Here is a 72,089-nt window from a genome sequence, read left to right on the forward strand (position 1 = left end):
TCAGGAGTTAGCAGGAAATAGAAAGATGGGAGTAGGAGAGAATGTCTGTGAGAAAGGTAGAATGGTCCCCTTCCCCTTATCCCTCCAGGCACAAAGGGGAGACTTAAGCTCATGGATACTGAGAATAATTTAGCAGCATCTTCAAGCTGAATCCCAGTATTCTGCTTTCTAGTTTATGTGGTCTTGGGCAAGCCACTTGCCCTCTAGGTAACTCGATTTATTTCTCCAAAATGGGAATGATACCTGTCTTACAGCATTGCTGTGAAGGGGAAGGCAAGCTGAAGAGTACCACATAAGAAGGACTCACTGGCAGCCATTATTTTATGAAGGTAGAATATTTTTCTCCAAGTGCGTTAGCATCTGTTGTCCACTTGCTTTTTTAAAAACTATTGTAGAGATGGGATCTCACTATGTTGCCCAGGCTTGTCTCAAAACTCTTGGGCTCAAGCTATTCTCCAGCCTTGGCTTCCTAAATTGTTGAGATTACAGGCATGAGCCACCATGCCTGGGAGTTGTCTACCTTCCTACAACACTCCTGAAGAGGATGGCTAGAGAGGAACTCATGTTGTTGTAATCCCCCCAATGAGAAAGATGCACGCTTGTCTACAAAATATTACCTGTTTGTTGTTAGGCCACTATGGTTACTTCTTGAGAAATCTGCTTTCTACTGAACATCAATTTATATTTCAAATAAATGAACATCTATAAGAATAGATGTCTGATTGAATATAAACAGGTGAGTTTTAAAGTACCTGGATCACGGGGATTCTAAATGCTAAATTCTGGGTGTATTTGGAACTCATGAATTAAGAAATCCTTCCAGTGGTGCTTATTAGTTGATATTTTAGGAAGCTAAACATTGAGTAGAAGTATTTAGAAATATTCCATCTGTGCTTGTGAAATCCTAAGGACTGACATAAGCCTGGAAATTGTGAACTTTTGAATGTTCATCTGTGCTGACTTCTGCTAGGTCTGTGAGCTTCCCTTACTCAATAACCCAGACTAGCTCTTAACTTATTCTGCATGAGAGATACTCTGGAATTCAAATCCTTAAGCAAGCATCCATTTGATTAGAGTTTATGATAGTTTTATGCATGAAAAAATCCCTGACCATTTACTATTTCTTTTAGGGAGCTGGTTAAAGAATGATGGCAACCTTGGAATATTATGCTATAGAAGAACTACTGCTTTCTAGAAAATGCTTTCCTGTTTTACATATGCCATAACCCCACATGTGGGTGTTGGCATTTGGTGTTTTAGATGATGAATAAATAAAACATACTAAATCAAGTCAGTGCTCATTTCCATCACTCTAATGGAGTGTTGGGCATTATTGTGATAATATCCTTAAAATAACTGAGTAAAAAACAAAAAAGTCTTCCAACCACAGCCAGTTAACTTCCCTATATAAAAAATGTAGGTTCTTTTTTTATTAGGCTACAAAACTATTTCAAGCAAATGGAAACCAAATGTGCACCAAAAAAGAGCCCATGTGTATTTTCAAACTCTTGTACCTCAATGGTTCATGCCTTTGGGCTCTACAGCAAAGAGCAGCCAAGTCTCCCTCCTCCCTTTGTGCCTTTAGGAGGGAATAAAATACATAACTTTTGAGAACATGTTTGTGTGATTGTATTAAGCAAATGATGTATTAAAATAGTCCCAAATGTTTTGAACAGAACCATTTTAATATTGGATTAAAAGCTACCAAAATAGTAAATACATGATTGTTAAACTCCAAATACTCTACTTATTGGAAGAGAGCATTTAAAAAAAAATAGAGAGGTTAATCTTATTTTTAAGAGTCCTGAGACATGGTCTTCTCTGATTTCTTGATGTCTGATGAGCAAGGACCTGTGAGTCTCTTAATCACTAATACCAATGGAATTTAATGCTCTAAAATTAAAATTTCCCTTTTAAGTCAATAGGTACTCCTTTTATACCAAGAGGGTCTGAGGGGTAAGAAATGTATGAGAATATGACCAGGACAGACAATAATCAGGGAAAAGGAGTAGATCCCACATAGGCACACACCCATCAAAGTCCACACTCACATATACATATCCACATGCACAGACACTCAACTTGTAAGGCTTAAGTTCATATTATGTCCAACATCAGAGAGGTTTAAATTTTTATTTTCAAGCCAGTGCCCAGGGATGGGCATCTCCAGGGAGCTGAGGATTAGCACCAGGCAGCCCTGCTAACCATGTCTACATCCCTACAGGCACAGAACAAGCCAAAGCCTTTGTTGTATGTTGGCAGTGCACTTTTATGAATGTAATTTCTATTGCTGTTTTTAGCCTTTTCACATCGTGTAATGTGAGGCCTTATACTTGTTAAAAAATGTACTTTCAAAATTGAGAAAAATGGTATTCAATGGTCAATGTTTTGAAGAAAGTTTCTTGAATTTCCTTGTGTATTACTCCTTGAGTTCTTCCTGCTCTCGGGATTCATATAATGCTATGTTCTTGGCAAGCTGGGCTGCTGTGGCAAACACAGTGTAATCAATAAAGGAAAAATTAAACGCCCTATTATGGGCAAAGCAGGTCTGGCCATCATCCAACGTGAGCCTTTCCTGTCCTCTATATTTATTAGACTTCACATTGCCCTTGTTCACATTCGCCTTAATAAAAGCTAAAAGAAGTGCCAAAGAATAGATTTGTTGAATACTTGACACCTGTTTTTCTCACCATTAAAGCATCAGCTCTGATTAGGAGAAGCACTATATCCAGTGGGAACCAGAGCTGGTAGTGGCATTTGGTGGGGGATTTCAAATGCGCAGATGTGATCTTTGGACAATGGAAAATCAAATGAGCTGAAGTTGGATGAAACCAGATGTAGAGGCTCCAAGCTCAAACAAATGCATTGTAAAGAGGCAGTTGTGCTGCTGGGGTAAAGTGATCCAAAAGTTAAACATTTGATGGTGAGTTAAATAAGACTTGCCCAGCCCACACAATGCATCATCTTGAGGTTCACAACTCTGTTTCCCCAAGATGAAGAAATCATCTCAGCACAAGTGTTTTAATGGGATGTAAAGAGGATGATCATCTCTCAGAGCCTTGGAGATGCAGCATCTGAATGGGCTCAGGTTTTGGAGGGTGCTCACGCCAAAGGCTCACACACTCTCCACTTGTCATTTCCCTTAGAGATGCAATTTGAGGGAAAAGATTCATACTAACCTCCAACTTTTAAACCAGAAAGACAATGTTTTCCTAGTGAAGTCCAAACCCTCTTGTTATGAGTCTTTTGCGAAACCAGCTTTGCTTTAAGGGGATCACTTATTAAGCCTAGGATTGGAACAAACATTTTCAGGAATCTGTCAGTCAGTGCCTTCTGAACTGCTCCCTTCTCCATTGTAGGATACAGCTCTCTCGAGAACCAACTCTGAGGCTCCGGCACAAATTGTCTTACTTGACTTGAACTGTAAAACCATTGGCACCACCTTACCTTTTCTATCATAATGCCTAAGAATAAAACCCCACGATCCTTCTGTTTGTTCCTCCTGCATGTGTCTTTTTTAGTTCAACTTCCTTTCATGATATGTTAAAAATCCCATTGATGGTGGGTGCCAAAAGCATTTAACTCCATCTGTGGAGTATGATTTCAAGGTAGCTTCTGCTCGCTGGTGGCTCCTTCCCCTCCAGAACAGCCTTATCCCTGAGTTGGTGTCCACCATGATCCTCGAAATCAATCACTCTTTGGATCTGCAGCCCAAGGAAAGTGAATACATGCTTGGGTAATTGAAGGGAGGGCGATTATGAATAAATCACAATATAACTCTATCTTGAAACTGATGTATTAATTTTAATTTGTGATCTAAGATGTTCAGAAGGAGGAGGCTTTGGAATTCTTCAAGAAGAGGTCTCTGCTAGAGAAGAATGAAAAGGTTAAAGCTGAAGGGGCTTGGTGAAAGTGGGATTAATTCCTATTCATCAGGAAGCTCAGAGGGGTGGGGGCAAGGAGTGAGGACAGTGTTCCTGTGAACACTCCGGGAAATAAAAATCACAAGTGAGTTGAACAAGTCAACAGAATGTGAGGAATGAAAGTAAGGTGGGCTCTTCTCTTTGTTTATTTCTGATCTGGGAAAGGAGCTGATCCACGACAAAGGGGCAAGGGAAAAGGTACTTTAAGACCTTGTTTAAGTTCAGCCATTTGTTGACCCAGATGATCAGTAACAGAAAGACATTCACATGCATTATAACTGTATGCTTCAGAGAAGGCCCTGAACTAGCTTAGTGTTAAAAATTAATTAAGGTAATGCAAACACATTGTTTAATAGAAGTGCACGGAGGAATTTATGATGGAAAGGACCTGCCTTCTTTCCCACCTTTCTCCTTCCCAAGGCCTGTCTTCAGAGACAACCACTTTTGATCCTCATTATTTGGGAACAGCTCATATTTCTAAATAATATGATTTTATACTGATAATTAGACTGATAAAATGAGCTTATACTGATCTTTCTTATCAGCTTTTGACATTGTGTAATTGCTTTCCAGTTTCTTGTGTGTAGATGAGCTTTTAGCTTTCTCACACCTCTTCTCTCCCAATGTGTCTTTGTTTGTTTATCCTTTAGTATGCATTTTGTTAATTTTCTTTAAAGTTTTTATTTTGAGGTAATTATAGATTTACATGCAATTACAACAGATAATGCAGAAAGAGCTCATGTACCCTTTACTCAGCATTCCCCATCCTGTACAGGTAGTAGTCCAATATCATCACCAAGATATCAATATTGATATAGTCAAGACGCAGAACACTACATTGCCACAAAGATCCCTTGTCTTGCCCTTTCGTAGCTACTCTGCTTCCTTCTCATCCTCAGCCTCTTTTTAACCCTGGCAATCACTACTCTATTCTCCATTTTTATACTTTTGTCATTTCAATAATAACATTAGCATTATTATTTGAGACAAGGTCTTGCTGGAGACCAGTTGCACAGGCTGGATTGCAGTGGCACAATCCTGGGCTCAAGAGATCCTACCACCTCAGCCCCCTGAGTAGTTGGGACTACAGGTGCATGCCTCCACACCTGGCTAGTTTTTCTATTTTTTTGTGGAGACAGGGTCTTACTTTATTGCCTAGGCTGGTCTTGAACTATTGGCCTCAAGTGATCTTCTGGCATCAGCTTCCAAAATGCTGGGATTACAAGCATAAGCCACGGTGCCTGGCCTAATAATATTATATAAAATAAGTTATATAGCATGGAAACTTTTGGAATTGCTTGTTTTCATACAGCACAATTTGCTGGAGATTAATTCAGACTTTTGCACGTTATCAATAGTTTGCTACTTTTATTGCTGAGTAGTATTCCAAGGTATGGCTTTACCACAGTGTGTTTATCAATTCACCCATTGGAAGACATCTGGATAGTTTTCAGTTTTTGGCAATTAGGAATAATGCTGCTATAAACATTCATGCATAGGTTTTTGTGTGAATCTAAGTTTTCATTTCTCTGGGATAAATTAAAGGAGTACAATTGCTGTTTTATATGGCAGTTGCATGTTTAGGTTTTTAAGGAACTGCTCAACTGTTTTCCAGGGTGGCTGTACCATTTTACATTACTGTCAGCAATATTTGAGTGATCTTGTTTCTCCACATCCTCACTAGCATTAATATTGTATTTGTGACTGGGTACGGTGGCTCACGCCTGTAATCCCAGCACTTTGGGAGGCCGAGGCAGGTGGATCAGGAGGTCAGGAGATGGAGACCATCCTGGCTAACACGGTGAAAACCCGTCTCTACTAAAAAATACAACAAAATTAGCTGGACGTGGTGGCGGGTGCCTGTAGTCCCAGCTACTTGGGAGGCTGAGGCGGGAGAATGGCGTGAACCCAGGAGGTGGAGCTTGCAGTGAGCCGAGATCACGCCACTGCACTCCATCCTAGGCAACAGAGAGAGACTCTGTCTCAAAAAAAAAAAAAAAAAAAAAAAAAAAAAAAAATTGTATTCGTGTTGTGGTGTCTGGCTTATTTCACTTAGCATAGTGTCCGCCAAGTTCATCTGTGTTGTTGGAAAATGTGTTTCAACTTTCTTTTAAAGGCATGTATATGTGTATATATATGTAGAGAGACAGAGAGAGAGAGATAGGGTCTCACTCTGTTGCTCAGGCTGTAGTGCAGTGGTGCAATCACGGCTCACTGTAGCCTTGACCTACCAGGCTCAAATGATTCACCTCAGCCTCCCAAGTAGCTGGGGCTACAGGCATGTGGCACCACACTGGGCTAATTTTTGTATTTTTAGTAGAGATGGGGTTTTGCCATGTTTTTCAGGCTGGTCTTGAACTTCTGGACTCACGTGATCCACCCACTTCAGCCTCCCAAAGTGCTGGGATTACAGGCATGAGACACCATGCCCAGTCTTGAATCATATTTTATTGGATTTATATATCATGTTTTCTTTATTGGTCATCTATCAATGGAAATTTAGTCTGATTTCATATCTTGGCTATTGTGTAGAATGCAAAAATGAGCAATGGCAGTGTAGATATCTCTTTGAGGTACTGATTTCATTTCCTTTGAATGAGATTGATGGGTTCTTTGTGAGGGAACTCCATATTGTTTTCTATAATGTCTGCCGGCACCAGTTTACATTCCCACAAACAGAATACAAGTTTCCTTTTCTCCACATCCTCCCAACACTTCTTTCTGATAGTAGCCATTCAAATGAGTGTAAGGTGTTATGTCATTGTGCTTTTGATTTGCATTGCCTGATGATTAGTGAAGTTAAGTTGGTCATTTGTATGTCTTCTTTTGAGTAATATTCATTCAGGACTTTTATCCCTGATTAAATTGGGTTATTTATTTTTTTGCTGTTGACTTGCATGAATTCCTTATACATTATGAATACTAACCTATTATCGGACATATGGTTTGCAAATATTTTCTCCCATTACATAGGTTGCCTTATTTCCAAAAGATTATTTCCTTTGCCAGGCAGAAGCTTTTTAGTTTGATGCCATTTCAGTAGCCTATTTTTGATTTTGTTCCCTGCACTGTTTGTGTTATATCCAAAAAATTATTGCCAAGACCATTGTCAAAAAGCTTTTCCCCTATGATTTCTTCTAGTAGTTTTATGTCTTGCATGTTAGACCTACTGACCTAATTTGTCTTTAGAGACATTTATGGCCTTATTTTACACTTATATTTTATCTAATATAAGCATAGCTACTCTTACTTTCTTTTGGTTATTTATGTCTTACATGTTAGACATAAAACTAAGATGTTTTAACCCATTTAATTAATTAAGTCTTTCATCCATTTTGAGTTGATATTTGTGTATGGTGTGAGATAATGATCTAATTTTATTCTCCTGCACGTGCATATCATATTTTCCCAGCATTATTTATTGAAGAGATCCCCACTTTGTGTTCTTGGCACCCTTGTCAAAGATGTATGGATTTATTTCTGGCCTTTCAATTCCATTCTCTGTTGATATGTCTGTTTTTATGCCAGTACCATACAGTTTTAATTACTGTAGCTTTTAAATATGTTTTAAATTACAGAGTTTTATGCTTCCAGCTTTATTTTTCTTATGCAAGTTTGCTTTGGCTGTTCTGGGTCTTTTGGGGTTCCATATGGATTTTAGGATTGTTTTTCTATTTCTGTAAAGAATGCCATTGAGATTTTGATAGATGTTGTATTGAATCTGTAGATTTCTTTGAATAGTATGGACATTTAAAATTCTTTAATTCTTCTGTTCCATGAATATGAAATGTCCTTCCATATATCTGTGTTTTTTTAAAAGTTCTTTCATCAGTGTTTTATAATTTTTAGTGTATAAGTCTTTCAAATTTTTGTTGCTTATTCTTACATATTTTCTTCTTGTTGTTGTTACTGTGAATAGGATTGTTTTCCTAATTCGTTTTTGGATAGTTTATTGTTTGTGTATAGAAAAGCATTTGATTTTTGTATGTTCATTGTGTATCTGATTTTACTGAATTTATTTATCAGCTCTAGTATTCTTTAAATTGAGTATTTAGGGTTTTCTATATATGTAATCTGAAAATGAAGATAATTTTACATCTTTTCAGCTTTGGATGCCTTTTCTTTTTTTTTTTCTAATTGTTCAGGCTGAGACTCCCAGTACTATGTTAAAACAAAATGGTAAAAGTGAATATTCTTACCTTTTACCAGATTTTAGAGAAAATAATTTTAGTTTCCTCCCATTGATTATGATGCTAGCTGTGGCTTTTCATATCACCTTTATTGTGTTGAAATAAGTTCCTTCTATACCTATTTTGTTGAGAGTTTTATGTATAAATGTATCTTGTATTTCATCAAATGTGATTTCTGCGTCTATTGAGATAAGTATACTTTTTTTTTTCATTTTGTTACTGTATTGTATCATATTGATTGATTCGCATAAGTTAAACCATTCTTGTATCCCAGGGATAAATTCCACTTAGTTATAATATGTGATACTTTTAATTGCTGCTTAATTTGGTTTGCTAGTATTTTATTGATAATTTTTTGTATCTATGTTCATTTAAGATATTGGCCTGTTGTTTTTCTTTTCTCTAATGTCTTTGGTTTTGGTGTCAGGGTAATGTTAATCTCATTGAATCAGTTCAGAAGTGTCTCTCATCTATTTTTTGGAAGAGTTTGAGAAGTATTGTTATTAATTCTTCTTTGAATGTTTGTTAGAATTAATCCATGAAGCCATCACATCCTGGGCTTTTCTTTATTGGAAGGTTTTTGGTTACTGATTCAATTTCCTTACTTGTTATTGGTTTGTTCAGGCGTTCTGCTTCTTCTTGATTAAGTTTGGGTAGATCATATGTGTCTAGGAATTTATTCATTTCTTCTAAGTTATACAGTTTGTTGGGCATAGAATTGTTCATAATAGTTCCTTATGATCCTTTCTATTTCTGAGACATCCATTGAAATGTTTCCTGATTTTGAGTCTTCTGTGTTTTGTTAGGCTAAGTAAGTGTTTGATTAATTTTATCTTTCAAAAAACCTAATTCTTATTCATTGATTTTTTTCTTTCTTTTTTTTAAAATTTTCTCATTTGATTTATTTTTACTCTTTTGCTAACTTTGGGTTTAGTTAGTTCTTTTTCTTTTCTTTTCTTTTTTTTTTTAGTGCTAATACGAGTATTTGTTTTATTTATTTATTTATTTTATTTATTATTATTATTATTATACTTTAAGTTCTTCTAATTCCTTTGTACGGTGTTAGGTTATGGAGGGGTAAAGAGCTTTCTTCTTTTTAAATATAAGTATTTATTGCTATAAACTTGCCTTTTAGTGCTACTTTTGTGCCATCTTTAGGATTTAACATGTTGTGTTTTCATTTTCATTTGTCTCAAAATACTGTTAAATTTTTCTTTTGCTTTCTCTTTTGCCTAATGGGATGTTCAACAGAGTGTTGTTTAGTTTCTACATATATGTGAATTTTTTTGCTGTTATTGATTTCTGGTTTTATTTCATTGTGTTCAGAAAAGGTACATCAAATAATCTTGATTTTTCTTAAGTGGAAGATTTTTGTGTGTGTGACCTGATAGGTGACCTATTCTGAGGAATATTGTGTGTGCACTTGAAAAGAATGTAAGTATACTTTGGCTCTTAGGTTGAAATGAGGCTATTAGGCTATTTGAAAGACCTGCACAGGTCTTTGAAATGAGGCTATTAGGCTCTTAGGTTGAAATGAGGCTAAAGGCTATTAGGCCCGTTTGGTCTATTGTGTTGTCCAGATACCTGCTTATTGATTTCCTGTTTGGTTGTTCTATCCATTACTGTAATTGGGCACTGAAGTTCCCTACTATTATTATATTTCTGTCAATTTCTGTCTTTTGATCTGCTACATTTTCTCTCAATATTTAGGTGCTCTATTTCTGGGTGCATATATATTTAAATTGTTATATCTTTATGTTGAATCAAATATTTTATTTTTATATAATGACCTAATTTATCTTTAGAGACATTTATGGCCTTATTGTACACTTATATTTTATCTAATATAAGTGTAGCCACTCTTGCTTTCTTTTTTTGCCATCTCTTTACTTTCAGCCTATGCGTCTCTCTAAAGTGAGTCTTGTAAAAAACATATCACTGGATCATGCTTTTTAAAAAATCTATTCATCCACTCAATGACTTTTGATTGGTGAATTTAATCTATTTGCATGCAAAATAAATACTGCTAAATGAAAAACTATTATTGCCTTTGTGTTGTTTTCTCTCTATTTTGCAGTTGTTTTTCTCTTTTGTCTTGATGTCTTTGTTGTTTAATAAATTTTTGTAGTGATTTGCTTTAGTTTCTCTTTGTATTTTGTACTATAAGTTTTTTATTTGTTGTTAGCTCTAGGTTTGTGTAAACTATCTTCTGGTTATACTCTTCTATTTTAAGTTGATAACTGCTTAATTGCAATTTCATAAAAAAAACTACAGTTTTACTTCCCCAACATACTTTGTGTTCTCATAGTCAGAATTTGCTGCTTTTTATATTGTGTGTTCATTAACATCTTTTTATGCTTTAACTTTTGTATTAGGGTCAAAAGTAAATTATGTACCACCATTACACTGTAACATTAATCTGTGTATGTCTACATATTTACCTTCACCAGTGAAATTTATGCTTTCATATGCTTTTGCACTGATGTTTATCATTTTTGTTTCAATTTGAAGAACTTCCTTCAGCAATTTTTTAAGCTACCTTGTGTGGTTGATACTGACAGCCTCTGTCTGTCATCTTTGTTCCTAGCCGTTTTCAGGTATCTTGCTATAAAAATCTCCTCAGCTACCTAGGTGAGATGAAACAAAGTGGACCTTTAGGGCATTGCCCTGAAATACTGGGGAAGTTGTGAGCAGAATTCATTTCCACTGATGCTGAGTTGTTCTGGCCTGAGAATGGAATGAGGCAGGCAACATAAAACTGTTCTTCCCACCCTTTCTGTGTGCTTCTTCCTTCTCCTTCTCCTTCTTTTTCTTCCCTCTTTCTTCCTTCTTCTCCTTCTCCTTGTTTTCCTCCTCCTCCTCCCCTTCCTCCTCCTCCTCCTTCTCCTCTCCTCCTCCTCCGTCTTCTTCTTCTTCTCCTTCCTCTTTCTCTTCTTCCTTCTTCCTTCTTCTTTTTGTGCTCCACTTTGTTGCTGTACCTCTTAACTGGACTTCTGAGCCCTCCCAGAGCTATTTTCATTTGTGTACAGCTGTCTAATGTTTTTGTGTTTAGTGAGACAAAGACTTGGATCTTCTACTCTGCCATTTTGCTGATATCCAGGATCTATAATTTTATATTTTAGACATGTCTTTAATCTGTTTTGAATTAATTAATTTTTGTAGAAGTTTCAGGGTTTATGTCAAGGTTCTTTTTCTTTTTGTACTGTGGATATCAAATTGCTCCAGCACCATTTGTTGAAATGGATATCTTTTCTCTATTAAATAGTTTTTGCACCTTCTGTTTCTCTCTTCTAGTTCATTGGCCTATGTTCTAGTCCATTAATCTACGTTTTTACCTCTTTGCCAATAGTCTTGGTTATTGTAACTACATAGTGCCTTGATATTGGGGAGATAGATTTCTCCCACTTTATTCTTTTTTTTTCCTCAAAATTATTTTAGCTATTCCAGTTTCTTTACCTTTCCATATACATTTTAGGATACTGTTGTTTATATCTACAAAAATCTTGGTTTTTGAGAGAAATTGCATTAAAGCTGTATATTAATTTGAGGCATTTTATTCCAATCATAAGTATATGTTTCTTCAATTATTTAGAGCTTTGATTTCTTTCATTAGCATTATATAGTCTTTAGCAAGTCCTGTACGTATTTTGTCAGATTTACCTGAGTATTTTATTTTGAGTGATTGTATATTGTATTAGGTTTTTAATTTTGTTGTCCCTATTTATCACTAGCATACAGAAATACAATAGATTTTTACATGTTTATCTTATATCCTGCAATCTTGGTGATGCACTATTTCTAGGAGATTTTTGTAGACAATCATGTCATCTGCAAATAAGGACATTTTTACTTCATTCTTTCTAATCTATATGTCTTTTATGTCCTATTCTTGCTTTATTGCACTGGCTAGAATTCCAGAAATAAGTTGAATGAGAGAACTGAGAGCAGAAATTCTTAAGGAGAAAGCATTCAATCTTTTGCCATTAAGCACAATGTTAGCTGTAGGTTTATTGTTGATAGTCTTTATCAAGTTGACAGGTTTCCTATTTCTATATTTTTAAGTTTTTTTAAAAATCGTGAGTAGATGTTGAGTTTTGTCAGCCTTTTTCTATATTGATTGGTGTAATCCTGTGATTTTTCTCCTCTTTCTTATTTTTAATTTTTAAGTTATAAATTGACAATTTATAATTGTATACGTTTTTAGGGCACAAAGTGATGTTATGATTTATGAACAAAATGTGGAATAACTAAATCAAGTTAGGTAATGTATTCATCACTCCATATACTTAACACTTCTTGTGGTGAGAACATTTGAAATCTACCCTCTTAGCAATTTTGAGTTGTATAATACTCTATGTTCTATTTTGAGCAACAGCAATCAAATAAATCATATTCCTTCTGTCTAAAACTTTTTACCTTTTGGCCATCATCCCCTCATTCCCTCCAACCCCCAGCCTCTGTAACCACTATTCTATTCTGTGCTACTATGGGTTCAATTGTTTTGGATTCCACATACAAGTAAGAATATTCAGTATTTGTCTTTCTTTCTCTGGCTTATTTTACTTAGCATAATGTTCTTCATTTCCATCCATGTCCTTGCAAATGACAGAATTTCCTTCTTTTTTTCAGTCTGAATAGTATTTTATGGTGTATGTATACCCCATTTTGTTTACCTATTTATCTGCTCATGGACACTTAGTTGATTCTGTAACTTGGCTATCATATTAATGCTGTAATAAACACAGGAATGCAGAGACATCTTTAACAATTGATTTCAGATCTTTCAGATAAATACTCAGAAGTGGGATTGCTGGATCATATGGTAATTTCATTTTTAATTTATTGATGAACCTCCATACAGTTTTCCATAGTGGTTGTACTAATCTACATTTCCACTAGCAGTATACAAGGTTCCCTTTTCTCCACAGCCTCACCAATACTGATGGTTATCTTTTGTCTTTTTGATAATAGACATTCTGACAGAGGTGAGATGATATCTCATGGTTTTAATTTACATTTTCCTTGTGATTAGCAAAGTTGAGCACTTAAAAATATATTTGTTGGCCATCTGTGTGTTTTCTTTTCAGAAATGTCTATTCAGTTTCCCTGCCCATTTTTAAGTTGGGCTTTCTGTTTTGTTGCTATTGAGTTGTATGGGCTCCTTATGTATACTGGATATTAACTCCTTATTGGATGTATGACCTGCAAATGTTTTTCTCCCATTTCATAAGTTATCTCTGCACTCTGTTAATTATTTCTTTTGGTGTACAGAGGCTTTTTAGTTTGATATAATCCCATTAGTCTATTTTCGCTTTTGCTACCTGTGCTTTTGGGATCAAATTTTAAAAAAATCATTGTTCAGACCAACATCATATAGTTTATCACTACATTTTCTTTTAATAGTTTTACCGTGTTGGTTTTAGTATTTACATCATTAATCCATTTTGAGTTGATATTTTAATATCATGTGAGATAAGGGCCTACTTTCATTCTTCTGTATGTGGATATCTGGTTTTCCCAACACCATTTATTTAAGAACCTATCCTTTTCTCATCGTATATTCTTGGCACCTTTTTGGAAATCAATTGACCACACATGCATAGGTTTATGTCGGGGCTTCCTATATTTGTTCCATTGGTTGAGGTGTCTATCTTTTTTTTCTTTTTTTGCCAGTATCATGCTGTTTTAATTACTATAGCTTTTTAATATAATTTGAAATCAGGTAATGTGATATTTCCACTTTGTTCTTTTTGCTCATATTTGCCTTGGCTATTAGGGATTGTTTTTGCAGTTCTATATGAATTTTAGGATTGTTTTTTCTATTTCTATGAGAAAAGGCATTGGAAGTTTGATAGAGACTGCATTAAATGTGTACATCACTTTGGACAGTATGGACATTTTAACAATATTCTTACAGTCCATGGATATAGAATATCTTTCCACATTTGTATCTTCTTTAATTTATTTCACCAATGTTTTGTGGTTTTCAGTGTACAGGTCTTTCACCTCCTTGGTTAAATTTATTCCCAAGTGTCTTACTATTTTCATAACTATTGTAAATAGGATTGTTCTCTTGATGTCTTTTTGGGATCGTTTATTTCCAATGTACTGATTTTTGTATGTTGATTTTGTATCCTGTAACTTTACTGTATTTTAAAAAATTAATTCTAAGAGTTTTTGGGTAAAATCTATTTTCTCTACATAAAATCATGTCATCAGCAAACACTGATAATTTTATTTCTTCCTTTCCTATGTGAATGTCTTTTATTTTTTCTCTTGCTTAATTACTCTGGCAAGGACTTCCAATACTATGTTGAATAGAAGTGGTGTGAGTGGGCATCCTTATATTATTTCATATCTTAGAGGAAAGGTTTTCAATTTTTCACTTTTGTGTTAGCTGTGTGCTTCTCATATATGATCTTTATTGTGTTGAGGTATGTTTTTTCTATAACTAATTTGATGAGTTTTTTTCATGAAAGGATGTTTTTCTGCATCTACTGAAGTGATTGTATGGATTTTATCCTTTATTCTGTTAATGTAATATATCACACTTATTGATGTGAATATTGAACCCTCTTTGCATCCCAGGGATAAATCCCACTTGATCATGGTAGATAACCTTTTTAATGTGTTATTGAGATTGATTGCTAGTATTTTGTTCAGAATTTTTGCATCTGTGTTCATCAAGGATATTTAAAAAAATATTAAATTCTTATTTCTTAAGCAGATCACCTGTCTAGAGCATATGTTCATCAAGGATATTGGCTAATAATTTTCCTGTCTTGGAATGTCCTTGTCGAGCTTTGGTATCAGAGTAATGCTAGTCTCATTAAAAGAGATTGGAAGCATTCTCTCCTCTTTAATGTGTTGGAAGAGTTTAAGAAGGACTGATGTTAGTTCTTTAAATGTTCGCTAGAATTAAGCAGTAAAGTCATCAGTCCTGGGCTTTTTTTTTTTTTTTTTTTTCCTTATGAGAGACTTTTTATCACTGATTCAGTCATCTTATCCTTTATTGGTTTGTTCAGTTTTCTATTTCTGCATGATTCAGTCTTAGTACATTGTATACTTTTAGGGCTTTATTAGGTTATCGAATCTGTTGGTGTATAATTGTTCATAGTAGTTTCTTATGAACCTTTGTGTTTCTGTGGTATCAGTTTTATTGTCTCCTCTTTTCACTTTTAGTTTATTTGAGTCTCCTCTCTTTTTTCTCAGTTAATTTAGCCAGTGGTTTGTCAATTTTGGTTATCTTTTCAAAAAGCCAATACATTTTTGTTCATTTTTAAAGACAGGGTCTTGCTCTGTTGCCCAGGCTGGATTGCAGTGGCATGATCACAGCTCACTGCAGCCTCAACTTCCCAGGCTGAAGTGATTCTCCCATCACGCCTCCCAAGTAACTGGGACTAAAAATATGTGCCACCATGCCTGACTAATTTTTAAATTTTTTGTAAAGTCAGGGTCTCACTATGTTCCCTTGGCTGTTATCGAACTCCTGGCCTCAAGTGATCCTTTTATCTCAGCCTCCCAAATTGCTGGGAGTACAGATGTAAGTCACTGCATCCGACTTACTTTATTGAGGTTTTATATTGTTTTTCTAGTCTCTGTTTCATTTATTTTTGGTCTAGTCTTTATTATTTTCTTTCTTTTGCTAACTTTGAGTTTAGTTTGTTTTCTTTTTCCTGTTCTGTGAGGTGTAACATTAGTTTATTTTGTGATCTTTCTTCTATTTTGATGTAGGCATTTATTGCTACAAATTTTCTTTTTAGAACTGCTTTTGCTGTATATGATAAGTTTTGACAATTTTGTTTCCATTTTCATTTGTCTCAAAATGTTTTAAAATTTTTCTTTAATTTCTTTACAGACCAATTGATTGTTCAAGAGCATGGTTTAATTTCCATGTACTTGTGAATTTTGTTACTGATTTCTAGTTTTATATTATTGTGGTTGGAAAAGATACTTGATACAATTTCAATCTTCTTAAATTTTATGAAGTTTGTTTTGTGTTCTAATACGTGATCTCTCTTGGAAAATGTTTTGTGTGCATTTTAGAAGATATGCATTCTCTTGCTATTGGATGGACTGTTCTGTACATGTTTGTTCAGTCCATGTTGTCTAAAGTGTTGTTTGAATCTAGTGTTTCCTTATTATTATTGTATTGCAATCTATTTCTCTCTTCAGATTCTTTAATATTTGTTTTACATGTTTAGGTGCTCCAATGTTGGATATATGTATTTGTTATATCCTTTTGCTGAATTGACTCCTTTACTATGTTATAATATCTTTCTTTGCCTGTTCCAGTTTTTGACTTAAATTATATTTTGTCTGATATGATTATAGCTATTCCTGCTCTTTTGATTTCCACTTGCATGGAATGTCTTTTTCCATCTTTTTGCTTTCATCTATGTGTGTTCTTCAAGGTAAGGTGTATCTCTTGTAAGCAGCAGATAGGTAGATCTTATTTTTGTGAAATCCATTCAGTTATTCTACATCTTTTTGGAAGAACATAATCTGTTACATTCAAGGTAATTATTACTAAGCAAGGACTTACTGCTACCATTTTGTTAGTTCTTTTTAGGTTGTTTCTGTAGGTATTTTCTTTCTCTCTTGATGACTTCCTTTGTGGTTTGATAGTCTTCTATAGTATTATGCTTGAAATGCTTTCTATTTTTGTTTTGTAATTTTACTAAAGATTTTGCTTTGTGGTTACCATGAAGCTTGCACACATCTTTCTTATACAACAGCCTACATCAAACTGATAATAACTTAACTTGAATTGCACATAACAACTCTGTATTTTTATTTCCCTTCCCACATTTTATGATTTTGCTGTCAAAATTTACATTATTTTGTAATGTATCCCTTTGAAATTTATTTTAGCTATCATTGTTATTAATAGTTTTATCTTTCAGCCTCATACTAGGGATAAAATTGCCTTACACACCATCATTATAGTCTTAGATTATTCTGAATATGGCTATGCTTTATTTATACCCTTAATATTGTGCTTTTATATGTTTCATGTTCTTAATTAGCATATTTTTGTTTCAGTTTAAAGAAATCACCATAGCAATTCCTGTAAGCCATTCTTAATGATGATGAACTCTCTTAGTTTTTGTTTGTTTGGGAAATTTTTATTTCTTTCTAATTTCTGGAAGTTATCTTTGCTGGTTGAAGAAGACTTGGTGGACAGTTTTTTTCCCTTCAGCACTTTCAATATATTATCCTACTCCCTCTTTGCCTGCAGAGCATTTGCTGAGAAATTTGTTGATAAGACATGTTGTCATTCTTTTGTATATGATGTATTACTTATCTCTTGCTGCTGTCTGAATTTTTCTTTGTCTTTGATTTTTGATAGTTTGAATATTATTTGTCTTAGTGTACTCCTCTTATGGTTGTATTTAATTGGGATCTATGTGCTTCTTGTACCTGGGTATTGTCACTTCTCCTCAGACTGGGAAAATTTTTAGGTATTATTATTTTTTTTAACATTTTTATTTTATTTTATTTTGGTAGGTTTTTGGGGAACAGGTGGTGTTTGCTTATGTGAATAAGTGCTTTCGTGGTGATTTCTGAGATCTTGGTGCACCCATCACCTTAGCAGTGTACAGTATAACCAGTGTGTAGTCTTTTACCCCTCACCCACCCCACACCCTTTCCCCCAGATCCCCGAAGTTCATTGTATCATTCTTATGCCTTTGTGTGCTCATAGCTTAGCTCCCATTTATGACTGAGAAGATATGATGTTTTCCTTTCCTGAGTCACTTCACTTAGAGTAATGGTCTCCAGTTCCATCCAGGTTGCTGCGAATGCCTTTATTTCATTCCTTTGTATGTTTGAATAGTATTCCATGGTATATATGTACTACATTTTCTTTATCCACTTGTTGATTGATGGGCATTTGGGCTGGTTCCATATTTTTGCAGTTGTGAATTGTGCTGCTATAACATGCATATGCAAGTACCGTTTTTGTATAATGACTTTTTTTTTTTTTTGAGATGGAATCTTTGCTCAGCCTGGGGTGCAGTGGCATGATCTCAATTCACGGCAACCTCTGCCTCCAAGGTTCAAGTGATTCTTCTGCCTCAGCCTCCCAAGTAGCTGGGATTACAGGCATGTGCCACCACACCTGGCTAATTTTTGCATTTTTAGTAAAGACAGGGGCTTCTCCATGTTGACCAGGCTGGTACTGAATGACTGGACTCAAATGATCTGCCTGTCTTGGCCTCCCAAAGTGCTGGGATTACAGGCATAAACCATCACATCAAGCTAATGACTTCTTTTCCTCTGGGTAGATACCAAGGAGTGGAATTGCTAGATCAAATGGTAGATCTACTTTTAGTTCTTTGAGGAATCTCCACACAGTTTTCCATAGTGATTGTACTAGTTTACATTCCCACCAACAGTGTAAATGTATTCCATTTTCACCACATTCATGCCAACATTTGATTTTTTGATCATGGGCATTCTGGCAGGAGTAAGATGGTATTGCATTGTGGTTTCAATTTGCAGTTCCCTGATCATTAGTGATGTTGAGCACTTTCTCATATGTTTGTTGGCAGGTTCTATATCTTTTTTTTTTTTTTTTTTTTTTTTTGAGATGGAGTCTTGCTGTGTCGCCCAGGCTGGAGTGGAGTGCAGTGGCGCGACTTTGGCTCACTGCAAGCTCCGCATCCTGGGTTCATGCCATTCTCCTGCATGCCATTCAGCCTTCCAAGTAGCAGGGACTACAGGCGCTCGCCACCACGCCCAGCTAATATTTTGTATTTTTAGTAGAGACGGGGTTTCACCGTGTTAGCCAGGATGGTCTCAATCTACTGACCTCGTGATTTGCCCACTGAGAATTGTCTATTCATGTCCTCAGTCCACTTTTTGATGGGATTGTTTGTTTTTTCTTTTTCTTGCTGAATTGTTTGAGTTCCTTGAAGATTCTAGATATTAGTCCTTTGTCAGAGGTATAGATTGTGAAGATTTTTCTCCCACTGTGTGGGCTGCCTGTTTACTCTGCTGATTGTTCTTTTGCTGTGCATAAGCATTTTAGTTTAATTAAGTCCCACCTATTTGTTTTGGTTGCATTCCGTTTTTGGATTTTTGATCATGAAGTCTTTTCCTAAGCTAATACCTAGAAGGGTTTTTCCTAAGCTAATGCCAAGAAGGGTTTTTCCAATACTATCTTCTAAAATTTTTATGGTTTCAGGTCTTATATATAAGTCTTTGATCCATCTTGAGTTGATTTTTCTATAAGGTGAGAAATGAGAATCAAGTTTCGTTCTTCTACATGTGACTTGCCAATTATCCCAGCACCATTTGTTGAATAGGGTGTCTTTCCCCCACTTTATGTTTTTGTTTGCTTTGTTGAAGATCAGTTGACTGTAAGTATTTGGCTTTATTTCTGGGATCTTTATTCTGGTCCCTTGATTTATATGCTTGTTTTTATACTACTATCACGCTGTTTTGGTTACTATGGCCTTCTAGTGTAGCTTGAAGTCAAGTAAAGTAATGCCTTCAGATTTGTTCTTTTTGCTTAGTCTTGCTTTGGCTATGCGGGCTCTTTTTTAGTGCTGTATGAATTTTAGGATTTTTTTTTCTGGTTCTGTGAAGAATGATGGTGCTATATTGATGGGAATTGCATTAAATTTGTAGATTGCTTTTGACAGTATGGTCATTTTTACAATACTCATTCTAACTATCCATGAGCACATGATGTGTTTCCATTTGTTTGCGTCATCTGCGATTTCATTTACGAGTGTTTTGTAGTTTTCCTTGTAGAGGTCTTTCACGTCCTTGGTTAGGTATATTCCTAAGTATTTTATTACTTTCTTGCATCTATTGTGAAAGGGGTTGAGTTCTTGATTTGATTCTCAGCTTGGTTGCTGTTGGTGTATAGCAGGGCTACTGATTTGTGTATGTTAGTTTTGTATCTTGAAACTTTGCTGAATTCATTTACCAGTTCTAGCAGTTTTTTAGATGAATCTTTAGGGTTTTCTAGATATAAGATCATGTCATCAGCAAACAGCAACAGTTTGACTTCCTGTTTACCAATTTCGATGCCATTTATCTCTTTCTCTTTTGATTGCTCTGGCTAGGACTTCCAGTATTGTGTTGAATAGACGTGGTGGGAGTGGACATCCTTGTCTTGTTCCAGTTCTCAGGGAGAATGTTTCAACTATTCCCCACTCATTATAATGTCGGCTCTGGGTTTCTCGTAGATGGCTTCTATTACCTTAAGATATGTCCTTTCTATGCCGATTTTGCTGAGGGTTTTAATCATAAAGTGATGCTGGATTTTGTCAGATGCTTTTTCTGCATCTATTGAGATGACCATGTAATTTTTGTTTTTTTATTCTTTTGATATGGTGTATCACATTTATTGACTTGTGTATGTTAAACCATCCCTGCATCCCTGGTATGAAACCCACTTGATTGTGGTGAATTATATTTTTGATATGCTGTTGGATTCAGTTAGATAGTATTTTCTTCATGATTTTTGCATCTGTGTTCATCAGGGATATTGGCGTGTAGTTTTCTTTTTTTTTTTTTTATGTCTTTTCCTGGTTTTGGTATTAGGGTGATACTGGCTTCATAGAATGATTTAGGGAGGATTCCCTCTTTCTCTATATTTTGGAATAGTGTTAATGGGATTGGTACCAATTCTTCTTTGAATGTTCTGTAGGATTCAGCTGTGAATCCACCTGGTCCTGGACTTTTTTTTTTGGGTAACTTTTAAATTACCATTTCAATCTTACTGCTTGTTATCAGTCTGTTCAGAGTTGCTATTTCTTCCTGGTTTAATCTAGGTGGGTTGTATATTTCCAGGAATTTATCCACCTCCTCTAGGTTTTCTACTTTATGTGTGTAAAGGTGGTCATAGTAGCCTTGAATGATCTTTCATATTTCTGTGGTACCAGTTTTAATATCACCCACTTCCTTCCTCCTTCCTTCCTTCCTTCCTTCCTTCCTTCCTTCCTTCCTTCCTTCCTTCCCTGTCCTTCTCTCTTTCTCTCTCTCTCTCTCTTTTTGTTGTCCAGGCTGGAGTGCAATGGCATGATCTTGGCTCACTGCAGCCTCTGCCTCCTGGGTTTAAGTGATTCTCCTGCCTCAGACTCACGAGTAGCTGGGATTATAGGCACCCACCACCACACCTGGCTAATTTTTTGTATTTTTAGTAGAGACAGGTTTCGCATTGTGGCCAGGCTGGTCTCGAACTCCTGACCTCAAGTGATCTGCCTGCTCAGCCTCCCAAAGTGCTGAGATTACAGGCATGAGCCACTATGCCTGGCCTCACCCGTTTTGTTTCTAATTGAACTTAGTTGGATCCTCTTTTCTTCATTGTAAATCTCACTAATTGTCTATCAATGTTATTTATCATTTCAAAGAACCAGGTTTTTTTTTGTTTGTTTCGTTTATCTTTTGTATTTTCTTTTCTTTGAATTTAATTTAGTTTTGTTCTGATCTTGGTTATTTATTTTCTTCTGTTGGGTTTGGGTTTGGTTTGTTCCTGTTTCCCTAGTTCCTTGTGGTATGACCTAAGATTATCTATTAGTGATCTTTTTCTTTTTTTTTTCTTTTTTCTTTTCTTTTCTTTCTTTTTTTTTTTAAGACGGAGTCTCGCTCTGTCACCCGGGCTGGAGTGCAGTGGCCGGATCTCAGCTCACTGCAAGCTCCACCTCCTGGGTTTACGCCATTCTCCTGCCTCAGCCTCTGAAGTAGCTGGGACGACAGGCGCCCGCCACCTCGCCCGGCTGATTTTTTGTATTTTTTAGTAGAGACGGGGTTTCATCGTGTTAGCCAGGATGGTCTCGATCTCTTGACCTCGTGATCCGCCCGTCTCGGCCTCCCAAAGTGCTGGGATTACAGGCTTGAGCCACCGCGCCCGGCCTATTAGTGATCTTTCAGACTTTTCTATGTAGGCATTTCATGTTATAAATGTTCCTCTTAGCACTGCTTTTGCTGTATCCCGGAGGTTTTGATATGTTATGTCACTATTATCATTCATCAATGGGTCAACAATAAAATCCAGATGGGAATTAATTTTCTGGAATTAATTTATTCCCATCTGGATTTTATTGTTGACCCAATGGTCATTTAGGAGTAGGTTATTTAATTTCCATGCATTTGCATGGTTTTGAAGGTCTCTTTTGGAGTTGATTTTCAATTTTATTCCACTATGGTCTGAGAGAGTACTTGCTATAATTTCAATTTTTGTAAATTTGTTGAGACTTGTTCTGTTGCTTATCATATGGTCTCTCTTGGAGAATGTTCCATGTGTTGATGAATAGAATGCATATTCTGCAGTTGTTGGATAGTATGTTTTGTAAATATATGTTAAGTCCCTTTGTTCTAGGATATAGTTTAAGTCCATTGTTCTGTCATTAATTTTCTGTTTTGATGACCTGTCTAGTGCTGTCAGTGGAGTATTGAAGTCCCCCACTATTATTGTGTTGCTGCCTATCTCATTTCTTAGGTCTAGTAGTAATTGGTTTTATAAATTTGGGATCTCCAGCATTAAGTGCATATATATTTAGAATTGTGATATTTTCCTGTTGTACTAGTCCTTTTATCATTATATAATGTCTCTCTTTGTCTATTTATTTATTTATTTTGAGATGAAACTTCACTCTTGTTGCCCAGGCTGGAGTGCAATAGTGTGATCTCAACTCACTGCAGCCTCTGCCTCCCAGGTTCAAGCGGTTCTTCTGCCTCAATCTCCTGAATAGGTAGGATTACAGGCACCTGCCACCACACCCAGCTAATTTTGTGTATTTTTTTTTTAGTAGACATGGAGTTTCACCACATTGGCCAGGTTGGTCTCAAACTCCTGACCTCAGGTTATCCACCCACCTTGGCCTCCCAAAGTGTTGGGATTATAGGCATGAGCTACCACACCTGGCCTCTCTGCCTTTTTTAACTGCTGTTGCTTTAAAGTTTGTTTTGTCTGATAAAAGAATACCTACTTCTTGCTTGCTTTCAGTGTCCATTTGCATGGGATATCTTTTTGTACCCTTTTCTTAAGTTTATGTGAGTCCTTATGTGTTACGTGAGTCTCCTGAAGACAGCAGATACTTGGTTCATGAATTCTTATCCATTCTGCCACTCTGTATATTTTAAGTGGAGTTTTAGGCTATTTACTTTCAACATTAGTATTGAGATGTGAGGTACTATTCTACTCTTAATGCTATTGTTGCCTGAATACCTTGTTTTTCTTTTTTCATTGCGTTATTGTTTTATAGGTCCTGTGAGATTTATGCTTTAATGAGATTTTATATTGGTGTATTTTGAGGATTTGTTTCATGGTTTAGAGCTTCTTTTAGTAGTTCTTGTAGTGCTGACTTGGTATTGGCAAATTCTCTCAGCATCTGTTTTTCTGAAAAGGACTGTATTTTTCTTTCATTTGTCAAGCTTAGTTTCACTGGATACCAAATTCTTGGCTGATAAATGTTTTGTTTAAGTATGCTAAAGATGGGACCCCAATCTCTTCTAGTTTGTAGAGTTTCTGCTGAGAAATCTGCTGTTAATTTGATAGATTTTCCTATAAAGGTTACCTGATACTTTTGCCTCACAGCTCTTAAGATTCTTTGCTTTGTCTTGACTTTAGATAACCTGATGACTATGTGCCTAGGTGATAGTCTTTTTGTGATGAATTTCCCAGGTGTTCTTTTAGCTTCTTGTATTTGGATGTCTTGATATCTAGAAAGGCTGGGGAAGTTTTCCTCAATTATTCCCTCAAATATGTTTTCCAAACTTTTAGATTTCTCTTCTTCCTCAGGAACACCAATTATTCTTAGGTTTGGTCATTTAACATAATCCCAAACTTCTTGAAGGCTTTGTTCTTTTTTTAAATTCTTTTTTCCTTGTCTTCTGAGATTGGGTTAATTTGAAAGCCTTATCTTCAATCTCTGAAGTTCTTTATTCTACTTGTTTGATTCTATTGCTGAGACATTCCAGGGTATTTTGCAGTTCTCTAAGTGTGTCCTTCATTTCTAGAAGTTGTGATCATTTTATATTTGTGCTATCTATTTCAATGAGGATTTTTCCTTTCATATCCTGTATCACTTTTTTGATATCTTTAAGTTGGTTTTCACCTTTCTCTAGTGCCTCCTTGATTTGTTTAATAGTTGACCTTCTGAATTCTTTTCCTGGCAATTCAGAATCCTCTGATGTAATCCAACTTCAGTTCTCTCAGTTGTGCTGGTATCCCTAAGTTCCCAGGAGATTATGTCCTTTGTCTTAGGCTATCAGGGCAGGTAGAGAAAGACCATCAGGTGGGGGCAGCGTTAGCCATGTGTGAGCTCAGACTCTCCTTGGGCAGAGCTTGCTGCAACTGCAATGGGGGATGGAAGTGTGGTTCCTAGGCCAATAAAGCTATGTTCCCAGGGGAATTTTGGCTGCCTCTACTGCGTCACACAGGTCACCAGGGAAGTGGAGGAAAGCCAACAGTCATAGGCCTCACCCAGCTCCCATGCAGCCTACAGCCTGAAAGACTGGTCTCACTCCAGCCGTGCCACCCCAACAGCAGTGAGTTTATTTCCAGGAAGCTGGTGAGCAGGACTGAGAACTTGCCTCAGGCTACAAGCCTCTCAGCTGAGAAAGCAAGAAGACTCACAGTTTCTCCGCTGTCCCATGGAGCCTGCAACAGCAATCTACCTCCTTCAAAGGGTGTGTGGATTCTCTCAGCTTTCCTGGTATAATTCTACGATAGTTCTTGGAGCAAAGTTCACAATGTAGGTCTCCACATGCTGCTCTGTCCATCTGAGTGGGAGCTGCAAGTTAGTCCTGCCTCCTATCCGTCATTTTTCCTCCTCTATCCTAGGTATTATTTATTTAAATATGTTTTCTGTCCCTTTTTCTTTATCTTCCTTCTGTAAGTCCTGTTACACAAAGGTTTGGTCTCTTGGTGGTGTTCCTTAATTTTCGTAGACTTTCTTTATTTTTTTGTCTTTTTGCTCCTCTGAATGATTTAAAGTGTTCTGTCTTCAAGCTCACTAATTCTTTCTTCTATTTGATCAAGTCTGGTCTTGCAGCCTTCTGTTAAATTTCTGTTAAATGTTTCACGTTAGTCACTGTATTCTTCATTTGTAGGATTTTTTATCTGTTTCTTTTGTTTCCATTTCTTTGTCAAACTTTTCACTTTGTGCATTGTCTACCAAATTTCATTAAACTTTTTGTTGTATATTCTTTTAGTTCACTGAACTTCTTTATGGGTATTATTCTGAATTCTTTGTCATTTTATAAATAAATCTCCATTTTTATGGGTCCACCATGGAAATTTTATTAGTTTATTTTGCAAATGCCATGGTTCCCTGAGTCTTCATAATTCCTGCATCCTTGTGGTGTTGTCTGAACATCTGAGAAGAAAGCCTTTCTCTGGCCTTCACAGGTGTTCTTTGCTAGGGATGGACCTTCACTTTTAGTGTAGTCTGTGATTCTGGAAGGGAAAACTGATGATGACCCTCACTGACCCTGGGCAAGCAGAGCTGTTGTGAGTTTTCTAGTTGTCTGGGCCACTGATTTTGGCCAGATGTGTATTTTCTGGGTTCCAATCTCTAGTAAGATCACTAGCTGGGCTCTGCTATCAGGCAGAGCTGCTGGCTAGATAACTCAATGGATTCTAGTCAGTCTGGTCGTAGAATGTATTTCCTGCTCCAGGTAACTCCAGTGTTTGCAATCTGTGGTTGTGAAAGTTTTAATTATGAGTGGATGTTGAATTTTGTCAAATAAATTTTCTGTATCTATTGATATGATCATGTAATTTGTCTTCTTTAATTTGTTGTAATGGATTACATTATTTGATTTTTTAATGTTGAACCAGGCTGGCATACATGGAATAAATCCTACTTGTTTGCAGTGTAAAATTCTTTTTATATATTGTTGTATTTGATTTGCTAACTTTTTTGATAACTTTTGCATCTATATTCATGAAACATATTGATCTATAATTCTCTTTTCTTGTAATATCTTTGTTTGGTTTTGGTATAAGGTAATTCTGGCCTCATAGAATGAGTTAGAAAACTTTCCTTTTGCTTCTATCTTCTGAAAGAGAGTGTTGAGAATTGGTATAATTTCTTCTTTAAATGTTTTTTAGAATTCACCTGTGAATGTATGTTGGCCTAGTCCTTTCCCTTTGGGAAAATTATTAATTATTGATTCAATTTATTTGATACAGGCCTGTTTAGATTGCCTATTTCTTCTTGCGTGCATTTTGGCAGGTAGTATCTTTTAAGTAATTGGTCTGTTTTATGTAGATTATCGGATTTGTGGGCATAGACTTGTTCCTAGTATTTCCTTACTATTATTTTAATGTGTTTCTTCATTTCTGATATTAGTAATTTGTGTCATCTTTTTTTCCCTTTAGATAGCCTGACTAGAGGCATATTAATTTTATTGATCTTTTCCAAAGACCAACTTTTGGTTTTATTTATTTTCTCTATTGATCTTCTGTTTTCAATTTTATTGATTTCTGCTCTAATTTTAATGTGTTTTCCTGCTTTCTTTGAATTTAATTTGCTCTTTTTTTCCTAAGATATAGCCTTAGATTACTGATTTCAGATCTTTCTTCTTTGCTAATATATGCATTCAATGCTATCAATTTTCTTTTTTCTTTCCTTTTTTTTTTTTTTTTTTTTTTTTTTTTTTTTTTTGAGATGGAGTTGCTCTGTCACCCAGGCTGGAGTGCAGTGGTGAGATCTCGGCTCACTGCAAGCTCTGCCTCCCAGGTTCATGCCATTCTCCTGCCTCAGCCTCCCTAAGAGCTGGGACTACAGGTGCCTGCTGCCACGCCTGGCTAATTTTTTTTTTTTATTTTTAATGCTATCAATTTTCATCTAAGAACTGCATTTGCTGCATTCCACAGTTCTAATAAGTTTTGTTTTAATTTTGATCTTTTAAAAAATATTTTAAAATTTGCAATGAGATTTTATCTCCAACTCATGTGTTATTTAGAAATGTGTCATTTAATCTGCAAGTTTTGAGGTTTCCCAGGTATCTTTGTGTTATTTGTTTTTAGTTTAATTCCATTTTGGTCTGAGAGCTGACATCATATGATTCTTAATTCTCTTAAATTTGTTAAGGTATGTTTTATGGCCCAGGATGTGGTATATCTTGGTGAAGGTTCCATGTGTACTTGAGAAGAATGTGTACTCTGCTGTTGTTGCATTAAGTAGTCTAAAGGTGTTAATTATATACAGTTGATTGGTGGTATTTTTAGTTCAACTATATCCTTACTGATTTTATGCCTGCTGAATCTGTTCATTTCTGATAGAAGGGTGTTGAAGTCTCCAACTGTAATAGTGGATTCATCTATTTTTCCTTGTAGTTCCATAGGTTTTTGCCTCATATATTTTGACACTCTGTTGTTAGGCTCATACAAATTAAAGATTGTTATATTATTTTGGAGAATTGACTCCTTTGTAACTATGTCATGTTTCTATTTATTTCTAATAAATATGCTAGTATGAAGTTTGCTTTGTCTGATATGAATAGAGATACTTTTGCTTTCTTTTGCTTAGTGTTAGCATGGTATATCTTTCTCCACTTATTAATATTTATTTTTAATCCATATGTGTTTTCATATTTAAAGTGCATTTCTTGTAGACAACATATATTTTGGTCTTGTCTCTGATTCACTCTGATCTCCATCTGTTAATAGGTACATTTACATCACTGTTGTTCAAAGTAATTTTGCTATAGTTGCATTAACATCTACAGTGTTTATTACTGTTTTCTTCTGTCTATTACTCTTGTTCTTTGTTCATATTTTTTCTTCCACTCTTTTCTGCCTTTTGAAATTTTTAACTGGGCATTTTATATGATTCCATTTTATCTCGTTTCTCAGCATATCAATTTTCCTTTTTAAAACACATTTTTAGTGATTGCTCTGGAGTTTGAAACATACATTTACAGCTAACCTAAGTCTATTTCCTTTTCCTTTCTTTTTTTTTTCCAGCTTGTTGCACTTTAATGTATAATACTTAACTCAACGTACAAGACAATTGCATTTAACATTGTTATAAATAAAAGAGACATCAGATTAATCATTAAGGGCTCCAGAGTGAACAGCATCTTCATAACCTACATGTTTATCATCTTTACTTTCTAGATGTAATTTAATAAGATCATCAGTTTGAAGAATGGCAATTGCAGCTTCAGTTGCAAATTTCCAACTCTTATTTATTTATTTTTTATTATACTTTAAGTTCTAGGGTGCATGTGTGCAACATGCAAGTTTGTTACATAGGTATACATGTGCCATGTTAGTTTGCTGCATCCATTAACTAGTCATTTACATTGTGTATTTCTCCTAACGCTATCCTCCCACTGCAGCTCTCCACCCCACGACAGGCCCCAGTGTGTGATGTTCCCCTCCCTGTGTCCTAGTGTTCTTATTGTTCAATTCCCACCTATGAGTGAGAACGTGCGGTATTTTGTTTTCTGTCCTTGCGATAGTTTGCTCAGAATGATGGTTTCCAGATTCATCCACGTCCCTGCAAAGGACACAAACTCACCCATTTTTATGGCTGCATAGTATTCCATGGTGACTATGTGCCACATTTTCTTAATCTGGTCTATTATTGATGGACATTTGGGTTGGTTCCAAGTTTTTGCTATTGTGAATAGTGCTGCAATAAACATACGTGTGCATGTGTCTTTATAGCAGCATGATTTGTAATGCTTTGGGTATATACCCAGTAACGGGATCACTGGGTCAAATGGTATTTCTAGTTCTAGATCCTTGAGGAATCGCCACACTGTCTTCCACAATGGTCGAACTAATTTACGCTCCCATCAACAGAGTAAAAGCTTTCCTATTTCTCCACATCCTCTCCAGCATCTGTTGTTTCCTGACTTTTTAATGATCACCATTCTAACTGGTGTGAGATGGTATCTCATTGTGGTTTCGATTTGCATTTCTCTAATGACCAGTGATGATGAACATTTTTTCATGTGTCTGTTGGCTGCATAAATGTCTTTTGAGCAGTGTCTGTTCATATCCTTTGCCCACTTTTTGATGGGGTTGTTTGTTTTTTTCTTGAAAATTTGTTTAAGTTCTTTGTAGATTCTGGATATTAGCCCTTTGTAAGATGGGTAAATTGCAAAAAATTTCTCTCATTCTGTAGGTTGCCTGTTCACTCTGATGGTAGTATGGTAGTTCTTTTTTTTTTTTTTTTTTCCTGTGCAGAAGCTCTTTAGTTTAATTAGATCCCATTTGTCTATTTTGGCTTTGTTGCCATTACTTTTGGTGTTTTAGTCATGAAGTCCTTGCCCATGCCTATGTCCTGAATGGTATTGCCTAGGTTTTCTCCTAGGGTTTTTATGGTTTCAGGTCTAACATTTAAGTCCTTAATCCATATTGAATTAATTTTTGTATAAGGTGTAAGGAAGGGATCCAGGTTCAGCTTTCTACATATGGCTAGCCAGTTTTCCCAGCACTATTTATTAAATAGGGAATCCTTTCCCCCGTTGCTTGTTTTTATAAGGTTTGCCAAAGATCAGATGATTGTAGATATGTGGTGTTATTTCTGAGGCCTCTGTTCTGTTCCATTGGTCTAGATCTCTGTTTTGGCACCAGTACCATGCTGTTTTGTTTACTGTAGCCTTGTAGTATAGTTTGAAGTCAGGTAGCATGATACCTCCAGCTTTGTTCTTTTGGCTTAGGATTGTCTTGGCAATGCGGACTCTTTTATGGTTCCATATGAGCTTTAAAGTAGTTTTTTTTTTTTTTTTTTCCAATTCTGTGAAGAAAGTCATTGATAGCTTGATGGGGATGTGATTGAATCTATAAATTACCTTGGGCAGTATGGCAATTTTCACGATATTGATTCTTCCTATCCATGAGCATGGAATTTTCTTCCATTTGTTTGTGTCTTCTTTTATTTCATTGAGCAGTGGTTTATAGTTCTCCTTGAAGAGGTCCTTCACATCCCTTGTAAGTTGGATTCCTAGGTATTTTATTCTCTTTGTAGCAATCGTGAATGGGAATTCACTCATGATTTGACTCTCCATTGGTCTGTTATTGGTGTATAGGAATACTTGAGATTTTTGCACATTGATTTTGTATCCTGAGACTTTGCTGAAGTTGTTTATCAGCTTAAGGAGATTTTGGGCTGAGACGATGGGGTTTTCTAAATATACAACCATGTCATCTGCAAACAGGGACAATTTGACTTCTTTTCCTAATTGAATACCTTGATTTTTTTTCTCTTGCCTGACTGCCCTGGCCAGAACTTCCAACACTATGCTGAAAAGGAGTGGTGAGAGAGGGCATCCCTGTCTTGTGCCAGTTTTCAAAGGGAATGCTTCCAGTTTTTGCCCATTCAGTATGATATTGGCTGTGAGTTTGTCATAAATAGCTCTTATTATTTTGAGATACGTTCCATGAATACCGAATTTATTGAGAGTTTTTAGCATGAAGGGCTGTTGAATTTTTTTCAAAGACCTTTTCTCCATCTATTGAGATAATTGTGGTTTTTTCGTTGGTTCTGTTTATGTGATGTGTTACATTTATTGATTTGTGTATGTTGAACCAGCCTTGCATCCCAGGGATGAAACGGACCTGATCATGCTGGATAAGCTTTTTGATGTGCTGCTGGATTTGGTTTGCCAGTATTTTATTGAGGATTTTTGCATTGATGTTCATCAGGGATATTGGTCTAAAATTCTCTTTTTTTTGTTGTGTCTCTTCCAGGCTTTGGTATCAGGATGATGCTGACCTCATGAAATGAGTTAGGGAGGATTCCCTCTTTTTCTACTGATTGGAATAGTTTCAAAAGGAATGGTACCAGCTCCTCTTTGTACCTCTGGTAGAATTTGGCTGTGAATCCATCTGGTCCTGGACTTTTTTTGGTTGGTAGGATATTAATTATTGCCTCAATTTGGTCTATTCAGGGATTCAACTTCTTCCTGGTTTAGTCTTGGGAGGGTGTATGTGTCCAGGAATTCGTTCATTTCTTCTAGATTTTCTAGTTTATTTGAGTATAGGTGTTTATAGTATTCTCTGATGGTAGTTTGTATTTCGGTGGGGTCGGTGGTGATATCCCCTTTATCATTTTTATTGCATCTATTTGATTCTTCTCTCTTTTCTTCTTTATTAGCCTTGCTAGTGGTCAATCAATTTTGTTGACCTTTTCAGAAAACCAGCTCCTGGATTCATTGATTTTTTGAAGGTTTTTTTGTGTCTCTATCTCCTTCAGTTCTGCTCTGATCTTATTATTTCTTGCCTTCTGCTAGCTTTTGAATGTGTTTGCTCTTGCTTCTCTAGTTCTTTTAATTGTGATGTTAGAGTGTCAATTTTAGATCTTTCCTGCTTTCTCTTGTGGGCATTTAGTGCTATAAATTTTCCTCTACACATTGCTTTAAATGTGTCCCAGAGATTCTGGTACGTTGTGTCTCTGTTCTCATTGGTTTCAAAGAACATCTTTATTTCTGCCTTCATTTTGTTATTTACCAGTAGCCATTCAGGAGCAGGTTGTTCAGTTTCCATGTGGTTGTGTGGTTTTGAGTGAGTTTCTTAATCCTGAGTTCTAATTTGATTGCACTGTGGTCTGAGAGACAGTTTATTGTGATTTCTGTTCTTTTACATTTACTGAGGAGTGCTTTACTTCCAATTTTATGGTCAATTTTGGAATAAGTGTGATGTGGTGCTGAGAAGAATGTATATTCTGTTGATTTGGGGTGGAGCGTTCTGTAGATGTCTATTAGGTCCGCTTGGTGCAGAGCTGAGTTCAAGTCCTGGATATCCTTGTAACCTTGTGTCTCGTTGATCTATTATTGACAGTGGGGTGTTAAAGTCTCCCATTATTATTGTGTGGGAGTCTAAGTTTCTTTGTAGGTCTCTAAGGAGCTGCTTTATGAATCTGGGTGCTCCTGTGTTGGGTGCATATATATTTAGGATAGTTAGCTCTTCTTGTTGAATTGATCCCTTTACCATTATGTAATGGCCTTCTTTGTCTCTTTTGATCTTTGTTGGTTTAAAGTCTGCTTTATCAGAGACTAGGATTGCAACCCCTTCTTTTTTTTGGTTTCCATTTGCTTGGTAGGTCTTCCTCCATCCCTTTATTTTGAGCCTATGTGTGTCTTTGCATGTGGGATGCATCTTCTGAATACGGCATGCTGATGGCTCTTGACTCTTTATCCAATTTGCCAGTCTGGGTCTTTTAATTAGGGCATTTAGTCCATTTACATTTAAGGTTAATATTGTTGTGTGTGAATTTGATCCTGTCATTATGATGTTAACTAGTTATTTTGCTCATTAATTGATGCAGTTTTTCATAGCATCGATTGTCTTTACAATTTGGCATGTTTTTGCAGTGACTGGTATGGGTTGTTCCTTTCCATGTTTAGTGCTTCATTCAGGAGCTCTTGTAAGGCAGGTGTGGTGGTGACAAAATCTCTCAACATTTGCTTGTCTGTAAAGGATTTTATTTCTCCTTCACCTATGAAACTTGGTTTGGCTGTATATGAAATTCTTGGTAGAAAATTTTTTTCTTTAAGAATGTTGAATATTGGCCCGCACTCTTTTCTGGCTTGCAGTGTTTCTGCTGAGAGATCCGCTGTTAGTCTGACGGGCTTCCCTTTGTGGGTAACCCGACCTTTCTCTCTGGCCGCCCTTAACATTTTTTCCTTCATTTCATTCTTGGTGAATCTAACAATTATGTGTCTTGGAGTTGCTCTTCTCGAGGCGTATCTTTGTGGCATTTTCTGTATTTCCTGAATTTGAATGTTGGCCTGCCCTGCTAGGTTGGGGAAGTTCTTCTGGATAATATCCTGAAGATTGTTTTCCATCTTGGTTTCATTCTCCCTGTCACTTTCAGGTATACCAATCAAATGTAGATTTTGTCTTTTCGCATAGTCCCATATTTCTTGAAGGCTTGGTTCATTTCTTTTTACTCTTTTTTCTCTAAACTTCTCTTCTCACTTTATTTCATTAATTTGATCTTCAATCACTGATACTCTTTCTTCTACTTGATCGAATTGCCTTTTGAAGCTTGTGGATGTGTCACGTTCTCTTGGCATGGTTTTCAGCTCTATTGGGTCATTTAAGGTCTTCTCTATACTGTTTATTCTAGTTAGCCATTCGTCTAATCTTTTTCCAATATTTTTAATTTCCTTGTGATGAGTTCTTACATCCCCCTTTAGCTCGGAGAAGTTTGTTGTTACCGACCTTCTGAAGCTTACTTCTGTCAACTCCTCAAAGTCATTCTCCATCTAGTTTTGTTCTGTTGCTGGCGAGGAGCTGCAATCCTTTGGAGGAGAAAAGGCACTCTGGTTTTTAGAATTTTCAGCTTTTCTGCTCTGGTTTCTCCCTATTTTTGTGGTTTTATCTACCTTTGGTCTTTGATATCGGTGACCTACAGATGGGGTTTTGGTGTGGATGTTGTTTTTGTTGATGCTGATGCTATTCCTTTCTGTTTGTTAGTTTTCCATCTAACAGTCAGGTCCCTCAGCTGCAGGTCTATTGGAGTTTGCTGGAGGTCCACTCCAGACCCTGTTTGCCTGGGTATCACCAGCGGAGGCTCAGTTGGAAATGCAGAAATCACCTGTCTTCTGTGTTGACCACGCTGGGAGCTGCAGACTGGAGCTGTCCTTGTTTGGCCAACTTGGAACGGGGCATGTAAATTTCTAACTCTTAACTTTGACTATGTTGGTTCAAAAAATCCTGCTTGTTTGTTTTCTCGAGATTTACCATTCCTCAAATCAAGACCAATCCATTTTAGATTTTTACGTTCTGAGTAACCTGTGCCTCATTATGAGAAACTCTTAATTTTGCATCCAGATCTGTAGAGTCCTGGGCAGCATTAACTGCCAGTGTATTAGGAATAACAAGAAGTGATCTTGCAAACTCTGCAGTAGCAATCTGTTCCCAAGACCCCATGCTGGTTGCATAATTTTCAAGGTATATGGAAAGGGCTACTTCTACAGCATCCCCACCTGGAACCACGGATTTTGACTCCAAAACTATCTTCACTACACAAAGAGCATCATGTTAAGAATGCTCAATCTCATCATACATGAAATCATTTGCCCTACGTAAGATAATCGTTGCAGATGTACGAGCCTTAGTGTTTTTGATTAAGATCAGCTCATCATCACAAATTCTCTCCTGTACCACTTCTGCCTGTCCCAACATGGCAGCTTCAAAAGTTTCTTCACCTTCCAAATTGGCCAGACTTGACAGAATAGTTGCTCCAGAAGCTTTCACAATGTGTTTAAGGTCCCTTTTTAAAACTCTTCTAACTGCCATAGCACCAGCCTTCACAAAATACTTCAGACACATATCATCAATTCCACCAGTGGTTAGAAAATGTCGGTACCAGTTGCTAGGATCTTCTGAATTCTCTCGTTGGTGATATCTGATCCTCTCTGTCTAATCTGGTCCAGTTTTTCAGGGTATGTAATGACCACCTGTACACCAAGCTTCATTTTTGTTTTTTTTTGCAGGCTAAAGTCAAGGCAAGCAATTTTTGCACTTACAGTTCTCTTGGGCATGCCCTGGGATCCCACCACACAGTTTAGTGCATAGTCACTGATGAGCATACTGTCTGTTTGACTTCTCCCATGGGCTTCGGAAATACTAACAGAATTGACTGGATAGTGTGGCTGGCCTCTTATATCTGTGTATTTAATAGCAAGTACAACATCTCCTACCATGTTAGCAAAGAAATCACCATTTATTCCAATGATTTTGGAAGACATGGATGTCTTAGCAGCATTAATCAGGCAATCTCTTCCCAGTTCATCTGTGTTAACAATTAGGTTTTCATTGATATAATGCACTGCTTCCTTGCCAGCAAGTCGATAGCCACTAATAACTGATGTGGGATGGATTTTCTGTTTGACTAATTCATCTGCATTTTTTAGGAGGTCTGCTGCAATAATAACCACTGAGGTAGTTCCATCTGATCTGTCTTGCAGATCAGCCAGCTCACAAAGAACTTTAGCTGCAGGATGTTCTACCTCCAGCAACTTCAGGATGGGTGCACCATCCTTAGCAATGGTTACATCACCAGTATCATCCACCAACATTTTATCCAAGCCAACTGGACCAAGATAACTTTTTACAATATTGGCAATCGAAGCTGCAGTCATAACGTTCTGGGAGCGGATTGCCTCCCCAGTGCTGCGGTCCCCGAACACGGACAAAGCCCCCTCCATCTTCACGGCAGCGGTACACGTTGAATTCTGCTCACACTGTGGGCAACCAGTATCGCGGTCTCTCGGCCGACCGGGGACCATAGCAGTGGCAGCGACGGCATGGAGCATACCGGAGCGATTCCCCAAGAGCTGCTCAACCCAAGTCTATTTTCTACTATACTACTTCACAGGTAATATGAGTAATTTATAATAACAAAATAATCCTAATTCTTCCTGCCGATCCCTTGTATCGTTGCTATCATTCATTTTACTTGTACCTAAGCAAACATAAGCATATATACGTGTAGATCAATTAAGAACAAGAAAAACAAGGTTTTTTTCTTTTTTTTTTTACTTTCACCAATCTCTTCATTTCTAATGCTCTTCTTTTCTTCATGTAGATCTGAGTTTCTGACCCATATTATTTTCCTTCTCCTTAAATAACTTATTTTAACGTTTTTTGCAAGTCAGGTTTACTGGCAACAAATACCCTCAATTTCTGTTTGTATGAGTAGGTCTTTATTTTTCTCTCACATTAAGGATAATTTTGCAGGATACAGAGTTCTAGGCTGATTTTTATTCTCTCAACACTTTAAATATTTCACTCCACCCTTGCATAGTTTCTTAGGAGACGCAGTAGGATGTAACTATTATCTTTGCTCCTGTGTATGCAAGGGCCACCACCCACTCCTTGTGGCTTCTTTCAGGATTTTTTTTAATCATTGATTTTCTGTCGTTTGGAAATAATATGCCTAGGTGTAGTTTGTCTGGAATTTATCCTTCATGGTGTTCTCTGAGCTTTTTGCATCTGGGTTTGATGCCTGACATTAATTTGGGGAAAATTCTCAATCATTATTTTTTTGAATATTTGCTCTCCTTCTGGTATTCCCATTAAGCATATATTATGTCTTTTGTAGTTTTCTCACAGTTCTCAAATATTCTGGATTTTTACAAAATTTTTCCCCTTTGTGTTTTAGTTTTAGAGGTTTTAAACTGAGATATCTTTAAATACACAGATTCTTTCTTAAGCTGTGTTCAATCTACTAAAAAACCCATCAAAGGCAAGGCATTCTTCATTTCTGCTACATTAGTTTTGATGTCAACCATTTCCTTTTGGCTTTTTGCTAGAATTTCCATCTCTCTGCTTACATTTCCCATCTATTCGTGCATGCTTTCTACTTTGTCTATTAGAGCACTTAGCATATTAATCACAGTTGTTTTAAAATTCCTCATCTAATAATTCCAACATTTCTTCCAATATCTGAGTCTTGTTCTGGTGCTTTTTCTATCACTCCAAACTGTGTTTTGCCTTTTAGTATGTTTTGTAATTTTTTAACTGACAGCTGGACATGATGTATTGGGTCAAGGAAACTGCTATAAATAGGCCTTAAGTAATGTAATTACTTATGATTAGGCCTCAGTTTTTAGTGAACCTGTACCTCTTGACTGTGAACTTCACAAGTGCTGTTCAGTTCCACTCCCCTCTTTAGGTATGACCATATGGCTGGAGGGGGCTGGAATTGTGTAATTCCTTTGTTCCACAGGAAGACTAGAGCCAGCTGGAGTTAGTAATTTTACTTCCTCCAAGTTAATTAGGCACTGATGAAACCCCAGCAGTTTAGGTTCTGGTTAAATAGTTTCTCCTGAGGGCAGACTTTGTTAAGAAGAGTACAATGCTCTGGCATATTTCAAAATGGCACTTTTCCCTCCCTTGCTGTAAGCATGGAGGCATTTTAAAAAATCTGATATTTGCTTTGATAAACTGGTGGAGCTCTAGCAGGCAAAACTCACAAAAGTAGGGGGCCCCTCAATAACTGAATCCCTCTGAAGTTTCAAATTCTCTGACTTGTCCACATTGAGATTCCAGCGATTTGTTAATTACAGTTCAGGTTTTTCCACCCTGGCACTGGTTCCCGTGGAGGCTTCTGCTCATGGGTTTCTGCTCTGGTAAGTTGTGATTCTCTATACGTGTCTTTCTTTCTGATTTTGGGGCCAGTGGTTTGCCCTGTGACCTCACTTCTCTTACAAATCTAAGAATTGTTCATTTTTTCATTTTTCCAACTTTTTACTTGTTAGGATTGAGTGGCAATTCCATGCTTTCTGCATGCTGGCCAGAAATGAGAAATCTCCTGTTGTGTTTTCATTTTGTTCATTTCAATGTGCCATTTGATTTTCCTTGAAATTTCCTCCTGGATCCATGGAGCATGCTATTCAGTTCCAAGTGTTTGGAGATTTTCCTAAAATCTTTCTGTCATTAATTTCTACTTTCATTCCATTGTGTTTAGAAAAACACTCTACGTAATTTTAACTTTTAAAATTTTGTTGAAGTTTGTTTCATGGACCAGTCTATGATCTATCTTGGTGTATGTTCTATGGGCACTAGAAAAGAATGTATATTCTGCTGTTTTTGGGTGGAGTGTTCTATAAATGTTGATTAGATCCTATTGGTTGATTGTGTGGTTGAGTTCCATATCTTTGGTCATTTATTTATTTTTTTATTAGAGATGGGGTCTCACTAATTGCTCTATCAAATTTTGAGAGAAGGTTGTTGAGGCCTCCAACTACATTATGGATTTACCTATTTTTGTTTTCCATTCTATCAGTTTTTCTGCACATATTTGGTAACTTTGCTTTTTGGTGCATACATATTTAAAATTACTATGTGTTCTTGCTGTATTGACCCTTTTATTGTTACATAATATCCTTCTCCATCTCTGGCAATTTTCTTTGTTCTGAAGTTTACTTTATCTTGCTATCCTTTTTGTTTTCTTTGTAAATGTCATACAATGAACAAATTATTTAATAACCAAAAAAAAGGTTTGCATAAATTTTTTTCATTATTTTTCTTTCAACCAGCCTAAATTGTTACATTTGAACTGAATTTCTTCTAGACAGCATATAGTAAGATCGTGTTTTTTTAATCCACTGTGGAAAACTCTGTCTTTTAATTGGCATATTTATACCATTTACCTTTCTTGTAATTACTGATGTATTAAGTTTTAATTATGTCATTTTATTCTCTCTCTTTCTCTCCTTTTTTTTGTTTATCTTTCTTTCGCCTGCCTTCCAGTGGGTTATATTTTAGTATTCCATTTTGACTTATGTATACTGTTTTTAAATGCATTTCTTTTTATGTATTCAAAAAAGTAGCTGTTTTAGATGTTACACTGCTGGTGTCATCATTTTACTAGTGCAAGTGAGATATTGAAATCTAACTTTCCTTTACTTCTCTTTACCTCTCTGCTTGTAATGTAATTGCCTTAACTGCATCAGATAGTGTTATAGCTTTGTTTCAAATGTCAAACATAAATTAGAAAATGTAACAAGAGAAGAAAAGTATATTGTATTTCCCTATTTTTTTTTTTTTTTTGCTTACTGTGTTCTTTCCTCCTTCCTTATGTTCCAAGATTTCTTCTTTTGACATTTCATTTTCATTCTTTTTGAATTGATCTTCTGATGACAAATTCTTTCTTCCTCTGAGAACATTTTGATCTCCAGCTCATTTCTGAAGGATATAAATACAGGATTTGGGGTTGATAGTTGATTTCTTTCAGCAGGTGAAAATATTGTGCCACGACTCTCACTCTGTTCTGCCACCCAGTGAGGAAGATGCCTGCTTCTCCTTTGCCTTCTACCAAGATTGCAAGTTTCCTGAGGTTTCCCCAGCAAGGTGGAACTGCACTTCATCACCAAAGCAACAAGATGTGGAGCATGAGCAGTTCAACCTTTGAAGATAATTCAGATTAATGTGGCCAGCCTCTCCGTCTGAGAGTCTGATATCATAAGAAGCCTGTCTTCAGATTTCAGAATTGCCAGCCCCCTACTCGAGTGAGCCGATTTCTTAAAATCATTACCTCTGAGGGCGGAGCAAGATGGCCGAATAGGAACAGCTCCAGTCTCCAACTCCCAGCGCGAGCGACACAGAAGACCGGCGATTTCTGCATTTTCAACTGAGGTACTGGGTTCATCTCACTGGGGAGTGCCAGACGATCGGTGCTGGTCAGCTGCTGCAGCCCGACCAGCGAGAGCTGAAGCAGGGCGAGGCATTGCCTCACCTGGAAAGCGCAAGGGGGAAGGGAATCCCTTTTCCTAGCCAGGGGAACTGAGACACACAACACCTGGAAAATCGGGTAACTCCCACCCCAATACTGCGCTTTAAGCAGACAGGCACACCAGGAGATCATATCCCACACCTGGCCGGGAGTGTCCCACACCCACGGAGCCTCCCTCATTGCTAGCACAGCAGTCTGTGATCTACCGGCAAGGCAGCAGCGAGGCTGGGGGAGGGGCGCCCGCCATTGCTGAGGCTTAAGTAGGTAAACAAAGCTGCTGGGAAGCTCGAACTGGGTGGAGCTCACAGCAGCTCAAGGAAACCTGCCTGTCTCTGTAGACTCCACCTCTGGGGACAGGGCACAGTAAATAATAACAAACGCAGCAGCTCTGCAGACGCAAACGACTCTGTCTGACAGCTTTGAAGAGAGCAGTGGATCTCCCAACACGGAGGTTGAGATCTGAGAAGGGACAGACTCCCTGCTCAAGTGGGTCCCTGACCCCTGAGTAGCCTAACTGGGAGACATCCCCCACTAGGGGCAGTCTGACACCCCACACCTCACAGGGTGGAGTACACCCCTGAGAGGAAGATTCCAAAGCAAGAATCAGACAGGTACACTCGCTGTTCAGAAATATTCTATCTTCTGCAGCCTCTGCTGCTGATACCCAGGCAAACAGGGTCTGGAGTGGACCTCAAGCAATCTCCTACAGCTACAACCTACAGCTGAGGATCCTGACTGTTAGAAGGAAAGCTATCAAACAGGAAGGACACCTACACCAAAACCCCATCAGTACATCACCATCATCAAAGACCAGAGGCAGATAAAACCACAAAGATGGGGAAAAAGCAGGGCAGAAAAGCTGGAAATTCAAAAAATAAGAGCGCATCTCCCCCGGCAAAGGAGCGCAGCTCATCGCCAGCAACGGATCAAAGCTGGACGGAGAATGACTTCGACGAGATGAGAGAAGAAGGCTTCAGTCCATCAAATTTCTCAGAGCTAAAGGAGGAATTACGTACCCAGCACAAAGAAACTAAAAATCTTGAAAAAAAAGTGGAAGAATTGATGGCTAGAGTAATTAATGCAGAGAAGCTCACAAACGAAATGAAAGAGACGAAAACCATGGCACGAGAAATACGTGACAAATGCACAAGCTTCAGTAACCGTCTCGATCAACTGGAAGAAAGAATGTCAGCGATGGAGGATCAAATGAATGAAATGAAGCGAGAAGAGAAACCAAAAGAAAAAAGAAGAAAAAGAAATGAACAAAGCCTGCAAGAAGTATGGGATTATGTAAAAAGACCAAATCTACGTCTGATTGGGGTGCCTGAAAGTGAGGGGGAAAATGGAACCAAGTTGGAAAACACTCTTCAGGATATCATCCAGGAGAACTTCCCCAACCTAGTAGGGCAGGCCAACATTCAAATCCAGGAAATACAGAGAACGCCACAAAGATACTCCTCGAGAAGAGCAACTCCAAGACACATAATTGCCAGATTCACCAAAGTTGAAATGAAGGAAAAAATCTTAAGGGCAGCCAGAGAGAAAGGTCGGGTTACCCACAAAGGGAAGCCCATCAGACTAACAGCAGATCTCTCGGCAGAAACTCTTCAAGCCAGAAGAGAGTGGGGGCCAATATTCAACATTCTTAAAGAAAAGAATTTTAAACCCAGAATTTTATATCCAGCCAAACTAAGTTTCATAAGTGAAGGAGAAATAAAATCCTTTACAGATAAGCAAATGCTTAGAGGTTTTGTCACCACTAGGCCTGCCTTACAAGAGACCCTGAAGGAAGCACTAAACATGGAAAGGAACAACCGGTACCAGCCATTGCAAAAACATGCCAAAATGTAAAGACCATCAAGGCTAGGAAGAAACTGCATCAACTAACGAGCAAAATAACCAGTTAATATCATAATGGCAGGATCAAGTTCACACATAACAATCTTAACCTTAAATGTAAATGGACTAAATGCTCCAATTAAAAGACACAGACTGGCAAACTGGATAAAGAGTCAAGACCCATCAGTCTGCTGTATTCAGGAGACCCATCTCACACGCAGAGACATACATAGGCTCAAAATAAAGGGATGGAGGAAGATTTACCAAGCAAATGGAGAACACAAAAAAGCGGGGGTTGCAATCCTAGTCTCTGATAAAACAGACTTTAAACCATCAAAGATCAAAAGAGACAAAGAAGGCCATTACATAATGGTAAAGGGATCAATTCAACAGGAAGAGCTAACTATCCTAAATATGTATGCACCCAATACAGGAGCACCCAGATTCATAAAGCAAGTCCTTAGAGACTTACAAAGAGACTTAGACTCCCATACAATAATAATGGGAGACTTCAACACTCCACTGTCAACATTAGACAGATCAACGAGACAGAAAGTTAACAAGGATATCCAGGAATTGAACTCATCTCTGCAGCAAGCAGACCTAATAGACATCTATAGAACTCTACACCCCAAATCAACAGAATATACATTCTTCTCAGCACCACATCGTACTTACTCCAAAATTGACCACGTAATTGGAAGTAAAGCACTCCTCAGCAAATGTACAAGAACAGAAATTATAACAAACTGTCTCTCAGACCACAGTGCAATCAAATTAGAACTCAGGACTAAGAAACTCAATCAAAACCGCTCAACTACATGGAAACTGAACAACCTGCTCCTGAATGACTACTGGGTACATAACGAAATGAAGGCAGAAATAAAGATGTTCTTTGAAACCAATGAGAACAAAGATACAACATACCAGAATCTCTGGGACACATTTAAAGCAGTGTGTAGAGGGAAATTTATAGCACTAAATGCCCACAAGAGAAAGCAGGAAAGATCTAAAATTGACACTCTAACATCGCAATTAAAAGAACTAGAGAAGCAAGAGCAAACACATTCGAAAGCTAGCAGAAGGCAAGAAATAACTAAGATCAGAGCAGAACTGAAGGAGATAGAGACACAAAAAACCCTCCAAAAAATCAATGAATCCAGGAGTTGGTTTTTTGAAAAGATCAACAAAATTGACAGACCACTAGCAAGACTAATAAAGAAGAAAAGAGAGAAGAATCAAATCGACGCAATTAAAAATGATAAAGGGGATATCACCACCGACCCCACAGAAATACAAACTACCATCAGAGAATACTATAAACACCTCTATGCAAATAAACTGGAAAATCTAGAAGAAATGGATAATTTCCTGGACACTTACACTCTTCCAAGACTAAACCAGGAAGAAGTTGAATCCCTGAATAGACCAATAGTAGGCTCTGAAATTGAGGCAATAATTAATAGCCTACCAACCAAAAAAAGTCCAGGACCAGATGGATTCACAGCTGAATTCTACCAGAGGTACAAGGAGGAGCTGGTACCATTCCTTCTGAAACTATTCCAATCAATAGAAAAAGAGGGAATCCTCCCTAACTCATTTTATGAGGCCAACATCATCCTGATACCAAAGCCTGGCAGAGACACAACAAAAAAAGAGAATTTTAGACCAATATCCCTGATGAACATCGATGCAAAAATCCTCAATAAAATACTGGCAAACCGGATTCAGCAGCACATCAAAAAGCTTATCCACCATGATCAAGTGGGCTTCATCCCTGGGATGCAAGGCTCGTTCAACATCCGCAAATCAATAAACATAATCCAGCATATAAACAGAACCAAAGACAAGAACCACATCATTATCTCAATAGATGCAGAAAAGGCTTTTGACAAAATTCAACAGCCCTTCATGCTAAAAACGCTCAATAAATTCGGTATTGATGGAACGTACCTCAAAATCATAAGAGCTATTTATGACAAACCCACAGCCAATATCATACTGAATGGGCAAAAACTGGAAAAATTCCCTTTGAAAACTGGCACAAGACAGGGATGCCCTCTCTCACCACTCCTATTCAACATAGTGTTGGAAGTTCTGGCTAGGGCAATCAGGCAAGAGAAAGAAATCAAGGGGATTCAGTTAGGAAAAGAAGAAGTCAAATTGTCCCTGTTTGCAGACGACATGATTGTATATTTAGAAAACCCCATTGTCTCAGCCCAAAATCTCCTTAAGCTGATCAGCAACTTCAGCAAAGTCTCAGGATACAAAATTAATGTGCAAAAATCACAAGCATTCTTATACACCAGTGACAGTCAAACAGAGAGCCAAATCAGGAATGAACTTCCATTCACAATTGCTTCAAAGAGAATAAAATACCTAGGAATCCAACTTACAAGGGATGTAAAGGACCTCTTCAAGGAGAACTACAAACCACTGCTCAGTGAAATCAAAGAGGACACAAACAAATGGAAGAACATACCATGCTCATGGATAGGAAGAATCAATATCGTGAAAATGGCCATACTGCCCAAGGTAATTTATAGATTCAATGCCATCCCCATCAAGCTACCAATGAGCTTCTTCACAGAATTGGAAAAAACTGCTTTAAAGTTCATATGGAACCAAAAAAGAGCCCGCATCTCCAAGACAATCCTAAGTCAAAAGAACAAAGCTGGAGGCATCACGCTACCTGACTTCAAACTATACTACAAGGCTACAGTAACCAAAACAGCATGGTACTGGTACCAAAACAGAGATATAGACCAATGGAACAGAACAGAGTCCTCAGAAATAATACCACACATCTACAGCCATCTGATCTTTGACAAACCCGAGAGAAACAAGAAATGGGGAAAGGATTCCCTATTTAATAAATGGTGCTGGGAAAACTGGCTAGCCATAAGTAGAAAGCTGAAACTGGATCCTTTCCTTACTCCTTATACGAAAATTAATTCAAGATGGATTAGAGACTTAAATGTTAGACCTAATACCATAAAAATCCTAGAGGAAAACCTAGGTAGTACCATTCAGGACATAGGCATGGGCAAAGACTTCATGTCTAAAACACCAAAAGCAATGGCAGCAAAAGCCAAAATTGACAAATGGGATCTCATCAAACTAAAGAGCTTCTGCACAGCAAAAGAAACTACCATCAGAGTGAGCAGGCAACCTACAGAATGGGAGAAAATTTTTGCAATCTACTCATCTGACAAAGGGCTAATATCCAGAACCTACAAAGAACTCAAACAAATTTACAAGAAAAAAACAAACAACCCCATCCAAAAGTGGGCAAAGGATATGAACAGACATTTCTCAAAAGAAGACATTCATACAGCCAACAGACACATGAAAAAATGCTGATCATCACTGGCCATCAGAGAAATGCAAATCAAAACCACAATGAGATACCATCTCACACCAGTTAGAATGGCAATCATTTAAAAGTCAGGAAACAACAGGTGCTGGAGAGGATGTGGAGAAATAGGAACACTTTTACACTGTTGGTGGGATTGTAAACTAGTTCAACCATTATGGAAAACAGTATGGCGATTCCTCAAGGATCTAGAACTAGATGTACCATATGACCCAGCCATCCCATTACTGGGTATATACCCAAAGGATTATAAATTATGCTGCTATAAGGACACATGCACACGTATGTTTATTGCAGCACTATTCACAATAGCAAAGACTTGGAATCAACCCAAATGTCCATCAGTGACAGATTGGATTAAGAAAATGTGGCACATATACACCATGGAATACTATGCAGCCATAAAAAAGGATGAGTTTGTGTCCTTTGTAGGGACATGGATGCAACTGGAAACCATCATTCTTAGCAAACTATCACAAGAACAGAAAACCAAACACCGCATGTTTTCACTCGTAGGTGGGAACTGAACAATGAGATCACTTGGACTCGGGATGGGGAACATCACACACCGGGGCCTATCATGGGGAGGGGGGAGGGGGGAGGGATTGCATTGGGAGTTATACCTGATGTAAATGACGAGTTGATGGGTGCAGCACACCAACATGGCACAAGTATACATATGTAGCAAACCTGCACGTTGTGCACATGTACCCTACAACTTGAAGTTTAATAATAATAAATAAATTAAAAAAAAAAAAAAAAAAAAGAAAATATTGTGCCACTTCCTTATAACCTCCAATGTGTGTGATGTGAAATTAGCTGTCATTAGCATGGAATATTTTCCCCCTATAGGTAAGATGTCTTTTGCTTTTTGCTGACTGCTTTCAATATTTTTTCTTTGTTTATAATTTTTAGTTTTTAGAAGCTTGTGGTGTGCTTTGGTGTGGATATTCTTGTTTATCCTGTTTGGATTCTCTCAACTTCTTTAGGTTTATGTCTCTTGGTCAATTTTGAAAGTTTTCAGCAGTTATTTTGCGAATGCTTTTTTAGCCCTACCTTTTTTCTTCTTTCCTTCTGCAACTCTGATGACATGAATGTTAGATCTCTTATGGTCCCACAAATCCCCAGGGACTCTGTTTCCTGTTGTTTTTTTTCTCTCAGTTTTTCTTTCTGCTGTTCAAATTAGGTAATTTCTATTGTTCTGTATTCTAATTAATGGGTTATTTCCTTTACTTCCCCCATTTTGTTGTCAGACTATGTATAGAGCTTTTAATTTCAGTTATTGTGTTTTTCAGCTCTAACATTTTTATTTGGTTCTTATTTACATCTTCTAGTCTCTACTGAGACTTTTTATTTCTTTGCTGAGGTTTTCTATTTTTAAAAAAATTTGCTTCAAGCATATTTCTAGTTGCTCATTAAGTTTTTTTTATTGTGGCTGTTTACAAATCTTTGTCTCATAATTCTAACATTTATGTCATCTTTGTGTTGGCATCTATTGCTTGTCTTTTGTCATTTAATTTGAGACTTCTTGATTCTTGGTATGAGAGTAGTTTTCCATGGAAACTTGGAAAATTTTCATAATACAAGACTCTGGATCTTATTTAAACATTTTATTTTAGTTGTCTCCACTGGGTTGAGTAGTGTTCCCTCAAAACTCATGCCCACTCAGAAACTTAGAATGTGACCATACTAAGAAATAGGATCTTTGTAGATGTAATCAAGTTACAATGAGTCACAGCGTTGGCCCTAAGCCAATGACTAGTTTCTTCATAAGAGGAGAAAAGTTTGGCTACAGAGATGCACACAGAGGGAAGATGAAGTGAAGGCACACAAAATGTGGTGTGATGGTGAGGGCAGAGATGGAAGTGATGCATCTACAAGCTAAGGGTTGCCAGCAACCACTAGAAGCTAGGAGGAGGCAAGGAAGGATCTTCTCCCTAAGCCTTCAGAGAGTGTGGCTCTGATGAAATGTTGGTTTTAAAGTTCTAGTCTCCAGAACTGTCAGAAAATAAATTTCTGTTATTTTAAACCACTTAATTTAAACCAGTTAGAAGGGAATACCTCATTACTGTCAGGTAGGGAAAATCCAGACTTTTTATGTGGTATCCACTGACACTTTGGTTGGGGTGGGGTTGGGTGGTTGTAACCAGGGGGTGGGAAAAAGGTTTGGTTCATTATGTCCTTCTCTTACTCTGAAACTGCAGAGGTGTTGACACACTTGTTATAAACTTACAAGGATGGATGAGGCTCCCCACTGTGCCTCTACTGGTATGATGGGTTTGGGCCACAGGTTTTCTGTGGTGGTAGCCCAAGTAGGATGGCCATTGTCTAAAAGTTGTCTCTCTTGATAGTTGCCCGCTTCCTGTCCTCTGAGAGAGAGAGTAGGCTTTTTGGGGGGCTCTTCTTGTCCGCTTCTATTGGCGTTATGGAATTTCTGGCTTTTTTATCTCCAAGTCTGAAGTATGTGAGGCAAAAAGAAAGCCTGGAGAGGTCACCATCCTGTTATTCCTCCTGTCCTGTGGTCTCTAGCCAATCTGTCTTCTTTTTACATAGTAGAGTCCTCTTATTTTTTTTATATATAAAATTTTCAGAGTTTTAGTTGTACTTAGTGAGAGGAATTGGAAAAATTACATTTCATCTTCCTTGAATTCCAGAAATTCTTTCAGTGTATTTTATCTCACTGTTCTGAGCTTCACTTACAAACTCCATGATTTTAAACAATCTAAACCTCCATTTCTTGTTTCATCAACCAGAGAAAATTGCTTATGAACCCTCATTTTGTAAGAGAAGCACCCTAATGATTCCAAATATCTATGGCTATCCCATAGATAGCAAGTCCTATCTCTTCTTACTCCTTTTCACTTCTTTATCTCTGTTGAAAATATCTTTATTTTTACATTGACAAGATGAATAATATTATTTTGTTAATATGATAGAAGCTGCCATGATTTCTCTACACGTCAATATTAGGAATTTGAAATCAATAAAATATTTTTTTATTATTATGACTAGGTAAATGTTGTATACTCTAAGCCTAGTAATAAACTAAGATTACATTTCCTTTTTTGTGGATTAAATATCATAACCACTGTGTCCTTCAATGGAGAATATTTCTTGTTTAAACTTCAAGTATGATTTCTTTTCTACCCTCCATTTACTTTATTATGCCATTAAATCTTTCTAACTTCCAAATTATATGGTTTCTCTGATTTTCCAATGTCAGCTGATTTCTTCCTGTATAATTTATATTCTATATTAGATCTACTCTTTCTTCAGGAAGGAAAAAGAGTGGATTTATACCAAAATATAAATTATTATTAGAAAATTATTCTGGAGTAAATTATATATATAAATTACTGGATCTATAAATATAAGATATGTATTATAAACATTAGGATATAAATCATTCTAGATTATTATATATAATCTAGTCTAATATAGTGTATTATGTAATCTAATATATATTTTTTCTTTTTGGTTTTCTCCTTATTTTATTTATATGCACATATCATTAAATTCCTGAAAAGAGAAGTTTTCTGAGACCATGATACCACTGCTCTACTGTTGCTGGCATTACTGTGAAGAGAAGGAGTTTCAGAAATTTGTTTAGTCTTTGTATTCATGGTGCAATGGAGAGGAGTTATTTTGGTTGAACCTATATCATGGGCCCATACTGAAGCATATAGCATGTGGCAGAAAGAAGGAAGAATTTGCCTCTTAGCTTTAGTAATGGTGAGGGGGCAGGGGGAAGTATCAACCAGGAATTTTCTCCACCAAGGCTATGTATAAGGAGGGAGCCGTAAAGACGTATAAAAATATTAGGATTTTATTAGGAAGGAAGTTGGGTACTAGGCAACCCAAGCTTGACAAATCAAGTTGCCATTACGTGGTTTATCTTTTACTCATATTTACTCAATACACCTAAAGGCTGAGAATGATTTGCTATGATTGTGGAAGGTGATGTAATTTGGATGTGTGTCCCCTTCCAAATCTCCTGCTGAAATGTAATCCCCAGTGTTGGAGGTGGGGTCTGGTGGGAGGTGACTGGATTATGGGGGCAAATTTCTCATGAATGGCTTAGCACCATCCTCTTGGTGCTGAGTTTCTATAGTGAGGAGTTTTGTGGAATCTGGTTGTTTAAATGTGTGTGGTACCTTCCCCTTTGCTGTCTTGCTCCTGCTTTTGCCGTGTGATGTACCTGCTACCCCTTCAACTTCCACCATGATTGTAAACTTCCTTAGGCCTCCCCAGAAGCCAAGCAGATGTCTGTGCTATGCTTCTTGTAAAGCCTGCAGAACCATGAGCCAAATTATCCAGTCTCAGGTGTTTCTCTATAACAATGCACGAATGGCCTAACACAAAATACATTGCTCCATCATCTTCTGCCATCCAGTGTGCTGCTAAGAAGTCTGTCTGTTCCTTTGTGTATGAGGTCTTAATTTTTTTTTTTTTTAACTTTATGAAGGTTTGTAAACCATTTTCTTTATCTTCAGTGTTCTGAAATTTCACATCAACCATCTAGGTAAGGACCTTTCTTCATTTATTGCCCTGAGTACTTGTTGACCTTTTTCAATCTGAAGACTTTCAGCTCTTGGATATTATTTTCTTTTCTTATTTGATCATTCTCTTTTTCTTCCTTTTCTTAATTCTCTCTTTCTGGGATGTCTATCAGGAGGTTGAACCTGCTGGATTGCTTCTCTATGCCATTTCTACCCCCTTCTTCTTTTTTATCCTGTTTATGTGATTGTTTTTGGTAGACTTACTTTACTTCACCTTCCAAGTCATCTCTTTAATTGTTTCTGCTTCTTAATATCCTGTACTTGTTTCATGGATAAATATATTCTCAAAACTTTCTGAGAATAACAACTAGGTCAATTTAAAATATGTATCATGTTGTTCCTTTGATTTATGTTTAGACTTTTTTTGGCCTTTTTTTTTATATCTAAGAATGAGTAATCATTGCTTGGGAACACTGTGTGTCCATTCCAATGGATTTTTTAAAGCCAGCTTTATTAAGATATAATTCACATAACATACAGTTTGCCCATTTAAAGTATACAATTGAACGGTTTTTAGTGTATTTTCAGATCTGTGCAACTGTCACCATCATCAGTTTTACAGCATTTTCATTACCTCAAAAAGAAACTCTATGTCCTTTGGCTGTTATATAAGCCCCTACCTCCCATCTCCCTCAGCTCTAAGCGACCACTAATCTACCTTTTTTTTTTGAGACAGTCTTGCTCTGTCGCCCAGGCTGGAGTGCAGTGGCGCGATCTCGGCTCACTGCAAGCTCCGCCTCCTGGGTTCACGCCATTCTCCTGCCTCAGTCTCCCAAGTAGCTGGGACTACAAGCACCCGCCACTATGCCCGGCTAATTTTTTTTGTATTTTTAGTAGAGACGGGGTTTCACCGTGTTAACCAGGATGGTCTCGATCTCCTGACCTCGTGATCCTCCCGCCTTGGCCTCCCAAAGTGCTGGGATTACAGCAGTGAGCAACCGCGCCCCGCCAGCAACCACTAATCTACCTTCTAATCTACCTTTTGTCTCTCTAGATTTCCCTGTTCTGGATATAGCTTATGAATGGTGTCACACAGCGTGTAGTCTTTTGTGACTGACTTCTTTCACTTAGCATAAAGTTCTTAAGTTTATCCATGTTGTGTCATATGTTAGTACTTTTATTTTATGCTTCAATAATATTCTGTTGTGTGGATATACTACATTTTGTTTACTCATACGTTAGTTGATGGACATTTGGGTTGTTTTCATCTCTGGATATTATCAATAATGCTGCTATAAGCGTTCACGTATAAGTTTTTTGGTTTGATATATATATTTTCATTTTACTTGGATATACATCTAAAGTGGAATTCCTGAGTTATAAGGCAACTCTGTGTTTAGAGTTTGAGGAATTTCCAGGCTCTTTTCCGAAGCGGCTTCACCATTTTACATTCCCACCAGCAGAGTATGAGCATTCCGATTTCTCCACAGATTCCCTAACACTTGCTATTACCTGATTTTTGATTCTAGTCATTGTAATGGGTATAAAGTCTTTTGTTGTGGTTTTGCTTTGTATTTTTCTGACAACTAATGATGCGGCATATCCTTTTGTGTGCTTATTGGCCATTTGCGTATTTTCCTTGGAGAAATGTCTATTCAGATCATTTGCTCATTATAAAAATTGCATTATTCCTTTTTACAAGTGAGTTGTAAGAGTTCTATATATATTATGGATGCAATTGCCTTATCAGATATATGATTTGCCAGTATTTTTCTCTCATTCTTTGTGTTGTATTTTCACATTCTTAATGGCATCCTTTAAGCCACAAAGATTTTTCATTTTTATGAAGTCCAAATGATGTATTTCTTTTCTTTCGTTGCTCATGCTTTTTGTATTTTAGCTAAGAATGTTTTGCCAAATTGGGGGTCATGAAGATTTACCTCTGTTTTCCTTTAAAAGTTTTATCATTTGGGCTCTTACATGTAGGTGTTCCATCCATTTTGAGTTAATTTTTGTAATTTTAAACTCCATTCTGAGTTAAATTTTGCATGAGGTGAGGGTCTAAATTACCTTTTTTGCATGCTTTTGCATGAGGCTATCCAGTTGTCCCAGCACCCATTTACTGAAAAGACTATTCTTTCCCCATTGAATAGTTTGGCACCCTTGTTGACAATCAGTGGACCACAGATACATGGTTTCTGGACTCTATCTATATGCCACTGATCTATTTGTCTATCCTTGTGCCGGTAGCACACTGTCTTAATTAACATTGCTTTGTAGCATATTTTGAAACCAGGAGGCATGAGTCCTCCTACTTTGTTCTTTTTCAAGATTGTTTTGGCTATTCTGGGTCTCTTGCAATTCCATGTGAATTTTAAAATCAGCTTGTCAATTTCTACTAAGAATTCATCTAGGATTCTGATAGGGATTATGTTGAGACTATCCGATGGGTTGGTAAGTTCCAGTATTCAGAGGTTTGAGGCTTCAATGCCCATGTAACTCTCTTAATTCTTCCAAGAAATTTCACTTTATTACTTTTTTTAAAAAACTTTTTATTGTAGAAACAGAAAAACACATATTATATATAACTTAATAAGTAGTAAATCAAACAGTATTGTAACTACCACTCAGTAAAGAAATAAAACTGTGATAGTCACTTCAGAAGTTTCTTTATGTGTGATTGAAAATCACAGCCTCCCTACCCCAATAAGTAATGATTATCCTGACTTTATATTATTCACTTCTTTATTTTTCTTCATAGCTTTATTATCCTCATGTGCACCCTAGAAATTGCTAATAGCCTTGCCATTAATAGATAGACATATTTTTATGTCTCCTTTAATCTGTAAGTCATTCTCCTATTCTTTTTTTTTTTTTTTTTTGGAGACAGAGTCTTGCTCTGTTGCCCGGGCTGGTTCTTTGCTCACTGCAACTTCCGTCTCCCGGATTCAAGCAATTCTCCTGCCTCAACCTCCCAAGTAGCTGGGATTACAGGCATGTGCCACTATGCCCTGCTACTTTTTTTGTATTTTTAGTAGATACGGGGTTTCACCATATTGGGCAAGCTGGTCTTGAACTCCTGACCTTGTGATCCACCCACCTGGGCCTCCCAAAGTGCTGGGATTACAGGCATGAGCCACCGCGCCCAGCCTCCTATTCTTTTATTTTTCATACAGTTTATTTTCCTCCCAAGAGTTTACCGCAGTCTAAATTTTGCATTCTCTTGGTGTAGGTTAAAAGGTTCCTCAGTTCTCAGTATTTCTTGTAAATTGATAGTTGGATCCAGACTTGCTTAATCCTTCTGATGTTCTTTCATCAGAAGGCATAAAATGTATAGTTGTCTCTCTTTCTGTGATATTAGTAGCTGTTGGTGCTCAATACCTAAATTCGTTAATTCATATTCTAATGCTATTGCTACTTTTAATCTATTTGTTAGAAAACTTTTATAAAGTGGTACTTTGTGTCATTTACTATTTTGTTATTCTGGTACAAGTCTCACATGGGAAGAAGGATAGATGGTTGATTTTTATTGATCTTTTATTTAACCTGTTTTAAAAATAATAAGTTTATTACCTATCATCTTCTAAGGAAACCCATTAGATTGAAATATTATTATATATTCATGGACTTAAATATATTCTCTGAGTTTCAGTCAGTTGAAATTGTATTTATTTTGAGGCTCAAATTGTTTCATCTTTTGTGGAGAGAAGCTTCTTCAAGTTGGTTTCTGAGTTCTTTTGACATGACCCTAATAGTTTTGAATGGCTTCCTCACTGTCTGAGGACATATATCCTCATGTCTTCTTCATATGACAAGATGTTTCAGGTTTGTTTGGTTCACTTCTTGCCCCAAACCTGAAATCAGCCAAGAAGTTCTGGTTTATTTTAGTGGTAAATAATATTTTAGAAAAAAATTGACTGTTAGGAAAAATCATTGCTTCTTTCTTGGCCTTTATACCTAAGTCTCTTTGGTGAAGACAGCTAAATTTTTCTTCTGTGTAAATATGTATTAAATTTAAATTTAAAAATACTTCTGTAAGTAATTATGTATTTTATATTCACCATCAGTTCTTATATCAATATTCCTTTGGTCACGTTGTTTCCTAAAACTTACACTCAATAGATTTCTCACAAGGGCTCTTGGGAACATGTTTGAGTTCTTACATGTTGGTAACAGTTTGTATGTGTACTCTATACTCGAAAAAGAGTTTTTAGGATATAAAAATCCTCGACTCACATTTTTTTTTTTCCTGAAGTATTCTAAATATATTACTTCATTTACTTCTGGCATTAAACATTACTGTTGAAAAGTCTAATAATAATCTAATATTTTCCCTTATTAATCTCTTGCTTTTTTGCCTAGCAAATTTTTCTTCAAAGTGCAGTCGTTTTACTAGACTTTCTTGGCACTGGTCACTCTGAGTCAATATTCTCAGGTATGTACTTTTCTTGGTTTTGTGTGTAATTTCAAATAACATATTCAAGTTAAGGAGAGTTTTCTTGATTATTCTTTCTTATTTGCTCTTTCCTCTTGATTTATTTTCTTCTTCAGAGACTCATATTATCTGTGTGTTAAATCTTCTTTGCAATATTCAATATTTGTTATTAATTTTTTTCTCTTGTTACATTTATTTTAGATTTTTATTTTTTTTATCCTCTTTACCTTTTGCTTTTCTTAAGGAATAATTTTTGTGTTTTCTTGTTCTTGTTCTTTCTAATTTTGTCATCATTTCTGATATAATTTTTTTAATTTCTCAAGTTATATTTCTTAATTTCTAAGGACAAGTAATTCTGACTTAAGTCTTTTCATATCTACAAATAAGAGAGAGTTCTTGTCTTTGATAAACCAAGGTCTGTTACTTCAGATAATTATAATATACTGTGATAAAAGCAGAGTATATATGTAGCACAAAAGAATAAGGGATGAGTAATTCAAATAGATTTAATACCAGAATATAATGTTTGACATTTCATGTAAAAATTATACCAAGGTAAAGTGTTTTTATTATGATAAATATTCCATCTCAGCATAAGGTTATTAAGTAAGGCCTGTATTTGTTCTTTTTTGCTCAAATGGTGTTTTAAGATATAAATATAGAAATTTTGGTGAGAGCACCAAGATTTGATAAGTGTCACATTGCTCGTTGGTATGAGACCTATCGTCACAGTTTTTGTTCTCCAGGACCTGACTCTGATATACAGGTTAGTCATCTAGATGTTTATTAACTAGTGCCATTGGCATCCATATCTGTGAAAGGTAGAAGGATGGAGCAGGACTGGGAAGGGGAAGAAACTAAGCTGTGATGTAGGCCCAGCAGTCTCAGCAAACCCTACAAAATGATCTGTCAAAGTTGTTCCATGTTGCGACAAAATAGGTGGTCCTCGATACCTCTGCCTCCATCATGTTGGCCATCCCCAAAAAGGGTGTGACCTTGGGTGGATCAATTCCTAAAGGACTGTTATCTAAAGACTCTTCACAGACAGCATTCCCAGCAATTGGGCAATAAATGTTCTTTCATGAAAGAGGATATGAGCACCACATCTCCATGTTTACCACTTACAGTGATGAAGGATTTACCGGGGGGTAATCATAATTTGGTTTTCTGCCTCTTACATCTCTCATCCACATCAAGGGTATAAAACAATTGACAATAAGAGATTATTAGTTATTCTTAAAAAGAAATATTAGTGTCTTGTGATGCCTTTCCCTACCTCCATCCTCTCAAATCAAGACAATGAGGATGCAACAGGACCAGGTACAGAGTGCCTCATGTGTCCCCGGCAGTTTAAGTGACATAATGGATTGTTGCTAACATCCTCCTGGAAAATCTACATGGTGAGCTATGGGCCAACAAATCTGTTTAGTGGAAGAGTGAAAGAGCAGCATCTTCTGTGGGCAGTTGGCACTCAAAATGTTTGATGGGGCTCAGGCTGAGCAAGTGTTTCCCAGTTGTGGGACACCTGCAATAGAGATCAGTGTGGGGGTTTCCTGAGGGTTTCATGAGGAAAAACGAGAGAGGAGAAGAGATCTTAGCAGAAAGACATTTTCCTTTGAGCTAGGTGTCTAAGGACTAAGGAAAGAGATATATGACCAACTAGGGAAGATGGACCACCTGCTCTGTGGAAATAGTTATTGAAGATTTCCAGAAATAAAGGAGGTAGGATCCTTCAAACTGTGCAAAGACCCCATGAGAGACCCTGGCTGCAAGGATCAGAGAGTATGAAACAGACTCACCACTGTAAAACATTTCTGTTCTTCCCTTCTTCCAAAGCTGGCAAGGTCATAAACTGAGGTTGGAGGAGAACACATAAAAATACGCAATAGGAAAGAGTAAGTACTCTGACAACACTGACTCTCTTGACTTCAGGACTTTGTACCTATTAGTTTTGAACTTCAGGAGAGAGTGAATTTAACTCCAGATTAAAGTCACTTCTATTACAGGGAAATGTCCATTTTAATCACTGAAATAGAGTTACCTGAAGATTCATGTAACTTGTCTCAAATTTCATCCTAGTGAGGAATTAGACTCAGAAAAATATTTAAGGTATAGTGGAAAAATGCTAAAATCGCCTTTTCATTACATTCCATAGTATAGTTGCTTAGGTAAATGTTCAGACCCTTCAGAGTCCTGCTATTTCTAAGTTGTTGCTTCTAATTTACTTAGGCAAACTCAACTCAAGGGCTTTCTGAATCCTCAAAGAAAAATTATGTACTATTTAATATAATTAATTGGAAAAGATGTTCAGATTTCTCAGGAGAAACCTGAGTCTCTGAATTTGCCATAACATCACATGTCAGCTGTGTTGGAAGTAGAACAATTCTAGGCCAGAAAGTTCTTTGGTGTTACAGAAATGAAAAAGGATATTGGAGAAAGGCAATAATTGTTAGTCTGAGAATTGAATCAGCCTTGGGACAGGAAATGTCACTAAGAATTCAGGCCTGTAAGTTGTCATGGGTATGTATCTTCCCTAGAAAACACTTATAACCTAGTAATATCACCAACTGAAATCTAATGTCACTTGCTACCATATTTTAGAATTCAAGTTAAATTATGTCTCTGCCATGAAACCAGGACCTATCAAGCAGCCACTGATTCTTTTCTTCTATTGGATATTCCCTGGATATGGTACTTGTATGACCGTCCACACAAATGGAATCACACTTTGAGTTATATTTAAATTACATTTAAGTAAAATTTTGGTTTTATCAAAGTATATATAAAGGGTCAAATAATAACCCAGGACTAATAATAAAAACCAGCATTCTCTGGCTCCTTCTCTTCCACCCTTCCCTATACCCAAGTACCTGTCTCCAGAAGAAACCTAGTGTCTCTCTCCAGAATAAACAATTTCGGCTCTTAAATGTTTCCTCTTGTAGTTATTTCCATATTTGTATGTAATATACCTAAGTTTTTATTTCTTGATCATTAATATTAGATTATCAATTCACTTCCTACTAAGAAAGATGAAAATTTAGCTGCCATACTAATTCAGTACCCCATCCCCAATTTTACACTTCCTTCCTCCCATTCGTCTTATGTAGCCCACATTCTTCTTATATGTGATCATTTTTACTAAATAAATATTCAGTATTTATTATGATCATGTACGTATTGCTTGTACTTACGGTTGTAAAATGTTGTTCGAGTAAAACAGGAACAATTTTAAGGTTTTTTTTGAGTAGAAAGAAGTTTAACGTAGGAAAATAAAGCTGTAAAAAATTATTGGAAATGCAAGTATATGTTACCAATATTTTCAGCTGTCTATAACTCTGAAGTTGATAATTCCCAGAGAATAATTTAAGTTTCTGGAAGTCACTGCTGCTTCTAACAATCACAGATGTGCATGCACCTAATAACAGAGTTTCAGAGTACATGAAGCAAATGTTGACAAAGTTAGTGGGAGAAATAGACAATTCCACAATGATGGTTGGAGAGTCTAATACTACTTTCTCAACAATTGAAAAGGCCAGGCATGGTGTCTTATGCCTGTAATCCCAGCAGTTTGGGAGGCTGAGGCAGGAAGCTGACTTGAACCCAGGAGTTCAAGATCAACATGGGCAATAGAGCAAGACCCCATCTTTACAAACAAATTTTAAAAAGTAGCAAGACATGGTGATGTACGTCTGTAGTCCCAACCACTCAGGAATCTGAGGTGGGAAGATGACTTGAGGCTGAGAGGTCAAGGCTTCAGTACGCTATGATTGTGCCACTGCACTTCAGCCTGGGTGACAGAGGGTGGGCCTGTTTCAACAACAACAACAACAACAACAACAATCGAAAGAACGACTAAGCAAAAATCCAGCAAAGACAGAATATGTGAACAACATTATCAACCATCTTGATTTCATTGATGTCCACAGAATCAAATAACAATGGCAATGAGAGAGGGGACATTACTATAGAACTTATAGATAATAAAAAGGCAACAACAGAATATTAACTTTATGCCAGTGGATTTGAAACTCTATTAAGATAAAATGGCTACATTCCTTGAAAAATACAAATCGCTAAAATAGAAATGAGAAACACAAATTACCAAAATAGGAATACAAAACTTGAATAGCTCTATATTAATTAAGGAGGTGTATTCTAGTCTGTTCTCGCATTGCTCTAAAGAACTCCCTGAGGCTGGGTAATTTATGAAGAAAAGAGGTTTAATTTACTCACAGTTCTGCAAGCTGTATAGGAAGCATGACTGGGAGGCTCAGGAAACTTACAATCATGGCAGAATGTTGAAGGGGGAGAAAGCATATTTTCACATGGTGGCAGGAGAGAGAGAGAGAGAGAAAGTGAAGGGGGAGGTGATATACACTTTTAAACAACCAGATCTCAGGATCGCTTACTATCATGAGAATAACAAGGGGGAAGTCCATCACCGTGATCCATTCACCTTCCACCAGGTTCTGTCTCCAATATGGGGAACTACAATTTGACCTGAGATTTTGGTGGTGACACAGAGCCAAGCCATATTGTTCTACCCCTGGCTCCTCCCAAATACCATGTCCTTCTCACATTTCAAAACACAGTCATGCCTTCCCAACAGTCCCCAGTCTTATCTCATTGCAGTATTTATCAAAGGCCAAGTCCAAAGTCTCATCTGAGACAAGGCAAGTCCCTTCTGCCTATCAGCCTGTAAAATTAAAAACAAGATAGTTACTTTCAAGATATAACGGGGGTAGATGCATTGGGTAAATAGACCCATTCTAAGAGGGAGAAATCAGTCAAAACACAGTGACTACAGGTCCCATGCAAGTCCAAAACCCAACAGGGCAGTCATTAAATCTTAAAGCTCCAAAATAATCTCCTTTGATTCCACGTCTCACATCCAGGCCACACTGATGCAAGTGGTGGGCTCCCCAAGGCCTTGGGCAGCTCTGTCCCTGTGGCTCTGCAAAGTACACAGATCTCGTGGCTGCTTTCATGGGCTGGCACTGAGTGCCTGCAGCTTTTCCAGGTGCATGGTGCAAGCTGTCAGTGGATCTACCATTCTGGGGTCTGGAGAACGATGGCCCTCTTCTCACAGCTCCACTACACAGTGCCCCACTGGGGACTCTATGTGGGGGCTCCAACCCCACATTTTTTCTCCACATTGCCCTAGTAGAGGTTCTCCATCAGAGCTCTGACCCTGCAGCAGACTTCTACTTGGACATCCAGGTGTTTCTATACATCCTCTGACATCTAGGCTCCCAAACCTCAACTCTTGCCTTCTGTGCACCCACAGGCCCAAGACCACATGGAAGCTGCCAAGGCTTGGAGATTGAACCCTCTGAGGCAATGGCCTGAGCTGTACCTTGGGCCCTTTTAGCCATGACTGTAGCTGGAGTGGCTGAAATATAGGGCACCATGTCTTGAGGCTGCACAGAACATTGGGGCCCTGGGCCTGACCTAGAAAACCATTTTTATTTTATTTTATTTTATTTTATTTTTATAATTTATTTATTATTATTATACTTTAAGTTGTAGGGTACATGTGCATAACATGCAGGTTTGTTACATATGTATACTTGTGCCATGTTGGTGTGCTGCACCCATCAACTCCTCATTTACATCAGGTATAACTCCCAATGCAATCCCTCCCCCCTTCCCCCTCCCCATGATAGGCCCCGGTGTGTGATGTTCCCCTTCCCGAGTCCAAGTGATCTCATTGTTCAGTTCCCACCTATGAGTGAGAACATGCGGTGTTTGGTTTTCTGTTCTTGTGATAGTTTGCTAAGAATGATGGTTTCCAGCTGCATCCATGTCCCTACAAAGGACACAATCTCATCCTTTTTTATGGCTGCATAGTATTCCATGGTGTATATGTGCCACATTTTCTTAATCCAATCTGTCACTGATGGACATTTGGGTTGATTCCAAGTCTTTGCTATTGTGAATAGTGCTGCAATAAACATACGTGTGCATGTGTCTTTATAGCAGCATAATTTATAATCCTTTGGGTATATACCCAGTAATGGGATGGCTGGGTCATATGGTACATCTAGTTCTAGATCCTTGAGGAATCGCCATACTGTTTTCCATAATGGTTGAACTAGTTTACAATCCCACCAACAGTGTAAAAGTGTTCCTATTTCTCCACATCCTCTCCAGCACCTGTTGTTTCCTGACTTTTGAATGATCGCCATTCTAACTGGTGTGAGATGGTATCTCATTGTGGTTTTGATTTGCATTTCTCTGATGGCCAGTGATGATGAGCATTTTTTCATGTGTCTGTTGGCTGTATGAATGTCTTCTTTTGAGAAATGTCTGTTCATATCCTTTGCCCACTTTTGGATGGGGTTGTTTGTTTTTTTCTTGTAAATTTGTTTGAGTTCTTTGTAGGTTCTGGATATTAGCCCTTTGTCAGATGAGTAGATTGCAAAAATTTTCTCCCATTCTGTAGGTTGCCTGTTCACTCTGATGGTAGTTTCTTTTGCTGTGCAGAAGCTCTTTAGTTTAATGAGATCCCATTTGTCAATTTTGGCTTTTGCTGCCGTTGCTTTTGGTGTTTTAGACATGAAGTCTTTGCCCATGCCTATGTCCTGAATGGTACTACCTAGGTTTTCCTCTAGGATTTTTATGGTATTAGGTCTAACATTTAAGTCTCTAATCCATCTTGAATTAATTTTCGTATAAGGAGTAAGGAAAGGATCCAGTTTCAGCTTTCTACTTATGGCTAGCCAATTTTCCCAGCACCATTTATTAAATAGGGAATCCTTTCCCCATTTCTTGTTTCTCTCAGGTTTGTCAAAGATCAGATGGCTGTAGATGTGTGGTATTATTTCTGAGGACTCTGTTCTGTTCCATTGGTCTATATCTCTGTTTTGGGACCAGTACCATGCTGTTTTGGTTACTGTAGCCTTGTAGTATAGTTTGAAGTCAGGTAGCGTGATGCCTCCAGCTTTTTTCTTTTGACTTAGGATTGTCTTGGAGATGCGGGCTCTTTTTTGGTTCCATATGAACTTTAAAGCAGTTTTTTCCAATTCTGTGAAGAAACTCATTGGTAGCTTGATGGGGATGGCATTGAATCTATAAATTACCTTGGGCAGTATGGCCATTTTCACGATATTGATTCTTCCTATCCATGAGCATGGTATGTTCTTCCATTTGTTTATGTCCTCTTTTATTTCACTGAGCAGTGGTTTGTAGTTCTCCTTGAAGAGGTCCTTTACATCCCTTGTAAGTTGGATTCCTAGGTATTTTATTCTCTTTGAAGCAATTGTGAATGGAAGTTCATTCCTGATTTGGCTCTCTGTTTGTCTGTTACTGGTGTATAAGAATGCTTGTGATTTTTGCACATTAATTTTGTATCCTGAGACTTTGCTGAAGTTGCTTATCAGCTTAAGGAGATTTTAGGCTGAGACAATGGGGTTTTCTAAATAGACAATCATGTCATCTGCAAACAGGGACAATTTGACTTCTTCTTTTCCTAACTGAATCCCCTTGATTTCTTTCTCTTACCGGATTGCCCTAGCTAGAACTTCCAACACTATGTTGAATAGGAGTGGTGAGAGAGGGCATCCCTGTCTTGTGCCAGTTTTCAAAGGGAATTTTTCCAGTTTTTGCCATTCATACCATTCAGTATGATATTGGCTGTGGGTTTGTCATAAATAGCTCTTATTATTTTGAGGTACGTTCCATCAATACCGAATTTATTGAGCGCTTTTAGCATGAAGGGCTGTTGAATTTTGTCAAAAGCCTTTTCTGCATCTATTGAGATAATGATGTGGTTCTTGTCTTTTGTTCTGTTTATATGCTGGATTATGTTTATTGATTTGTGAATGTTGAACCAGCCTTGCATCCCAGGGATGAAGCCCACTTGATCATGGTGGATAAGCTTTTTGATGTGCTGCTGAATCCGGTTTGCCAGTATTTTATTGAGGATTTTTGCATCGATGTTCATCAGGGATATTGGTCTAAAATTCTCTTTTTTTGTTGTGTCTCTGCCAGGCTTTGGTATCAGGATGGTGTTGGCCTCATAAAATGAGTTAGGGAGGATTCCCTCTTTTTCTATTGATTGGAATAGTTTCAGAAGGAATGGTACCAACTCCTCCTTGTACCTCTGGTAGAATTCAGCTGTGAATCCATCTGGTCCTGGACTTTTTTTGGTTGGTAGGCTATTAATGCCTCAATTTCAGAGCCTGCTATTGGTCTATTCAGGGATTCAACTTCTTCCTGGTTTAGTCTTGGAAGAGTGTAAGTGTCCAGGAAATTATCCATTTCTTCTAGATTTTCCAGTTTATTTGCGTAGAGGTGTTTATAGTATTCTCTGATGGTAGTTTGTATTTCTGTGGGGTCGGTGGTGATATCCCCTTTATCATTTTTAATTGTGTCGATTTGATTCTTCTCTCTTTTCTTCTTTATTAGTCTTGCTAGCGGTCTGTCAATTTTGTTGATCTTTTAAAAAAACCAACTCCTGGATTCATTGATATTTTGGAGGGATTTTTGTGTCTCTATCTCCTTCAGTTCTGCTCTGATCTTAGTTATTTCTTGCCTTCTGCTAGCTTTCGAATGTGTTTGCTCTTGCTTCTGTAATTCTTTTAATTGCTATGTTAGAGTGTCAATTTTAGATCTTTCCTGCTTTCTCTTGTGGGCATTTAGTGCTATAAATTTCCCTCTACACACTGCTTTAAATGTGTCCCAGAGATTCTGGTATGTTGTATCTTTGTTCTCATTGGTTTCAAAGAACATCTTTATTTCTGCCTTCATTTCGTTATGTACCCAGTAGTCATTCAGGAGCAGGTTGTTCAGTTTCCATGTAGTTGAGCAGTTTTGATTGAGTTTCTTAGTCCTGAGTTCTAGTTTGATTGCACTGTGGTCTGAGAGACAGTTTGTTATAATTTCTGTTCTTGTACATTTGCTGAGGAGTGCTTTACTTCCAATTACGTGGTCAATTTTGGAATAAGTACGATGTGGTGCTGAGAAGAATGTATATTCTGTTGATTTGGGGTGTAGAGTTCTATAGATGTCTATTAGGTCTGCTTGCTGCAGAGATGAGTTCAATTCCTGGATATCCTTGTTAACTTTCTGTCTCGTTGATCTGTCTAATGTTGACAGTGGAGTGTTGAAGTCTCCCATTATTATTGTATGGGAGTCTAAGTCTCTTTGTAAGTCTCTAAGGACTTGCTTTATGAATCTGGGTGCTCCTGTATTGGGTGCATATATATTTAGGATAGTTAGCTCTTCCTGTTGAATTGATCCCTTTACCATTATGTAATGGCCTTCTTTGTCTCTTTTGATCTTTGATGGTTTAAAGTCTGTTTTATCAGAGACTAGGATTGCAACCCCCGCTTTTTTTTGTTCTCCATTTGCTTGGTAAATCTTCCTCCATCCCTTTATTTTGAGCCTATGTATGTCTCTGCGTGTGAGATGGGTCTCCTGAATACAGCAGACTGATGGGTTTTCACTCTTTATCCAGTTTGCCATTCTGTGTCTTTTAATTGGAGCATTTAGTCCATTTACATTTAAGGTTAATATTGTTATGTGTGAACTTGATCCTGCCATTATGATATTAACTGGTTATTTTGCTCGTTAATTGATGCAGTTTCTTCCTAGCCTCATGGTCTTTACATTTTGGCATGTTTTTGCAATGGCTGGTACCGGTTGTTCCTTTCCATGTTTAATGCTTCCTTCAGGGTCTCTTGTAAGGCAGGCCTAGTGGTGACAAAATCTCTAAGCATTTGCTTATCTGTAAAGGATTTTATTTCTCCTTCACTTATGAAACTTAGTTTGGCTGGATATGAAATTCTGGGTTGAAAATTCTTTTCTTTAAGAATGTTGAATATTGGCCCCCACTCTCTTCTGGCTTGTAGAGTTTCTGCCGAGAGATCTGCTGTCAGTCTGATGGGCTTCCCTTTGTGGGTAACCTGACCTTTCTCTCTGGCTGCCCTTAAGATTTTTTCCTTCATTTCAACTTTAGTGAATCTGGCAATTATGTGTCTTGGAGTGGCTCTTCTCGAGGAGTATCTTTGTGGCGTTCTCTGTATTTCCTGGATCTGAATGTTGGCCTGCCCTACTAGGTTGGGGAAGTTCTCCTGGATGATATCCTGAAGAGTGTTTTCCAACTTGGTTCCATTTTCCCCCTCACTTTCAGGCACCCCAATCAGACGTAGATTTGGTCTTTTTACATAATCCCATACTTCTTGCAGGCTTTGTTCATTTCTTTTTCTTCTTTTTTCTTTTGGTTTCTCTTCTCGCTTCATTTCATTCATTTGATCCTCAATCGCTGATACTCTTTCTTCAAGTTGATCGAGTCGGTTACTGAAGCTTGTGCATTTGTCACGTATTTCTCATGTCATGGTTTTCATCTCTTTCATTTTGTTTATGACCTTCTCTGCATTAATTACTCTAGCCATCAATTCTTCCACTTTTTTTTCAAGATTTTTAGTTTCTTTGCGCTGGGTACGTAATTCCTCCTTTAGCTCTGAGAAATTTGATGGACTGAAGCCTTCTTCTCTCATCTCGTCAAAGTCATTCTCCGTCCAGCTTCGATCCATTGCTGGCAATGAGCTGCGCTCCTTTGCCGGGGGAGATGCGCTCTTATTTTTTGAATTTCCAGCTTTTCTGCCCTGCTTTTTCCCCATCTTTGTGGTTTTATCTGCCTCTGGTCTTTGAAAATGGTGGTGTACTGATGGGGTTTTGGTGTAGGTGTCCTTCCTGTTTGATAGTTTTCCTTCTAACAGTCAGGACCCTCAGCTGTAGGTCTGTTGGAGATTGCTTGAGGTCCACTCCAGACCCTGTTTGCCTGGGTATCAGCAGCAGAGGCTGCAGAAGATAGAATATTTCTGAACAGCGAGTGTACCTGTCTGATTCTTGCTTTGGAAGCTTCCTCTCAGGGGTGTACTCCACCCTGTGAGGTGTGGGGTGTCAGACTGCCCCTAGTGGGGGATGTCTCCCAGTTAGGCTACTCAGGGGTCAGGGACCCACTTGAGCAGGCAGTCTGTCCCTTCTCAGATCTCAACCTCCGTGTTGGGAGATCCACTGCTCTCTTCAAAGCTGTCAGACAGAGTCATTTCCGTCTGCAGAGGTTTCTACTTCGTTTGTTATTGTTTACTGTGCCCTGTCCCCAGAGGTGGAGTCTACAGAGACAGGCAGGGTTCCTTGAGCTGCTGTGAGCTCCACCCAGTTCGAGCTTCCCAGCAGCTTTGTTTACCTACTTAAGCCTCAGCAATGGCGGGCGCCCCTCCCCCAGCCTCGCTGCTGCCTTGCCGGTAGATCACAGACTGCTGTGCTAGCAATGAGGGAGGCTCCGTGGGTGTGGGACCCTCCCGGCCAGGTGTGGGATATGATCTCCTGGTGTGCCTGTTTGCTTAAAGCGCAGTATTGGGGTGGGAGTTACCCGATTTTCCAGGTGTTGTGTGTCTCAGTTCCCCTGGCTAGGAAAAGGGATTCCCTTCCCCCTTGCGCTTCCCAGGTGAGGCAATGCCTTGCCCTGCTTCAGCTCTCGCTGGTCGGGCTGCAGCAGCTGACCAGCACCGATCGTCCAGCACTCCCCAGTGAGATGAACCCAGTTCCTCAGTTGAAAATGCAGAAATCACCGGTCTTCTGTGTCGCTTGTGCTGGGAGTTGGAGACTGGAGCTGTTCCTATTCGGCCATCTTGCTCTGCCCCGCAGAAAACCATTTTTTTCCCTCCTAGGCTTCCAGGCCTGTGATAAGAGCGGCTGCTGTGAAGGTCTCTGAAATGCCCCAGAAACATTTTCTTCATTGTCTTGGCTATTAACATTCATCTCTTCTTTACTTATGCAAATTTCTGCAGCTGGCTTGAATTTATCCACTGAAAATGGGATTTTCTTTTCTACTGCATGGTCAGACTACAAATATTGTAAACTTTTATGCTCTCCTTCCCTTTTAAATGTAACTTCCAGGTTCAGATCACCTCTTTGCAAATGCATATGAGTATATGCTGTTAGAAGCAGTCAAGTCAAATCTTGAATGCTTTGCTGCTTAGAAATTCCTTCTGCCAGAAGCTTAGAAATTTCTTCTGCCGGAAACTTAGAAATTTCTTCTGCCAGCTATCCTAAATCATCTCTCTCAAGTTCAAAGTTCCACAGATCTTTAGAGCAGGGGCACAATGCCACCAGTCTCTTTGCTAAAGCATGGCAAGAATGACCTTTATTCCAGTTCCCAGTAAGTTCCTCATCTACATCTGAGACCACCTTAGCCTGGACTTCATTGTCCATATCACTATCAGCATTTTGGTTACAACCATTCAACAAATCTCTAGGAAGTTCAAAAGTTTCCCTCATCTTCCTGCCTTCTTCAAACCCCTCCACATTGTTCCAGCCTTCGCCCATTACCCAGTTCCAAAGTTGCTTCCACATTTTCAGGTATCTTTATAACAATACCCCACTCCTGGTACCAATATTTTGTAATAGTCCATTTTCGCACTGCTATAAGGACTACCTGAGACTGGGTAATTTATGCAGAAGGGAGATTTAATTGACTCACAGTTCCACAGGCTATACAGGAAGCATGGCTGGGAGGGCTTAGGAAACTTTCAATTATGACAGAAGGGCAGAGAGGAAGCAAGTACATCTCCATATCATGGCAGGAGACAGAGAGATCATGAAGGGGGAAGTGCTACACTTTTAAACAACAAGATCTCATGAGAAGTCAGTCACTATCACGAAAACAGCAAGGGGGAAAAACACCCCTACGATCCCGTCACCTTCCACCAGGTCTCTCCCACAACACTGAGAATTACAATTTGACATGAGATTTGGGAGGGGATACAGAGCGAAATCACATCAGAGTGGAATTTATGACTTGAAATTTTCCTATACAGAAAACTCTAGTCCTAGATGTCTCTTATCAAATATGTAAAAAAGAAAATAAAGCTACTCTTACAAAACCCTTTCAAAAATAAAGGAGGAGGAAAAACATTTTAGCTTATTTTGTGAGGCCACTATTACCTTGTTACCCAAACTGAAGAAAAAGTCCAGAAAAGACAGAACTACAGACTAGTATCTCTAATGAACATGGACACAGAGATCCTTTTTAAAAAGTTTGCAAATCAAATGTAATTGTATATGTGAAGGATGAGACATGATTATGGGGAAGTGGGGTTTCATTCCAGAAAAGCAAGATTGATTTAATATTTGAAAATCAATTAATGTAACTTATCATATTAATAAAATAAAGAAGAAAACATACAATCACTTTGAAAGTTGCCAAAAACATTTGACAACATTCAACACTCATTCATAATTAAAATAATCTCAATGAATGATGATTTTTAGAAAGAAAATTTCTTGACCTGGTTAAGACCCCTAAAAACTACTGCACATATCACTGATGAAAAGCTTTGCGCTTCCTGCCTAAGATCAGGAATAAATTAAGAATTTCTGCTTCAGCACTTCTATATTTATAATTTTACTAGACATCCTAGCCAGTGTAGTAAAGCAAGGAAAAAAAGGAAAAGAAAAAGCAAAGTGTCATTATTTGCAGACAACATGAGCTTATGTAATCTACAAAAATCTAGTAGGACTAATAAATTAATTTAATGAGGTTGTAAGATAAAGGCCAATATTCAAAACCCAATAGTATTTCTATGTTCTAGCAATAAACATTTAGAAAACGAGATAAAACATACTTTTGACAATAACATAAAATTAGGAATACATTTAATAAATGATGTAGAAAAGTTGCCAAGGGTAATTAATAAATGGAGACTTACACCGTGTTAATCAATTTAAAGAATCAATATTGTTAAGATACCAATTCTACCCAAAGTAATCTACAGATTCAGTGAAATGTCAAACTATTAGCAATCCTTTTTTTTTTTTTAAAGAAATTGACATAGTGAGTTTAAAATTTATATAAATAGACAAAATACATGGATATCCAAAACATTTTTTAGAAAGAGAAATAAAGAGCATAAACTCCCTCATTTCAAGACCTACTATAAAGCTATAGTAATTAAGACAGTGTGGTATGGTGTAAACATAAAATGATCCATGGAACAGAAGAGAGTTAAAAAGCGAATCCATACTTACATGCTTAATCGATTTTCCACAACGTCCTCAGGTATTCCTGTGGGGAAAATACATTCCTTTCAATAAATGCTGCTGGGAAAAATTCTATTTGGGAAAAAAATAACCTAGATTCTTACCTTATGCTGCACAAAAATTAATTCACAATGGATCATAGACTTAAATGTAAGTGATAAAATGCTTAAACTTTCAGAACTGTAAATAACAAGGGAGTTAGAGAGAGAATGTGGGAAGACTTGCTAGTTGTATTCGAGATATGTTATTTTTTAAATGATCTGAATACATTTGCAGCCAAAAGTTACAATGGTGAAATTTGAACGAGATTACATGAATGTTTGTGAGAGTCTGTGCTTTCCTTTGTATATAAAATATGTATTAATTAAAGTATAGTAATATATTACAATGAAGAATAATAATGAAGTAATGAAAATTATGTATAAAATAATAAAGTTTCATAGTTAAAATTCTAGGGAGATAGATTTGACTATGAAAAACTCAAGATTTGAGTATGGTAAAAAGCACTATATACATAATACAAAGACAAAATTGTATAATAATTAGCAACACAGATAAGAGTCAAAAGGTTAGTAAACTGAAAATATAAGGTTGCTTTAAAATCACCATTAAAGATGGATGCCAGAAGAAAAAAAAAGAACCAACAACATGAACAATAAATTCGCAAAAATAAAAAAAAGTATAAAAAGTATAAAAATGATGATTTTATTAGTAATCGAATTCTGAGAATAGGGACCACTTTTTGTATATCTGACAGGCAAGAATGAAACATGATGGTGCTCGCAGTTGGCAAAGGTGTGAGAAAAGGCTCAGCCTTATACTTTGCTTCTGAAGATCAGGTGTTTCAACCCTTTTCTCAGACAATTTGGTAATATGGAAAAAGATCATTAAAAATCAAACACAATTTGACCCAGAAATTTACTTCTAGGAGGCAGCATATTGTTGAGAGTGCCTGCTCCCAGGAGCTAGAATTCCTTGGTTTAAATTCTGGCTCCACAACTTACTATGCAGCTTTGGAAATGATATTTCAGCTCTTTAGGACTCAATTTCCCTAATCTGTAAAATTTGGGAAAATAACTCCTAGGAATGTTGTAAACACCTGTAAAGGTAACTTAGAACGGTATTTGTCACATAGTGAGTACTATGATATAAGTGTTTGTTTCTCCTCCTCCTTCTTCCCATCATTTTATCAGACTAAAACTTTTAGCCAGCTTTTGCCTGACCTCTAACTTGGGTTCTGAAGGACAGGTTCTCTTTCAAGTAGCCTCAGCAATGTCTTCTTGGGCCTCTGCTTGGCCCATTAGCAGAACTCTTTGGCTGTTTCTTAGTTAGTTGCAGCTTCTGTCCTCCTGTGAACCCTGACCCCCTCTTCCGTTAGTGCCATTTAATTGCCTGGACTTCTAATTCACCCATCCTCTGCATCTATTTCTATCCACTCAGTCATTAACCCTGGCCTGGCAACTTGCATCCCTTCGTGGGTTCCCGCTTGTCACACGCTTGCAACTTAGACATATTACAGGAGACATCTGTTGGCTGCAGTTGGCTTATTATTTATTCACACAAGATGAAATATGGGCAAAAGGGACAATATTGAAAGAGGCTTGGTGAAAGATTCTCTCCTTTCCATGTATGTAAATTAGACATTCCCTCAGGGAAGACTTAGAACCACTAATTCCAAACATGTAAAATGTTTCCATTCCTTGTATTATTTAGATGGTGACTCATATAACTTTTCATCACTCATCAGCATGTAATTGTGGAATACATAATCTACGTCAGGCACTAGGCCAGGCACGGAGGATTCAAATTCGAACAAGATATGAGCTTGGCCCTCAAGCAATCCCACAGACCATCATGCAAACAAAACAATTACAATGTAGTGGGATAAGGAAAAGCCTAGAGTTATACACATATTTACATGGTGTCACAGAGAGCAGAGTGGCTAGCCTGGTCTGAGCCGAGTGGTGAGTTTACAGAGGACTTGATTTTGAGGGTTTTCCAGGTAGCCTGGAGAACAAGTCCTGTCATGAGACTGGCTTGCGCAAAAGCACAAAACTGTACCAGAAGTCTGGTTTTCTCTGTAATGGCGATAGCTGGTATGGCTGGAGCAGGAGGTATAGGTGGAAACTGGCATGATATGAATCTGAGCATCAGCAGGAGGCCACATTGTAGAGGGCACTGCTTGTCAAAGATGAGATGTAATTTTTAAGATAATGAGAGTTTTAAGTAGGGAACTGACAAGATCAGATTTGTATTTTTATTAAGACAATTTGGGGTATGATGTGGAAGATGGATTGCAGATGGAGAGATGAAATTGGAACCTTCTGCAATAGCCTAAGGGTGATGAAGAGGGGCATATCTGGAGGAGTGGAGGTGGGGGAAGGAGAGGCAGAGATACGCTTATTTGGCAGAACCTGGTGATAAATCATACTGGGTGGTGAGAATATTGAAAAGCATGACTCTTCGATGTCTGACTCAGGTCACAGGTAGATAATAGACTCATTAACTGAAGTAGGGTATATAGGAGAACATCTGGTTCAATGGGTGATAAATATACTGAGTTAAGTTTTGGAAATGCTGAATTTGAAGTGCCTGTGGGACATCCAAAGGGAAATATCCAGAATGGCAATAAAAATACAGGTCTGTTGCACAAGAACGGAAGCCTGAAGTGGAGATGTCAATTTGGAAAACATCATCGTATACAGAACATTTAAGAGTATCAGATCAGATGAATTTGGCCAGTGTGAACATGAAGAGCGAGGAGTTAAGTGCACTGAAATGAAATTGTGGAGAATATAATACGTAGATGGATACAGAGCAGCTCTGTACAGTTATGCAGACTGTACACTGTGCGTTTCCAGACATCGGTCATAACACAGTCTAGGGGAAGGGCAACCCCAGAAGTTGTGTAGTGCACAACCTGTGTGACTGTACGTGGCAACCGGGGAAAGAGAAAGTACTTGTGTAAGGTTAAGAAAGACTAGTGGTAGAGATAGGAACAGAACTGGGAATGACGTGACACAGAAGCCACAGAATATTTCTCTGGGAGGGAGCAATAAACTATGTCTGAAAACTCTGAAGTGATCTAGTAGTTTAATCCTAAGGGTCTGCTTGATAGGTATTTTTTGGTGACCTTGGAGAGACAGATTTCCACATGTTGGTGGGGACAGAAGTCCTAACTCCGAAGGTCGAGGTGTGATCAAAGGCGAGGCAGTGGAGGTTACAAATGGAGGCCACTCTCCACTGTTGCGTCTGCCAAGAGGAGAGGAGGGTGGCTAAAAGGGGCGGAGTGTCATGGAAGGGTTTTTCTGCACATGGTTATGAGTGAGGCAGGAGTAAAAGTAAGAGGGCTGGTTGGTAAGAAAGGAAGAAGGTGCTACAAAGAGAATCTGGCAGGAAAAGTGAGAAAGGAGGGAGATTAAGGTGAAAACAAAGCAAGGAATTGAACCAGTCACCACCATCATACAAAACAAGGTCCTTTCCCTCCAGCCCTGGGAAGGAGGCATCAGTCATGGTGTGGCACTGAAGTCACCACAGGAGATTGTCCCAGTCAGGAGAACATGTCAACCATGTGCCAGAGTGGGGCTTACCCCCGTGGGAGAGGTTGTCCGAGGGTCTACAGGGTCCCATGCTCTAGAACTTGTTCTCCCTGAATCCTGTCCCTTCCCGGCTATCTGCCCTCCTCCCTCCATTGTGCCCTCTTTGCTGTGTGGAGGAGGCTCCACGCATCTCTAACTGGAAGTGAACACTTCATCATGAATGAATGGAGTGCTCACCAAGTGCCAGGCATGACTCCAGGCACAAGGGGTACAGCAGGACTAAATCAGATGGTGTTTCTTCTCACAGTCTAGACATGGTTGGTGGGTGACAGCATCAGTACATACTGTGGAGGGTGGTGAGAGCTATGAACAAAATGCAACAACGAACGGTAACAGGGATAGAGTAACGTGGGGGGAGGGCTTCTCTGATTGGTGACATTTGAGCAGAGACCTTCAGTAGTGAGAGAGGGGGCCAGTGCAAGACAAAGTGCAAAGACCACAGGGCAGGCACCTGCCTGGACCATTGGGGAGCTGCCAGCAGGCTAGAGGGTGGGCAAGGGCCCATTACATAGGGCCTCCCACCCCATGGTGAGAGCTTTAATTTTACTGAGACCAAGGAGAAGTCACTGGAGGGCGTGTCCCTCAAGGCTCTTTCTGGCAGTGGGAGGAAGATGCTACGGTGGGAATTGAGGCAGCAAGGCCAGGCTGAAGGCTCATCAGGAACAACCAGAAGGAAGTGATTCTTCCTGATGCTCACACTTTAGTCCTCTTGCTTTGCCCATGAAGCACTTTGTTAATGTGCAGTTTTTAATTTAAAAGTGTTTCTGTCTATGGATTTTCCCAGTCAAAAGGCACTGAAGGTCGTCTGACACAGCATCCAAAAATGCTTCCTGGGGAATATCTTGGACCAGGATGCTGTTGGGACAAGCTCCAAGAGGAAAAGTGGTAGTAGGCTATAACACAGAGGAAAATCTTGTCTCCAAAAGAGGTAATGAGTGAAAAGAGCAACGGCAGAAATAATTTAAAAGCTTTGGCTGAAAAAATGTTTCTCTCCGATAGATTACCAT

At 37.8% G+C, this 72,089-nt stretch overlaps 1 pseudogene; it reads right to left on the reverse strand.

The window, feature by feature from the left end:
- Positions 1–28,058: 28,058 nt before the first annotated feature.
- On the reverse strand, positions 28,059–35,254 carry LOC103226164 (T-complex protein 1 subunit alpha-like; annotated as a pseudogene).
- Between the last annotated feature and the right edge of the window lie 36,835 nt (positions 35,255–72,089).

The sequence above is a fragment of the Chlorocebus sabaeus genome, chromosome 21 (assembly GCF_047675955.1).
Source record: "Chlorocebus sabaeus isolate Y175 chromosome 21, mChlSab1.0.hap1, whole genome shotgun sequence".
NCBI classification, from domain to species: domain Eukaryota; kingdom Metazoa; phylum Chordata; class Mammalia; order Primates; family Cercopithecidae; genus Chlorocebus; species Chlorocebus sabaeus.